Raw genomic sequence first — 70,994 nt, forward strand, 5'->3', positions numbered from 1 at the left:
TCTTTGCAAGCTCCCTGTCAATAAATCAGTGCTGGAATCTTGCATCAGCGGGGTTTTGATGCTGGTTTTTTTCCTTTCTCAGCTTGATTCATTGGGGGAAATTAAGCAAGCCCCAAGCCAGCTGCCAGGGGAGCAGATTGCTTCACAGTGCAGGGAACATAACTTTCTTTAGGCACTGGTTGCATGGACGCTTCCAGCAGAGGAGACTATGGATGGGTCACAGCACTGCTAAGGCTATCTCTTTTTTTTTTAAAATGGAGTGAATTTAGTGATGGGCTGAGAGATCTAATACTGAGGCCCATTGCTGATCCACAGAGCAGCCGGAGGACCAGCAAAGGCAGGGTCATCTTGGCTCACATCAATTCAAAACCTTTGTTCTTGCCAGTGGTTACAACTTGGCCCTGCCCTGAAGTGCCCTTCACGGAAAGGTGAGAGCATAGTTCAGTCCTGAGGCTACCAGCGATGATGCCCATTAATGGCAACAGCTATAACAGCTTTCTTTTAAGGCAGACACATTTTTTGCTATGAAACACACCAGTGGAGCTCCTTGCCACAAGATGCTGCTGAGGCCAAGAGCTTAGTACGATCCGGTTATAACAACAGGAATTAAAATACAACCAGACAACGCACCTTTTGGAAGGGATTTAAATCCTTGTCCTTCCAGACCTTCTCCAACCTAACCACCGGGGATGGGGAGAGATTTCTCCCTGCAGGCAAGTTTGCCCATTGCTGTCACTAGAGGCTTTCTTTCATTTCACTATTTCATTTCACTATTTGTGTTTGGTCACAGCTATAAACTGCTTTCTGTGGCCAGATCAGGTGAAAATTGTCACTTCTGTCTCTGCCCTATGAGACATATGATCCTGGGCACAGGCTGCTAGACTCGAGGAACCACTCGGTACCTCCTCTGCTATAGTTATAGATAGTTATAGATCAGTCTTTACATATCACCTACCGCTGACCCTTCAGAACATCACGACTCTCAGTTACTGCTGCCTTTTTGCATCACAAGTTCAAATCCAGCCAGGGTCAGTCATGCAAGAAAGCTCTAGGTTGATCGATTTTTTTTTTCCTAGCAGCTAAGTGGCAAAAGAGAAGTAAGGGTGAGAACAGGCTAGCAGGGTGGGGGGAGACAGAAGGGAAAATCACTAAAAACGGAGAGTTCTCAGCAGGTCTAAGATATTGGTTTTTTTCCTGGAACTGTGACATGGCAACAACTTGGGGTTTTTCATGCCATTTTCTTTCTGCTTTACAACCCACTCTACTGAGGCCTCTCTGTTGAGACAGGAGTTGGGCACTGTGGTGGGGAACTCCCTGTGCCACGTATGGACCAGGGGGGAAGCCACCACTGCCCTGGAGACAGGAGAGGACGCTGCTGCAGGCTGGCTTGAGACCTGGCTGAGAGTCATGGTGGAGCAAAGGGCTCCAATTCAAAGCTCAATCAAGGCTGACATTTAGATTAGAAGGTGCCAGGATGTTACAAGCTCTTCTAGGCCTGTTTCCATCCTGGTGGGACCAGATGGTTTTGCAGGGTGAAGCTAGACTTTAATCTAGCGGGCGCGAGTGAAATGGTGGGGTAGCTCCACCTTGGTGAATGCCCAGGGGCCCCGAGGGTTTGTGCAGCTCACACTGAAGCCTGTGTGCTGCTTCATCTTCCCTATGCTGGTACCTGAGGCAGCTGAATTTCTGGTGCTGCAATCACATCTCCATCTGCAGGGTGGAGATGCACCCTCCAGTCAGAAAAAAGGGAGAGAGAAGGAGCATCCTGGGTGGAAGGCTCCAGCTAGAAGGGCTACAAAGGACCTTTTAGGGAAGGGTAAGCCCTGCTATATAATACCTGAGAGCTGCAACGCTGTGCTGTAGTGGGGGTAAGGGACCAGGGCACGGTAAAGGGAAGTACTAGGGCACAGCAGGGGTGCTGTAAGAGTCAAATTTGAATCTGCAGTACTTCCTTTGTGCCTTTCCCTGGCTTAGCCTGATCCTCCCCTCTGCTTTCCCATAGTCTTCCCTGTGTGCAGATGTGCCTCTTCTGATAAACTGCTGCCCTTGGCCCCGATTAGAGGTCGGAACTCGGGCTCCAGCAATATTGTGCATTTAAATCAGGGGCGGCTAGCCAGGCTCCATAAACGCTCAGACTATCTGGAACCCTCCATGCCATTCATCATGTTTATTATAGCCAGCGCCATCTGGTTTTATGCTCTGATTGGGGGCGATAGGAACATTGGGCATGGCCTGTGCAGTGACTAGAAGCAGGATGTATCTGACAGTTATTTCCCCCCAGAGAGATGGACGGCTCTGGAGTGATGTTTCAGAGCCGTGAGCAGCGCGTACGGCTCTGCTGCATTGCCTTTTCCACCTCCACTGTGGGGCAGGAGCTGGATGGGGCAGGCTGGGGACAGGCCTCCACACCCTGCTCAGGGCTTTCAAGGCATCATCCTTTCTTGCACATTGTAGTCCTGATCCCAAACTCCCTGCAAGCAGCAAGAGACTGCCTTGCTTCCACAGGGCTTTGAATCCAGCCCCACAAGGAAGAGAGCTCATCCCTGCAACTTACTGGGCAGCATGCGTCACTCAGCTCCCCTTTGCCCAAGCTCCCTCTTGTGCTTCCAGCTTCAGCTGCCCCTCTCGGGCCTGACTCTTCAGCTGTTCAGTCGCAAGCTTCTAGTTCTGGAGGAGCCCTGGTGTGTGGGGCAGGACCATGTCTGGTGTTTAATTTTTAGTTGGCAACATGGGGTTAACTGTTGCCCTGATCCTCCACAGGTGCACAGGGTGAGTGAGGAAGGAGGCTGGGGGCTGATGTCCAATTGGGTGCTCAGGAGGGAACCAGGAGGTTATAAAGCAGTGGTGGGCTGGCTGGTAGCACGTTTGGCTCTGCTCCTGCAGGGCTGGGCTAGCGGGCAGGTGTAGGTTTTTCTGCTTCCACAAAGCTCCTCTTTCTTTCCTTAGCTGCTTTGCTGGCTGAATCAGGGTGTCTGGGAAGGTCAGCTGTGGCTCAAGAGTAACCACTGGGTGGGATGCAGAGGAGAGGCAGTAGGAGCAGGAGGGGACATGGCTCTGCTCCTCTGGGAAAGGCCTAGCCACTACGAGCTGGGAGCTGTCTCAGCTGCTGCAGCCTCGTTCAGTGTTGGGAGCTCCTTGTGCTCTCCCCCTGGCCTTGCTAGGGGTAGCCCAGCTCTCTGAGACTCAGTAAAGCCTTGGGCCCCATTGTGCTGAGGGAGACCCTGCTCCTGCAGCACCATGTGGCAAGTTGCCCTCATGTTCCTGTATGCCCCGGTGCCTCCCTGCTGGGGGTGAGGGCAGCCTTGCTGCAGTTGGTGTCCCACCCATGCTCATGACACAGCCCTTGATAATGCTGCTTAATTAGCCAGGGACACAGAAGGGCACTGAAGAGCTCAGCTGCAGATGCTTTTAACAAGGGGCACTAGCTTGCTATGCCAGCTTCAAGGCCCTGAGTATAACCATTGTGGGAGTCATGAGATGCCCACAATAAGGTGGTGTTTGGTTCTCTCTGCTGTACCTTACGTGCTTGCTGTGCTCTAGGGCTACTGGGGGGCTCAGGTCAACACATTGGCCTTAGACCCATCTCCCTGGTTGCCTGGCATGTGGGGCTCCCCTTCCTGGGGTTTTTCCTTCCAGCTGCAGGCTCAGAAATGCAAGATAATTGATCAGCTCTCTTGGGGTGGGACCTTCCTCCTTGAGCCCAACTACCAGCTGCAGCAGATGGGGGGCTTGGGGCTGTGTCTCCTGGTCTCTGTTCCAGCTCTGGCTGTGCCCAGCCAGCAGCTTTGTCCCAGGGTCAGGATCCCTGCCCTTTCCCTGCTCCCCCTGCATCTCTGGGGCTGACCTGCTCCCCAGTTCAGGGTTACTGCGTTACTCTGCATCAGCCTTTCCTCTGTGCCTGTTAGTGTTTCAGCTCCTGTTTTCTGCAGTCGGCTCCAGCTGATCTCTGTACCAGCTCAGCCAGATAAAAGCTGAATTAAGATGCAGGGAGAGCTGGTGTTGTCACGGTTGCTCTGCTTATTGCGTGGCCTGTCCTCAGAACCGGGCTATAAACCTATCCTAAGGGAGACTATATCCTAGAGGACAGAGCATCCTGCAAGAGCCCAGAGTCCTTTCCCACCTCTGCCACTGACCTGCGAGGTGACCTGGGCAAGTCACTTCACTGCTCTGTACTGCAGCTTCCCCACCCTGCAAAGTGAGGATGATGATACTTGTCCTCCTTTGCTGAAGCATTCACAGATCTATTAATATGCAATAGGAGAGCGAGATATTATTAGTATTATTTGGCACATAAGAGCCCTGTTGTTCTGGGTCATTTATCTCCCCAAACCTTGAATTATTCATTGCTGCTGCGCGATGTGAGATTATGAATTTCCTGCCTCAAGGTATCTCATTCCCAGGCCCTGCAGTGCCCGTGGTTAGCAGGCTTGTACCTCCTGCTCTCTGGCAGGATGTTTACGGAGATGTTTTGCTAGCTTCCCTAGTGCTCCAGCTGAAAGCCTCTCTCGCTGAAGTCTGTCCAGCTGTTGGCAAAGATCTAGGGCTGGACTGAGCGGAGCTGCAGTTTGATTAAAGCAGAAATCGATCCTCCAGCTGGGCTGTGTTTTTAATCACTTGGAGCCGTTGGCAGCGAGCTGGCTAATATTTTCTCAATATCACAACGTTTAAACTTCAGGGAAGAAAGCGGGGGGAACACGGGGCTGGCATTTGCAGGCCTTTTCTCTGCTGGTTTCTGGTGAGAGGGGAATTAGAAAGGATTTCAGTTTTTTTTTTTTTAAACAAGCATGCAGCTTGGAAATGGGAGACTGTTTAACCCAGAATGTGCAACTCCAGCCTGTTTTCCTGACCACTATGAGCGAGGGCTGCATGGGGGTGGGGGAGTCTCATGATGGCCCCTGCCCCCAGGCCAGACTTGCACTGCTGTCTGCTAGTTTTCCTAGCTGGGCTGACTGCCAGCACACTGCATCCTCTCAGCATGCAAAACCCAGAGGGAGCCCAGCCATGGAGCGGGGAGACTGTTGCACCCCAGTCCTTGCCTTCCCTGCTGAGATTCCTGGTGAGGACAGATATTGCCAGGAGTTGAGTTTAGCACTGGTTACAAGTGACTGTGCTGCCTCATGCTATAGAGGTCACTGAGCAAGACAGTAAAGAGTGCAGTCCCTAGTCTCTATACACGCCTGCGTGCCGGCTGAGATCTCTCTGTCTGCCCCATTTATATCCCCACCACTAGCCCACCCTATTAATGCTCGGGTCTGAACTGTGAGGTCCCCAAAGTGCACTGCTCTCCCTTCGTCTTTGAATGCCCATCATGCGACTGAGGGAGCTGGCTTCAAATAAGTGTCATGGAGCTATTGCTTGCCCCTGGGTGTCAAGCTGGCCTGGCCAATATCTCAGATCCCATGAGAAATGTGAGACAAAAGCTCCCTAGCATTTGTATCTCTCAGAGGGAATAGAGCTGTATCAGCTACTGATCAGCGAGGAGTCACAGCCAGGACCTGGTGCCAGAGGACGCAGACTGCAGGAAAATAACAAGACGGCAAGGATGCAAATGCAAAATGCACAGCTGTCCATCACCTGCTCTTCCGGTCAGGCATCCTCATTTCCACCTTGCTTCACTCTGGCTGGATCTCACGGCGGAGACACCTTGCAGACTTTAAATCATTGAGCCTCATGTCATTCCTCCGGGCTGCCTAGGCATTGCAGCTGCAAAGGTCTCCTTAGTTCATCTCATCCCACACTAGCAGTGGAGCGCTCCTCTCTGCTGCACATTTCCATGCATAGCACGTAGAAAGCAGGTAAATACCCAGTGCCTTCCAGATGATCTAGTTTCTAAGTGTTTCTACACAATCAGGTTCTGGTGTAGCAGCCCCAGCTGGACATGCTACCACAACACACATCATAAGTAAGAATAATAATTAAGGAGCTTTGAATAAGGACACCAAAGGGAACCCAGGAGTCCCGACTTTCAGTCCTGGGCATCCCAACCATTAGGCTATGAAGCAATATGGCAGGACCAGGGGAAGGTGGACTCATGTGGAAGACATGGGCTGGAACTGGGCAGGTCTGGATTCAGTTCAACCCCGCACCTGTAAAGTGGTGATAATAACAACGCTTCCTTTCTTCCCTCTCCCATCTGTTTGGCCTGTGACTCCTTCAGGGCAGGGACTGCACGTGCCACCTCACACAATGGGCTTCTGGTCTCAGTTGGGTGTCTGATGGGATACAAATGCATCCATTATTTTGTGCCATGAAGTTGTGTTGCCACCGCATGAGGATACCGAAGTATCCCTCTGATGGGAAAAGGCTTTTCCAGGGCTGTGCCTCACTGTGAAATGCAGCACTGCTGATGCCAACGCTCTGCCAGGGCCTGTGTCTAGAGGTGCCCTACTAGCCTGCCCCACTGGCTGGACCATATACCTGTTGATGAGCTTTGAGCTAATAGAGTGGAGCCTTTCTTCTCAGGCACTGCGTTCAAATCCCCTGCTACCCATCCTCTCCAGGGGCATTGCTTTATGCTTGCTGCCCATAGGAGGTCTTCCCCTGTGTTTGTCCTGCTCCCAGCCCTGTATGCGCTTGGCTTCGGTGCAGGCGGGTGCTCTGAAACGCGTTGTCTTCGTTTAACACACCGTTAGAAATGAATGTTTTGCCTTATTTACCACCAGCTGCCAGCTGGAACATGTCGTGACTCAAGCTGGTGTTGGTGCTGTCAGTCTGAGCATCTATTTTTAAAGCAACCCCCTCTTTGACACGTCTGCATTTTTTTTTTCCCCCTGAAGAAAACTTGACTGAGAGGATAAATAGTAATGAGTGAGATAGAATTAGCTTGGTGTCACCAGTAGGGCTGGAGAAAAGGGGAAATGGGGGGTGAATTAAGGAAAGGCTGGTTTAAGTCAGTAGGCTCTACCCTGGGAAAGAGGTGGTAACCTCAGGAGCAGGGCCAGGCGGCACCATGCTGCAGAGACACCTGGCTGAGCTCCTATGGCTTCTGTGCTCTCCTCTTGCTCTGGGGAGGGGATTTGGCTACTTCAGCCTCTGAAAGAGTGCAGCTCACTTCCTTCGCTGCAGGGCTGGGTGGCTCACATACATGGGAAGCACTACTCAGCACAGCCAGGTATATTTAATATGAACCAACCTCACCCAAGCAAGGGATGTAGTAGCCAGCCTTCATCTGGCCCTGGCTGCTTTATGGGACCAGAGATCTAGCATCCAAACCGTAGGTCCATGTCCCCTCCCAAACCACAAGATATGCATGAGGTGTGCATGGAAGGACAGGGGGTACATTGGTAGAGGGGTGTGTGTTTGGGTTATGAGAGACAGGGTTCTTTGGGTAAATCCGATATCTTTTATTACACCAACTCAAATAGTTGAAAATGTTGGGTTTGAGAGAAGCAGGACAAATATGGCACACACAAACAGCTTTGGAGAAGGAAAATTAATGACCCAGTGCTGGGAGCAGGGCTCTGGGAAGAAGCTGCTTTTGGGCAGCGTGCTGGCTGGAAAGGGACTTGGAGATGAGAGCGCAAAGTGCTTTGTAAGTTAGCAGGGTCGCATCAAAGATACACACCTCGATAATCAGGTTCTCCTTCCTAGTGAAACGATCCTAAATTTCGGCTAAGGACTGGACTGGTGTAGGGCTAATAAACCCTCCATCCTCATTGCTTGAATTTTGCCTTCTCACTCAGATCCTTTGTAGCTGAAAGGAGGATAGTAAGACAGCTGGAGCTCTAAAACCTGCTAGCAAATAGCTGAAGGATCTGAAAAGTCAGGTCTGTGTTCTCCATAAATGTTAACATCCTTCCCTTCACATGCACAATTAACTCCCCAGCAAAGCCATTAATTTAGGCATTGCAGAAAACTAGCCTAGCTGTGTAACTTTCCTCAGTACTTATGCAGATCATGGCACAGTAATTAGGTATTGACATATCTCCTCCCACACCCCTGCCTGCCATTCAGCTCATTAAAAGCAGTTCTCTGGTCTGGTTCCCAGGGGAGCCGACTGGCAATGGCTTGAGAAGGGGAGAGATGCTTCCCCAGAACAAACAGGCTCATCAGCATCTGGGTTTCTGGAAAGTTAATGGAAAGCTTTTCAGTTCCTCTCTTCTTGACAGGAGCAGAGGCCTGACGAGGGGTGATTTGCCTGGTACCACGCTGGGCACCTGCTGCAAGCAGAATAAGCTGTGTCAGCTTCTGGCATGCTGCCCTTTCCTGCCTTCCCTCCCACCTGTAACGTGGGGTGAATTTTATCCACTCCTGGGGATCCGGGGTGACAGATTTTCCTACGCTTCTGCAGGGCTTTGAGATCTTCTGGTGCCCAGTAGAGTCAGCCATTCATTCTGGCAGTGATAAACAATTATTTTAATTATTTTAAGACTCCTGTGTAAAATCGGTTGTTTTGTTTGCTTTTGGGGTGCTGGCGCCACTTGCATAATTTCCCAGTGAGATTCATGCTAATAAGACCAAACCTTTCTGCCCCGCAGAAGAAAGGGTGTACATTTTCCAGAGCCACTGGACAGGGCAAATATTATATTGAAAGGCTTGCGCTTCTAGGAATAAACTGAAGGCTGTCTGGAAAGGAAAAAAACCCATCCCTTTGGGCAGTTTTGTTCCCTATAATTGTCCATATTGGGGTGTTGTGCCTCTTCCTGCATTATCTGCTCTGGCTGTTGTCTGAGACCAGACCTGGAGTGGGTGGATCAACTACCCATATGGAGAAGCAAGGAGATCTGGGCAAACACTGGATTGTTCAGTTCGGTGGCTAAATGAACTTGGCTCAAGATGACCCAAAACAGATTTTTTTTTTCAGAGATTTTCCAATGAAAGAAAAAGAGTGATAAAAATGGATATTTTATTGTCTACCTGAAGTGTTCCCTTGGACTTGAAATTAATCATTTTATATCCTCTTGGAGCTATTTAACTCCTTCCTAGCCCATTTAAAAATGTTCTATGGGAAGGAATGGCAGCATTTCAATATGAAAAATCAAAATGCTTGGTTTAGAAAGTGTCAAAGAGTAACGTTTCAGCCTTCCCAGCATGAGACCTTGTCACTCTAGCCATGCTACCAGGATGTGTTTTTTTGAACTCGTTTCCCCTTTTCATTTAGCCGAAATGATGAATCTGTCCTGCTTTTTTTTTTTAAAACAGTGTCTGGCAGAAAGTGCATTTTTTGATCACCTTCTGCTCATTGCAAACATTTGTTGCACATCCCAGAGTAACCTCTTGTGATTTCTGAGCTCCCTGAAGTGGTTCAAAGAGATATCATTGACCCAGTGAAACTGGGGAGCCCATATGGGGGTTGCTCTGCTTGTTAAAAATAGTTGTTGTCGGACAAAATAAGATGCCTTGGAAGGTTCACCTCTCAATGGCAAATGATTCCTGCTTTCTACCCATGTAACTGGAGCAGCATCTGAACTACTGATTTCCTAGGCAGCCCTTTAGCTTTTTAAGGATTGTGGGAGGATATTGAATAAGCCTGATGTGCTATAAAGGATGGCAATGTGAATGTCTGGTTTCCTTTTTTGTATGGGGTACAGCAGCACTTGGGGCACCACAAAAGTTCTCTCTCCAGCAGCAAGGCAATGGCTGGGAAGGTTTCTGAGAACATCGGCCTGTCCCTTTGGTGCTTTCACAGGGCAAGCGTGACTGCTCACATCTTAGTTTCACTCTGCTGCAGAATTTTAAAGCTGTTTCCTTTTCCTGGCATTTCTACCAGCATCTGGTAAGCAGAAGGTGAAATCAGCTCCTTCTGGTGGGAGTGGAGCACTCCCCTCCTCCTGCACCGAATGCCATGCTCAGGGCCCTTCGCTACCAACTACCGATGAGCTGATTTCACAGAGCTCTTCTAGTGATCATGTGCAGGCTGCAGCTCACAGCAGCCCCTTTAGCAAATGGGGAGTGAAAAAGCAGTAGCTCAGGAGTGTCCAGCTTGTGTCAGCCTCTGGGTGTGACATGCAGTAGACTGGAGGGAGAGCAGGCAGCGCTGGAAAGGCAGGGCAAAGAGCAAAAAGTAGAGCAGCAGCTTGGGCAGATCAGTCAGGACCAGGGAATCAGAAAGGCAGGGAGCGTATGGGGCTTAATTTACAGCATGCCGGCCCAAAAGATTGGCTTCCATTAGAATAGCGGATTCCATATGCTGCACACCCAGATGGTCACCCCAAGGCTATAGACCTGACTTCCAAAACATACCCCCCCAGCTGCCGCAGCGGACATAGCTATCACGTCCGTTCCACCACAGGGGAAGCGCTATGTGTACCAAATGGGTTGTGCGACTGAACATTTGCAAATGGATGAAACCTGCGTGCATTGTACAGTCTAATTGCCAGCCAAGAGTTGCATTAATAGCAGGCCATGTTGCCACTGGCCTTTTCGGTGTCTGCAGCGGCAAGCGCAATGAACTGCGACCAAAACCATCCTCTTCTGAGCAATCCAGGTGCCAAAGAGCGTAGGAGCCAAGAGGACCCACCTCGCTGCAGCAATGCCGAAAGCTCCAACCAAGAGGTGCTGTGAAAAGGGTCTGAGCTTCGCCTGAGAGACCAAGAGCCTTTCCCAGTTGTACAGAGTCGAGGGTATGATGCCAGGGCCTCAATGTTTGAGCCTGTCATTGTGAATCGGGAAGGCAGAGAAGTTTGGGCTTGTGGGGAAGGCACTGGACTGGGACCTGGGCTCAGATCTGTGCTCTGGAAATCATTCATCTCTTGCTGCCTCTGTTCCCTAACTGCATAACTGGGATAGTCCTCTCCCCCCCACCACCTTGTTATCGGTGTTGCTCAGTCCTTTGAAATCCCTCTCTGTAGCAGCATTGCTATCTGCAGGGGACAGCCACCATAATTTAGCTGGTGAGCATTTGTGCCCCAGATCCCTGGCACTCCGAGCAGCAGGCTGGGTGCATAGAAACAGCTCAGACCCACTTGGCAGAAGCTCACCTCCTCCGGAGAGAGCATGACTGAAGTGCGGGGAACGCGGCATGCCCGGCTAGCCCGTGCTGGCCCTGCTCTGGACAATGGAGCATTTTGAAAGGAACCTTTGAGGAACAAAGCTTCTTTCTCCTGCAGGAACCACTTCAGACATGTAGCGTCCAAATGAACGGCTGTATAATGAGAGAGAAGCAGCGCCAGCGCGGGGGGACTGGTTGTTATGAAATCTCTCTTTGCCTGTTTACTTCGAGCTGCTCAGACGTGGACGGATTTGATGCCCGGGAAGGTGTTGCACGGATCCCCGCGCTGCTCGGAAATCAGGCTGCAAGGATGCCATTAAGCTGTGCGAGATGTGACCGTCCTCCAAGCCCCCCAAATGCACAGCAGCCCCTATTTTGTTTTTCCTCGGTGCAAATCTGACACTGAGCTATTTTCTGTTCACTTTTGCACTGTCCAGTATCCTCACCCCTCTACTGTAACCACTCCCAAGGCTTCCAGCTGGGTGGGAAAGCTCTCATGTCTGTCCAGAGAACCCTTTGGAGACATCCATCTCCTCTATATAACCCATGCATTTAAATAGTGCTCCTGACCACAGCACCTGAGCCATAGAGAAGAAGTGAGTCATTGGTACAATATTTGTATATTGGATCTGGGCAAACATTTGGTTGTTTTCTTTTCCCCCCGACAAAGGGCTTTTAGCCAGGATGGACAAAAAAAATAATTTCTTCCTGTGGAAACATCCCCCCATTGTGTCCCCTGCAAATTTGACAATTTTCAGTGAATTTTTTTATGGGCAGGGAAAAATAGTTCCTGACCAGCTCTTGTTTGTATCATAAAGATGACCTTGTTTTAGCATCACCAAAACCGTGTTTCTCTGGCAACAAATCTGGTTTGTAGGAATGAATATTGAAATGAAAGCCAGGACTCCTGAGTTCTATTCTCTACTCTGCCATTAGCTAGTTATGCACCTTGGGCAGGTTGTCTGCCTCAGTTTCCCTCCCTGTATTAAGCTCATTACCTTTGCATTCATTCCCCATGTATGAAATGGGGAAAGTAGCTGTTTTCTCGCTCCCGGGAAACAACAAGCATGGGTGAATTCATGAATGCGAAGTGCTGTGTATAAGTATGAAATATCACCATGAGAGTTAAGTGATCTGTAACCTGCTCTTTGTTTCACAGATTTGATCAAGGTAGTGGAACAAACCCCCCTTCCTCCCCCATGACTAGTATGTCTTAGAAAAGAGTTCTTGTTTGCAAAGGATCCTTGAATAAAAGGTTGATTAGCATCCATTATCCTTGCCTTTCACCTAGAGGGCTGCTTCTGAGGTAGGTGAGTTGAAGACAGAACAATGTACATTAAAAGCAAACTCCTCTTGACCTGGGAATATGGTCAGCATGTGGTACCCAGGTACTGCAAGCGATGTGGCTTGAGTGGAGGCAAAGGATTGGTTAGCAGAGGACGAGAATGTGATGAAGCTGTTGGAGAGTCAACACTGTAAACAGTGCAGTGTTGCAAAGAGCAGAGAGGCAGCTCGGAGAGGAAGACACCACTCCTGTCTGAGCGCCTGTGAATGCAGGCGCTCGCCTGCACTGAAACCACACACGCTGCTCCCGGCAGCTTTTGTCTCTTTGCTTACACTGAACAGTGGGGGCAAGTGTTCAGCCGGACAAGCAAGGGGGAAAGCTCGGGCTTGTTTTAGCTGGTGCCTTTGGTTTGAAGAAAGTTGGGCAGGAAGAAGGACTGGGGGCCAGGAGGCTGCCAGCACAAGCAGATGATGCCAAGTCCAGGAACAAGCTCTGAAAGTGCCTGAACCTGAGAGCCTTTGCAGACACCGGTGCTGAGAGCTGTGGGAGGATGCTAAAACGGGGAGTTCTCGGGAGCTGTGCAGCACGGCAAGGCTAGGACAGAAGCTGCAGGGAGCTCTTTGGGATCCTATTCCTGTAAGGAAGAGAAAACAGAGAAACTCCATCAATTTGAAAGCCAAGCAATAGCCCAGGGTCAGGGCAGGACCAAACTTCCAGCAGGTGCATCTCTCCTAATACGCTAGCCAGGTGGCCCACATAGCACCCCTGATGCTGGCTGGTTAAGTATTCTCTGCTGGCGCCTGGCTGAGGAAGACGCCCCGGGGACCCCCATCCTGGGTCTGTGGCCACAGCAAAGAGAGCAGGACGGAGACAGCAACCCCCTTGGAGAATGTCTGACCAGGAGATTGAGGACTTTGAAGTGGACAATCTGTCTGACACGTCCCGGATGATCCCGGGTCTCCCGCCTTACGACATGGATGACCAGCTGCTTCCCATGGAGCCCCGTAGCGCCTGCTGCTGCTGGGCTTGGACCCTGATGGTCGTCACCATGAACTCTCTGGTCTTTCTCCTGAACTTGCTCCTGATGGTCACCATCTTCACCGTCGTGCTGCTGCCGACCATTGTGGTGGTGTACTTCGGCTTCCAGTGCCACTCCCGGGTAAGTGAGCCCTGCTCTGCACAGTCCCGGATCCCGCACCCAGGGCAGGGGTCTCTTCCAGGGGGCCTGGATCTCATTCCTGAAGAGAGGAGGGCAGGGGAGGACAGCAGCATTACAAACAAAGCTGACGTCTCTCAGCTTTGGCTTGACTTTCAATAGGTGTGTGTGTGCCCTTGAGTGTGTCTGAAGTAGGGCGGGTTTGTGGGCGAGGGGAAATGGGCAGAGAAATAATACACACACACACACACACACACACACACACACACACACACGAACTGACCTTACTGACCCGTTCTCCAAGACGGCCCAATCCAAAGCCCATGGAAGTGAATGGGACTGCAAAGGATTGGAAATATTTGCTTTTGCTTTGGAGCTGATGATTTGCTGTTGGGAGCAAGGCTTGTTGGGAGGAACCCGTGAAAGGAAAAACAACTTGATCCCAACTTTGTTGGCTCGCCAGTCCTCGGCCACAGAGCATCACGGAGCGCTCTGCCTTGGAGGTCATTCACTGCAAAGAGATGGCAGGTGTATCCCTAAAAAAGAAAGAACCCTGAAACTTTTGCAGTGTTTAGCAGAGCCAGTCTGGGCCTGGTGCTGGAGGGGAGATGGGGGAAACAATCTGCGGTGCTGCGGTGGCAGCGGGGGCTGGCTCCCCTTCTTTCTGCAGCAAGGTTAGATCTAGCTTCCCTGGCTTGCGATTTCATTGCCTCAATATGTGAGTGGTGATAAAGCAAGCTTGCCTTTAACCCTCTCCCTTCCTAGGGATTGTACAGCACTCCCTGTACAGATGGACTAGGTAATGGGTAAGTGATACAGGATCTGGATCCAGGCATCCAGCTTGCCTTGCGCTCCATAGAGGACGTGGGGAAGTTCTCTCCGCGGGTTGAATGCGGTGTGACTACCATTTGCTGGGCCAATGTGTCCACTCTGAAAGAGGGGCTAGGCTTCCTTTCATTTAAGGATTTCCAAGCACTGTGTAGATGCCTTGTGCAGCTGTTCATGCTGGTGTGAAGCGATCTCAGGTCCAAGCAGCAGCATTGTACCCATGATTGTACTGGGGTTGAAGTTTCAGGCCCTGCGGCCTGCATGGTGGATGCTATTTATCCACCACGGACAGTCTTGGCTTCCTTCGGTGCTGATTTCCTCTTGCTGATATGCACCTTTCACAGAGGTCATGGCTGCTCTTTTACATTTTGGCTGCTACAGTCGTGTCCTTATAGGTTTCTTGTCTGTTCATTTATCTGGCAGGCCAGAGTAGCCTCAGCGCAAGGGTTAAAGCAGCAGGTGCAAGAGGAGATGAGGGTTGTTTTCTGGATGAGGTGCATCCAGAAAAGGATGCACCTTGAGAAGGAGGAAATTAAAGATCCTCTTCTGACGTATTCAGAGGGAAGACATGGGGTAGCCCCAGAGCCCGGGGAGAGCTCCCGGGGGCTGAGCAAACTAACTTTCCTTGGGGCTGAGCAAACCGTCTTGGTGCTGTGGGGTTGGGGGTTGAGATGCTCGCACACGTCAACTGTTCTTGGGTAGCAATAATGAGGCTGGGCTAGGCTTTCTTCACCCCACAGAGACACTGGCAGGCAACCCACTCCCCACACGCCTTCTCCATCCTGCTCAGCCTGAGCTTCCCCTTCTCCTGAGCACCCCAAGCCTTCCACCCTGGGAGCACGCAGGGCACGGCAAGGATCTCCGAGCCTCAGTGGGGAGGTTCTCCGGGCTTCCCATTCAATCCCCCAAGTAAACCTGGGAGACTCTAGCCCCTGTGTACCCAACACCAGGGCTCAGCACATGCAGCTGTGAGCTGGGCCCTGTACGGCTCCCATGGGTCTCAGTCTTTGGAGATCTAATGGTGAGGGAGACCCATGCGTGCCACCATCAGTTTGGTGCTCTCCCCCGGGTATTTTCTACCTGAATCCTTTCCCCACCCCACTTATATCAGTACAGTACATCAGTGGTCACCTAAAATTAGAATATGGTGCTAAATCCCCCGAGGAAACAAAGAGTGAAACATGCTTCCCTGATGCACTCTTTGTTAAATATGTTTGGACCCTGGATTTCAAACTTGGAGGAGAGGAAGTCTGGCTTCAGATCAGGAGTCTGGCCCTAGCTACTGAATCTACCTTTAAGTTGGGTCTTATCTGGTGGGTAGAGAATCTGGGTCAGCTTTCCGCCTGCCTTGTGTTTTATATGGGTCAGCAGTATCTAGGCAGGTATGGATGAAATACATATTTTGTCACTGCTGATTTCTCTAAGGGTCCAAACAGGAAGCTTTTCTATGGGGTTTGACTCACCCTGTGCTCAGGCAAAATTTCTGTTTAAGTCCATAGGGATTTTGTCTGCTTGTGGAGAAAGGAAGATCTCCATGGTTGGGCCCTTTGTTATCCTCATCCATCTTAGACTTGTACTTTTGAGACCCAAAGGATGGGCTTAACCCCGTGAGTACTGGCAGAAAGGATCTGGATTGGTTTTAAGTCTTTCGGCTATGCCGGGGAAACTGAAGCTCTGCCAGGCGTAGTTTCTTATTGCTGTTTTAATTAATGGCAGCTTTGACACAGATCACGTAAATACACTGCCTGGGTTGACGGAAAATTCAGTGCAGCTACACTTACTGCAGTTTGCATTTTAATGTCACAATATTTCTCTGGAGCTCCTGGGCAGCCTCTCCTTTATGGAGACAGCTGCAGCAGCTGCCTCACACTCCTCCATGATTTGATGCTGTCCTGCACCCGCCTTAATGTGTTTTGTTCCTTTCCTTTCCATTAAGTCCCTCTTCTTGAGAACATCATTTTCTCTCACTTTGCTTAATGATAATTAATAATAATCAAATGCAATAAAAGCCCTATCATCCCCTCCCCATCCGCAGACCTGGATACGCTCAGGACCGGCTTTCCAGAGGCACTGCTGGCCAGTTGTGCCTTGGTCACCTTCTTGGATTGTATTTTCATGAGGGCTAGTTTCACTCACTCTGATTTTATAGCATTTCAAGGAAAGCTTATGGGTTCACTTCTCTCATGACACTTCCTGAGTTAGCCTTGGGGTGATGTGAAGATGTAGGGGCGTGATCGGTCATTGCTGTCCTCCTGTCTCTTAATGTTGCAGCTGATCCTTAATCCTGCATTTCTTACTCGGGCAAAATGTCCACTGACTCCACTCTAAGTTTTCCCCCAGGACTGGGTTTTTAAGCACTGGCAGTTTCAGGGATGGTTATGGTTTATCTCCCTGCCCAGCAGATCAGGACAGTGATAGGAGCTCTTTGGCTCTTAGCCTGGTTTGTGTTCAGTTCATCACACAGAAAATTCTCCCTTTTTTAATAAACTAAACTGCGTATCTGCACTGACCCACTACATCCCTTGGTCTAGTTTCCAACAGAACATGCCTGGATGAGAAGGACCGAGATCTTCAGCTGGTATGAAGCATTTCAGCTCTCTTGACTTCATCTGGGCTCTGCAGATTTATACTGACCAAGGATCTGGCACATTTCCCTTTAGGATCACAAGGTTTGGTGTTTTCCTGGTCACTGATCCTCTGCCACCAGCGGAAAGTGCCTGGCATGATTCTGGACATCTGCTAGCTGTAGATAAGAGCTGGAGGGAGCTTGAGCTGGTCAGATCCAGGCAGTCACAACATGCAATGAAGTCACCTGGAACAAATTAAACTTGTGCCTTCCAGAGCAGAATGAAAATCTGGCAGTGAGTTGAGGGCCTGGTGCTCCAGGACTGATGAGCTCGTGCCTGATTCTCCTCCCATGTCCTCTAGCGCAGTGCCTTTGGAAACAACAGAGATGCTCTTGACTTACACCGATGCTCTCTCTTTCATATGGCGTCACATATCAACTTCCAAATCTAGAAGCTACTGTCTGGTGTTATCGCTCGATGAGCGGCTTCCATCTGCCCGGTCTGGGCATTTGTAGAGATTGCAGCTTTCAATTAAGTGCTGTGCTGTTTGCATTCACACGAGGGGCTGTCCGAAATGTTCATCTTGTAAGTGTTGTTTTGATGCATCCATATCCAGATCTCAAGTCTGTTCAGCTTGACCCATACTGGCCGTGCCCAATGGGGCACTCGTTCGGTGTTGGTATAAAATGCTGTAGGAATAGATCTGACCTTTCCTGGTGGCTGGCCCACTCTGTTACTGCCCATAGGTTCAGTTCAGCCTCCCCAGTCTCTTCCAAGAGCTTGTGGCCTTCATGTACAAATGGTTTACAACTTTTAAGCCTCTTAGTCTTCAGATAACAGTTGATCAAGCAGGTGATGTTCATCATCTCTTGCTTCTATTGCCAGTAATGATTCATAGATTCATAGATGTTAGGGGCGGAAGGGAACTCAATAGATCATCGAGTCCGACCCCCTGCATAGGCAGGAAAGAGGGCTGGGGTCAGATGACCCCAGCCAGATGCCCATCTAACCTCCTCTTGAAGACCCCCAGGGTAGGGGAGAGCACCACCTCCCTTGGGAGCCCGTTCCAGACCTTGGGGGTCTGTCTGCTTACATCACTTGGTCTAATGCCTGAGTGTACAAGGAGTGCATCCGTGTGTGTAAGTTGTGCAGCCTGTTACGAGTCTCAGTGAACTGTTAAATAGTGTTGAGCTTTTTAGTATGGCAACTTCTGGACCGTACAGGAACACAGTATTCTGCTGGGGCATATTCCCTTGCGAGTGCAGCGGTTCTGAGCACTCTGAAGTTGGCACCCCATGTCATACTGGCTAAGCCTCTTAAGGCAGCTACCTGTACCGAGACTTTACTGCTGACCTGCTGAATGTGATGTTAATAGGTGAGGGAACGGTTTAATATGACTCCTAGGTAGCTCGGGGCATGCTCACGGGAAAGGATGTGGTTGCCTGCTCTGATATTCAGTGTGCTCTTGGCTCGATGATTGTCCAGGTAGAAGAGTGACGATACTGATTTACTGATGCTCAATTTTAAGCACCGCTTGTGGAGATAAGTCAGCAGTGAGTTCCACGTCAGTTCTCCGTATCTTTTCCAGTTCTCTCGTGTCATTTCCATTTTTTCAATTTCGATACAGCAGTGCTAATAAGAGAAAACTCACCTGCCTGCATCTCGTGTGCTTCTGCAATGAATATTCTCCCTGTTCCCCCTGCTCTAAGACATGCAACATAGAGGGGTGCTAGGAGATGTGTTCCCCCAACCCGAGGCACTAGCTTTGTTCTTTCTGATTTCCTCTCCCCCCTGCAGAGCTCCCCTAAAGTAAGCTCAACCCTGTGTCCCAAAAAACAAAGGCCATAGCCCCCTGACTGGCTGTGTGTGACAGACAGACCCTGCTGTTAATGAGAGCACTGGCACAACAGGCCTCATTTTGGTAAATGCACAGCCACAGGTCAGTTGAGAATCTATTATTGAAAGGATAAACTCTTCCTGGCATTAAAAATCAGCGTTATTGTTGGGCAGGGATTGCCCCCCACCACTGAGCTCAAGCATCTATCTTGAACTGAGTGACCCTGCCCAGCCCCCAGGGTGTAAAAGGGGTCAGCCTGTGTCCGTACTCGGTGCAAAGTTATGTTTAACCGTGACTGAGATCAACGGCTTCTTTCTGAGACTAGACAAAATCTTAGGGACAGGTTGTAGTATATTATGGTATGAAATGCCTCCCTGTGATTGGAGCCCAGCGAGCTGAGAGTTGAGACTCTTGGGTTCTTTGCTCAGCTCTGATAAGGTATGGCCTTGACCAAGTCACCTATTTTCTCTCTGCTTTATTTTTCCTACTGCCTTGCCTAGCAGGCCTGCTGTGAGGTCAGCTAAGGATCATATCATGCATTTAGCTATCCTGGATGATGAGGGGTGCGTGGAAGTGCTGAGGACCTCACTGGCATGGGTCCGACTGTGATGAAGGCTCTGGGATGAGGCTCAAGTGATGCTGTCACATCCCTGCTCTGCCACAGAGTTCCTGTGTGACCCTGGTCAAGTTACTTAATCTGCCCATGCCACAGCTGGCTACCTGTGCAGCAAAGATCTCCTGTTTACTCTCTTTCTCCCATCTTGGCCTACTTGGGGAGCTTTTTGGGAGGGGGTGAGGGGCAAGGACTGTCTGTTTCTATGTGTGTACAACACCAAGCCCACAGGGAGGGCCCTGATTTCTGCTGGAGGCCCCACGTGCTCTTGGATCAGTAACACAGTAAATAACCCTGACCACATGCTGCCCTTAGTGGCTAGAGAAGATCCCCTCTGGACCTGGGTGTTGAGACAGCTGAAGTCCAGCCTTTGAGCATCCAGCTCAGGTTTTACCCGGGCCCCGGCGTACACATTGGCAGCACTGTGGGAGTGCAGCACAGGGATCGATGGCATGGATCCACGCATACTTACAGCTGTGAATTCTTCTCGCTGAGTCTTAACTCGTACATTTGGGGCTCTCTGAACCCAGAGCCGCACCAGCATGCTGAGATGCATTGCTGATGGCAAGCAGTTATTTCTCGCTCCAGGAACAAGCTGGTCCTTTCCAATAAAACCAATATGATGTATTATGCAGTGAACATGTTGTTGGCATGGACTGAACACAGCTGGCCCCCTGCCTGGCACCTCCCCAGAGCCAGGGATGATTTGGAGATGATATTGTCCTTTCCGTAGCTGATGCGCTATGCTGGGCAGGTTCGTTCTGCTGAGTGTATAGCCCTGAATGTTTTTGACATCACCCCCAGCTTCCATTATTATGGGAAGCTTCCACTGATCCCACCCGCTGACAAACAAGGAGGCTTTTGTCAAGGGAATGGCTGTTTGGGAGGAGGCAGATAAATGGTGCTGCTAATGTGCACCCAAGTAATGAGCCACGCTGGGTATCAGCCACCTGCTAGTGCCATTGTGCTGCCCCACTCTCACCCTCTCCGTGGGCTCCTCTGCTCTCCTGAAAGATCACTCCATCCCGCAGGCAGAAGTCATGCCCACGGGCTTCAGCGAGACTCTTGTCTCCTGAGCGGGCTGACAATCATGCCTCAGGTCTCTTGCTGCTTGCAGGGACCCATCTCAGTTTTGCTAGCTCTTGTGAAAAAACTGCCTCACTCCCTTACCAGGGGCCAGGCTGCATCCTCTCACCCCACCTCGGTAGGACCTGATGCTGTGATTTTCCCCGTGAACCACAGCAGGAGCTTCTGAATGAGGCCTTGCCGTCTGTCGGGGTGCCCCAGTCCAGCTTTAGCCTGGCTGCTTAGTCCCCGCCAGCTTTTCAGCTTCTGGAAACACAGCAGCCACCAGAGACATTAATTATGAATTGATTTTTCACAACTCCCTGCCTGGGATTGCTGTGGTTGTTTTCCTTCTGCTGTTCAGACTAGGTAAATTGCTAAATTGGGCATCCAAGGGTATCACTGGCTAATAACAAGAAGAACAAATCATGCCGGCTTTGTCAGCCAGGCTCTGCAGAGCAGTCATTGGGACCGTATGCTTTATGTTTTCCTTGGTGCAATGCATGTTTGTCTTGTAAACACGGGGCTGAGTTACTCCAAGCACTGAGTTCCCTGCAGAACTGTGGAAGTTATTCTTCTCCTCTTCTCAAAAATGTCCTTGGGGGACTTGTGAAAAGTGATAGAGTCTCAGGCTGCAGACAGACATTGCATTTATCCTGGGATAAGCCATGTTATCCTGGGATGAAGTGCAACCATACAGACGTCCATGTCTGTTGGCCCAGGATAAATCCTAACAGTTTCCCAGATAGGAGGTAGTACCAGTTTATCCTGGGATATTGCAACGTATGTCTGTATAGTTATCCTGGGATTGCATCACTGAATCAATGGCAGAAAAGCAGCACTGCATTCAGTCACTCACTAAACCCCAGTTAGAAGGGTGATGTGTGTATTTGCCAATCCCAGGATATATTTGTGTCGGGACAAACGCAGGCACTACTTATCCAGGGGCAAATGCAACATCGGTTCCTAGCCTTAGTCGCACAGCCAGAGATGGGTTGATGGGTTCCCCTTGGATTAAAAATTCCCTCCCTCCCTGAACATTCATCTTTTTCTAGCATCAAATCTGCACCTTTTTATCTTCCCCTTGTTCACTTCTGCCTGGCCTGGTGCCTGTGGAGTCCAGCTGAGTCGGGAAGTCACTGAATACCCTGGGAATTCCAGCGAGGGCTTGAAGTGCAATTCTCAGTCACCTTAGCCAGCCTTTTTTCTTCAGCTCTGCAAGAGCTTGAAGAGCTCCTAGTCACTGAAGTAGGATGCTTCAGATCCCACCCTGCCCTGGGACCTCAGGATGTGGTTCAGAAAGAGCTTCCTCTTCAAAGGAATGGCCCATCACATGTCCCGGGTAGTGGGCAGCAGGAGCCCTGCACCCATCAGCACTGATGGAGCAAGTTCCCCTTCCAGACCCTGGTTCTCTGTGGGGACAGGTGGCATGGGGACAAGACTGGCTCTGTCAGGAGCATGGTTATGTCCTCAGATGAGTTCCCCGGTATTCATTTGGGATCCCAGGGCAGTGCTCCTGCGCTCAGGACCCTGCCTGCGAGGCCCATTACATACCTCTCACTCCATGGCAGGTCCCACTGCTGACCTGCACGCTGGCTGATGGCTCCCGCTAGACTTGCCCTGCCTCCTACCTGATGCCATGCTACCCAGTCACCCCGTGGGCCTTGCCTTGCTGCTTTCCAGCATCAAACCCCTTTTATAGTTTGTCCACGGAAATCATGTGGAAAAGGCTCTTTTCTCGTTCAGCTACTGCATGCGTGAAGGCTTCATCTCCCAGCCATCTATGAGCACAGGCTGAAAGCATCTGGCTCTTCCCCGATTTATAAATGGATGGGCTTTTAGCACCTATTTGTTTGGCTGGGAGAATACTTTGGGCTATATCTGGCAGAGCTGTAGCTGGGGATTACTGGTGAGGAAAGCTTTCCTGACAGCCGGCTCCAGCCTACACCTCCCTCCTTTTCTTTACAGTTGTTCTTATCCTCTTGAGGAGTTGTGGGGCAGCAATCTGCATTTCAACAAAGTGCTTCTGATCCTGCTTGGGTCACTTCATCAGGCCTCAAGACATGGTTCAAGTACTGGCCACTCTGGACGCCATCCACATGCGAAGTCCCAGCTGGGCCCTTCTTGAACCCTGCCCCAGAAGGGAGAGGCAGAGGAACGGCCATTGACAAGACCCAGTAGATTGAATTGTGCCCATCTTCCTTTTTCTTTGAATGACTCCAATCCCAAGTAGGCAATTTAGACTTTTTTTTTTTTTTAGTCCCACTGATGCTTGTGAAGATGAAGTGTCAGCCCAGCTCCTGAAGGCAAAGAGCTCCCTGTGTCGCAGTGCTCAAATGACTATCCATCCATCCACCGCCTGGAGCCCTGGTGCTGATTTCCCCTGAGCTCAGTAAGGGTCTGACATTGTTGTTATCACCAGGCCAGAGTATCGGGCTGAAATTCTTAATCCAGGTCACTAATATCGGCTGCTCAGCCAGGGGTGCCTTGGGATGGATTTTCACCCAGCTAGCTCAGCTTGGAGCCACTGGCTTGGAAGACCTGTCCCACTCCTGGGTTATTCTTTTTGGAGAAAGGTTGAAGCACCCAACCAAGAACATGTCACCCAGATTACAAACATCGGCCCTCCACGATCCTGAATAATACTGCGCCTTTTCACAGCACAATGCATCTCCTATGTTTTGTGCTAAGGTCCATTACGGCCTTGGGTTTCGAACTCAAGGTGGCTGAGGGAAATGAGCCATTCGATCAGAATGGCCCTCAGCATAGTGAGAAATCAGGGCTTGATTTTTCTTCTAGGACCACAGTGGTTATGGGTGAGGTGGGGATAGATCTGCGGTGTTGGCTGCGTGGAATGATACTTACAGGTGCTGGATGCCTTTCCCACAGCGGTCTCAAAGAGCTTGACAAACCCTGGGCTTGAGTCTCATCCAGCACGTTTTACACTGGTGTCACTTCACTTCCTTTCGGAGAGTTACTCACTGGCGTGAGATCAGTGCTGGGCCAACGCAGTTGGCATCCTCTGTGCACAGGTCTCATCATCTCTGTTGCTTACAGAAGGGTGGAGTGGAGAATAGGGGGTGACGTGAATGCTCAAGGCCACATGATGAGTCAATGGTAGAAGTAAGAGTAGAGCCCAGGAGGCTTGCTTTTTCTCTCTGGAAGGGTAGATAAATGAATAATATGTGATTTCTTACGCTGAAGTAGAGAATCGCTGAAATGTGGGGCCGGAGGGGACCTCAGGAAGCCTTCTAGTCCAACCACCTGCTCAAGCAGGAGCAGTTCTTCCAACCTTTCCTCCCGTGTCATATTTTCTAGCCCTCTGTGCATTTTTGTTGCTTTCTTCTGGAATCTCAGCAGTTTTCCCACGTCTTTCTTGAGCGGTGGTGCCCAACCTACAGTTGAGCCCTCATGAATGCTGAATACAGTGGATAAATCACCTTTCATAACTGATATACACTCTTCCTGTTAATACAGCTCAGGATACCAACAGGGTTTGTTTGGTTTTTTTGCAACAATAGTACACTTCTCACTCATCTTCAGCTTCTAGTCTGATGTAATCCCAGGTCTTTTTTTTGTAGCACTGCAGCTTTGCAGTGGTACTGTTTTTCATGCCATTCGTGGCTCTTTTTAATTGATCCAGTTGTGTTCCAAGCATTAATGCTGTGGCCTTGTTCTCTCATGCCTGGCACTTTATGCACACATCAGCACCTGTGTAAAGTGATGTAACATGGCTGCAAAGTGCTTCCAAGTCAGAATAAGAGGGTTTTGCCCCCCACTGCTTAGTGCTGATGGAAGTGACTGCAGTAGGTACAGAGTAATGGAGCATCAGGCCCAGTTTGTGTGAGGTGTTGTCAGCATCAACCTGCAAATGAGGTCCTTCTTCCATAATGCACCGTGACAGCGCTCCTTTAAAGCATTTCTAACCGATCCCCAGTGGTTGTAGGCCAGGGATGAGAGCCAGGACAGATGGCAGTGACTTTAAAGCAGCTCTTAGCAGCAACTCGCAGAGATTAGGGGATTGTTTCTAAGGCTTCTTGGGAGGTTTAAAGACCTTCCTTGTGAATCTGCTCCAAGTTGATAGAGGTTGATAGGCTGAGTGTCCCAAGTTTTTTTTTTAGGGATGGAGAACACTCTCTTCCAGGATAGACCACACAGAGAAGTTCACTGGTTTAATTCATCTCATCTTCACCAGTAAGGAAAGGGTATTTAAATGAATAATATGAATTAAGGGTATTTACTGAATGCTGCAGTCTCTTAAGTTATTTGCATGTAAACCAGATAAAAAAACCCAAGAAAACAGGACCTACCTTGCTATGTCATGGCTTCATGAAGTGAAAATCAGAGGCCAAATGTGAGCATCCAGATGCAGCGTGGATGTCTGCATGTGGCGGGTGATGTATCAGGACAGGACCAGCAGTAGGGACAAATTGGGTAAGCACCTGCTTCGGAGACTCATGCTCCTTGGAGCACCTACGTGTCCATGACATGGTTCCATCAGCGCAGGGGCCACTGGCACGTGGCTGGATCTGATCTTCCTTAGGGGAGGCAAGATCACTGCGGTGGTGCTTTCCGTGGAAGTCACATGGATTGAGAGAGATGAGGAGTTCAGGATCTTTGCCCTTAGGGGTAAAGGAGGGCACACAATGAAAAGAGAAAGTCATGGAGTGAAGAATTTGCTGGTGAGCTGCACATTAATAGCTGCCAGTTAGTGCTGATTGGAATAGGAGCCACTCCAGCATCTGAAGCAAGGCCACAAGGGTTTGAAATAATGAGATACAAGCACCTTCCTCTATTGCTGCCTCAGCTGGATGTAATAAAAGCAGAACACGATGAATTCATTACAAGACTTCTGCTTCTCCTTTTCCAAATTATCTGCATAAAACAGTTTCTCCATCTCGGTGGCTTCTTGTGGAAATTTGTTCCTGCCATCTGTTTTGCTCCTAGCTTTGCTTCCTAATGTAAGGACTTGTAAATCTTAAAAGCAGTTAAAATCAAGCAAGTTGTCAGTGGCCTTCCTGAAATTTCTATTCACGCTTTACCCACAGCTGTAAAGTCTTTATAGGGAGAGAGCAGAGCCTTTGAAAGAAGTGTTTGAAGCCTTTTTATTCAGTGCTAATCTATGTGCTCACATTTATTTCCTCACCGGAGAAGATAGAGCTGTATAACTTGTGGACCTGTGTCAGGAAGAGTCCTCTAGAGTCTCTTATTCTGTCCATGGGAATGTAAACAAGGGATCTTTTTTTAACGGACTGAATGGTAATTCAGGACCAAAAGCAGAAGTAATGAAATGGCACTTGCTTAGCACAGACGGCTGTCTAGGAAAGGTAGAGCAAAAAGCCACACTTAAATCAGCACTTTGTACCAGGTGTTCAATTGGACAATTTTGCGCAGAAGAGCATTAGGACAGGCATCCTGTCAAGATCAGACTTATACGTATGATGGGTAAATGGATGCACAGTGAGCTAGTTATACTCATTTACAATGAGCAGTGTCTGAGAGCTCAGACAGGAAGGTAAAGCTATCTGTCTGCTGGGTGTCTGGGCCACTCCGTTGGTCCAGCCATAGATGGGCTGTGTCTAAAGTCCATATCTAGAGCCCTGGGAAGGTTCAGATTCTGATTTCAGAGTCGAAGTGCAGAGTTGAGACTTGGTGTTGTCCGTATTGAAGATGGCTCTGAATTTACAGCTTCAAGCTTGGAGGCTTCTCTAAAAAGACCTGGGGTCAGAGGCATGGATCAGTTTCTGGCAGATCAGTGGCAAAACAAGACTGAGGAGCATCCCCTGCCGTGGGTAGCTTGCCTTGTTGTGAAGCATTCAGCTACTCCGTGAGCAAATTGCAGCCCTGGACAGTATCACACCCCTGGCTGCAGTATTGCACTTACAGTAAAATCCCTGGCTGGATGTGCCTGTAGTGCCAGTAAGAGCATTTTAGTTCCCCAGCTGTTTCTCTGGGGTGAGGGCCACTGGGAAGGCTCCTTTGAACAGAAACTATCTGAGGTCCGGGCTGGAACCTAAAGAGATGTTCGGCTCTTTGGGCTGAAAGTTTCACAACATGCCATTTCCATCTACCATGCCTTCCCAGGAGGGGATGTACTGCTCCTGATGCCAGTAACAAGACTATTTTAGGAGCCAACTTGCCAAAAGAAGACTAGAAAGAAGCAGGGACCAGACAGCCGGGGAGGAAAACGATGCAAACCTAGAATCAAGGTAAGAGTGGCCGACTCAGAGCCGGGTGTCACTGTCGCAGCCACAGGCTGAGCCTAAGAGTGTATGAAAGCTGAGATGCTGTCTCCAGCACTGCACCCCACCTCAAGTCATCCTGGCTAAATAGGCTCCATGAAGCCAGGAGATGACCCCTGCCCCAAAGAGCTGGCAGACTAAATAAAAGGCAAGAGACAACAGGCAGAAACAGATGGGGGGCACACGGGACAGCATCGGTCGGCGAGAGTAGACAGCGATCTCAGCACTAACACCATGGCTAAGCAGAGGTTCAAGGAGGCATCTGAAGGATAATGGATTAGTTTATGGGAAGCTTCTCCTCAGCCGCCTGGAAGAAGTCGTGCAAGAGGTGGTGGCTGACATTATGGGCTGATCAGAGATGGGAGTCGACTTCTTCACTGTGGGCAGGAGCTGGTCGGCCAGGAAAGACCAAGGATGTAAAGAGAAGCATCTTCTGTGTGATGCAAAGGAGAAAGGGAGAGCTGGTGGAGGAGTGCAAGAACAGGGTGATGTGGACAGAGCAATGTACTAGGGACATGACAGTTGCAGCCACATTTTGGATGGATGGGGACCAGCATGGCAAGGTTGCATTTGCCAGGGCAGAGAGCAGGGTGATGCACTGATAGAGGTTTCATAGTTTCTAGGGTCGGAAGGGACCTGAACAGATCATCAAGTCCGACCCCAACTGGTGATGAGAACCCAAAGGAGAGCTTAGCTATGTCAATGGATAGGGCAGGCCATGACTTTGAGATGCAGTATGAGTCTGTGAGGCTTAGACATAGCCTGGATGTGAGGACCTAGCAAGAGGGTCAAGACCAAATGATGCTCAGGTTGCAGTCCTGAGTGACGGGCAGGAGGGGGGTGTTGTCCAACGGAGGAAGAGAAGAGGTAATGGAGAGAGCTGGGGGGCTCCTTTATAGAGCCTGGGATGGCAGGAAAGGGAGAGACTGATCTAAGCCATGAATCTAGGTCCTCAGCTGATGTAAAGCAGCATCACTCCCTTGGTTTCTCTGAAGCGATGGGAGCTTACATCCATGGGAGATTGGCCCGAACCCTTTGGAAAAGGCTGAGTGCCATTATTGATTGGTGTGTTTGTTTTGAACCACTATCCCAGTCCCTGGAGCTGAAGTGCCCCCAGGAATTGCTGCTCTTGCTGGGCTTTCACATTGTGGCTTCAGCTTTTGATCCAGCCGGGGAGCAATTAGCACACATAATGTTGATCTGAAAGCCTTGAAAGAATCATGAAGTGGCTTCAGATGCTCTCAGTCCTTTCCCTTTCTGAAGCCATGCAGGGAGCAAACAACAAGGCACTTGCCATTATGAAAGGCTCTCCCACTGTCTGGAGGGAGAGCGATGGGACCGATGGCACGGTGCAGAGATGGATTAGGAGAGAGCTTTAATTCAGATGGCTTTGCACTCAAAGGTTCCTCCGTTCTTAGAGGTCGAAGGGGGTGGGAGCCACGGACACGACCCCTCCGTTCTCGTCCCCTCTGTTTAAAGGGCAGAATTGAAAGGAATCGAAACTAAAAGCTGGCATGAGCTTGCACGCCGCTTGGGAAATCTTGGGCAGCCGGAGTAGTTATTACAAAAAGAAAATGAAGTCCAGCGCCCCAGTGAGAAAGGTGGGCTGGGTGCATTTCAGAGCAAATGAAATCCCCTGGAGCATCTCGCAGGAAACCGAGAAGTTGCGATGACCTGGCCTCAGTCGTCGGTGCCTTCCAGCAATGGAGAGGGCATTTGCAAAAGGAAGGAGTATGGCAATGACAGGGAGGTGGCATCTTTGGGCATGTCGTGTTTCTCCCTTTCGCGAATGGCAAGCAGGTGCTTTCACTTTCAGTGACATTAATGGAGTGCCCACCCAGGCCGCATCAGCCACAGCTAGGGGCAAACCCGAGGCCTCTCTTTTATTGGGCCTCCACAATGAGTGTTAAAAGACCTGTGTTAAACAAGGCTAAAGCAAGGCTCATCCACTGCTACATGGCCCAGCCACCACTAGAGGGAAACAAGCCACCACCTGCGGGGACATGGCTGACACCAACTTTGCTAAGAATCAAACCAGAATGAACCAAAGCAAAGACGCTAGGAGAGAGCACAGCGGCGTCTCCCCTCTGTAGCACTCTGCACCGAGCACAAAATGGCTGCCCGTCTCCATAGACCGTAACTCATAGTACTCAGACACTGGCTTGCAACACCGTCTGCCTAAAAGCACCATAGGGTGGGTTGGTGAGGAGTTAGGGTGCTTCTGAATCTCAGAAAGAGAAAAAATATTCAGTACATGGGCCCGGCCTCGCTGCATCACTCTCAACAAGATATTGCACAAACTGAATTTTCTGCCAAGCTAGCAACAGATGGGGACGCGTGGCTCTCTCCAGTATATTAGCATTTCAACTTCTATGTTATTAATCCCAGACTGAGTCATAAACTGTTGACTCTGAAGTCTTGCTGAAGCAATAAAAGTCGACATCTGTTCCTTCAGCACTGCTTAAAATGAGACACCAAGCTCTATGCGGCCAGTGCTCAGAAACAAAAGCAGAATATGTGCAGGATGCATCGTGCGCACTTGGAGGAAGATGCAAAGAAAGCATCCTACATAGAGATGGCCACGAGCCAGAACCAAGTACCGGAAAGCCCAAGGAGATTGTCTACTTCAGTACTGAAGCCCTGGCTATGCCAGGGTCTCTCCCTCTTGTGGTTTTCCACAAAAAAAAAAAAAAAAATCAGGGCTCAGCTTTATGCCAATGTGGAATGAAAACAACCTTTGCAAATGGGAAATTTCTTGTGTAGTGGCATTCTTGCATGATAACAAGCTCTATTTCCTTCAGTCTTTATCAAGCACAGTGGAAAGATAGGGGTCCCTGGAGGAACTGAGTCTTGGAAGTATTCGATACTTTGCTTTATCGGCACCTAAGAAAAGGAGTCCAAAGCTTGTCCAAGGGGCTGTAGCTTACTGATAGCCCCTTATTTAGCAGCGAGGTGAGCACTGAACGCTCCCATTGCTGCTGCTTCTGCTTCTACAAGGCTTGTGGGTGGAAAAACCTTCCCAAAAGCATTGTGCGAGTTTGTTCTTCATCTGCACAGCCATGTATAAAAACTGCATATCCAAGCCCAGCATCCTTGACCAGGGGATGAGAAATGGCGATGAAGAAGCCCAGCTGGAAGCTGCTGGAATTAAAACTCCTGTGAAAGGCGACCTGCTTTTGTCTAGGATCCAGGCTTGGGCCTAGAGTACCTGGTGATTTCTCTCCTGAAGAGCCTTCACTCTTGCTGATATTTTGCCAGTAAAACCAACAGCCCCAGTGACTTTGTGTACTGGCGACCAGTAACCACACACTTGTGGGTCCTTAAATTAGTAGGGATGGACAGGGCACAAAAGCAGCTTGCAGGACATACAAGCAGCAACCAGCTAGACATTGTCTTTCTGTATTCAAGCCAATGAACTATGGAGGTGACCTGCTACAAAAGGTGTCATGGGAGGAAAGAGAGAATCAGATCCGGCAGCTGGGAACCCCAGGAAGTGAAAGCAAACAGTCTTCTGGTTCCTTTCAAAATACTTTGGGGTTTTGATGGCTTAAACCATTTGGTTGGAAGCCTTAATGGATTGCAAGCCACTTTATAAGAACAACTCCAGGAGGTGAAAGGGTGCAACCCAGAGTTGGAGATCACAGACCTTAGGAGAGGAACACAGGTCTGACAGCTTATGAACAACATGCCAGTTAGATTCATGGCTTAGATCAGACGAAACATCAGTCCTTCAACACATGTGAACATGGTGTTTCTAGTCCCACTGAGAGAGGCCTTTATTAAGGACCTGGTATGGAACGGATGGTCGAGCTTACGCAGCCAGCTAAGCAGCCCAGCAGGCCTGCTGTGTTACTCAGCAGAGCTCCTGAAAGGGTTGGGTTGTCAATGATTAAAGTAGGAACATAATTAGCCAAAGGCTCTGTGTGCTGGGGGATTGCCTTGTTAAACCCACGCTGGTGGATCCCAGCTAGGCTCGTTCCCACACAGGCACTTATTGTGTCCTTCTTTGGGTGTTTGTTTTTGGACCCTCCAGTTTGGACTCTCCAGCAAATTGTTCCAGGAAGCAATCAGAAACCCTGGCCAGTCACATTCCCAGGCCTGAAAACCTTTGGCTCATTCTGATATCTTTAATTAACTTCTTTTTTTATCTGTTTTACCCCCTTCCATTACTTCCTGTCCCACACACATCACTACAGTACCTGAATGCCTTGTTGCTCCTGGTCTCCTATTTTCCTGGCTGCTGCTGGATGTCTTGAGTCGAGGTGGAAACAGAGCTCAAAGTGTTCATACGAGAAGTGTTTCCCTCGGCATTTCCTAGCTGCCTTTGGTGCTCCAAGCAGCGCTGCAGACTTAAGGGTGCCCTCCGTCCAATTCTACAAGGCCAGCGAGCTCCTAACGGCGTCCAAACCCAGCCTTTCTCTGCACCCACACCCTGATCCTTGTAGGGTTCATGCCCCCCTCTCTGCTTGTTGCAACTCCTGCAGTTTGCTTGTCAATTAGTTCTGTTTATGGGGCCAGAGCCATCCAGTAATAACCCAGAGATGATGTTTCTGACTTGGAAGCAGGGCTGCCAATGTCACACGTCCTAATTTAGATCACTAGCTTTCCTCTTGCACTCAGGGCTTGGGAAATTACCCTTTCTCTTTCAGTTTTTAATTCAATGCAGGGTGCACTCTGCCCTGTTTTCTCTTGTTTTACTGAGGCTTTGCTGAGGCCAGTGTCCGGGATGCTCTTCCTCTGCTCTTCTCATTAGCTTTATTCTTCTGACAGCATCTCTGAGAGGCATCCGCTTGGCAGGAGTTGTGAAAATAAACTGCCTCAGAAGGCAAGGCAGAGCAAGCGGTAATTGGGCACGCAGGAAAGCAGGCTGCCTGTGCGACTGAGCATGGATCTGCACTACGGGATCTGCCATGTTGGTCACCAGGTATCAAATCATCAGTGGTCCAGCCTCTCCTGCTGCAGTGGGCAAGCCTGCCAGGTTTTGGTTGGAGGGGCCATCCTCCGCTTCGTCTTTCTTATTGCCCATCCTTCCTGCTCCCCGTCAGCTTCTGACTATACCCTTGTGTGATCAGAGCTGGGAAGCCTGAGAGGTGAGAGCAGGCATCCCACTAGCTGCCTTCAAAACAGTGGTGGGTTTTAGTGGCTTCAAGCTGTTTGTGAAAGTTTCCATGGCTTCAAGACTAGGAGATAAAAGATAGGGTGCAGCCCATGTGAGGACGGAGGTCACCGGTGTGTGCAAGAGCAAAAAAGGAGTGGAGAGCAAGTCCCAGTTAGATCCATTGCTTAGAGACGCCAGTACAGGAGGAGAGTGCACGAACATTACCTCCAGACCCTTTGAACAAGTCTTTCTTTATGGAGATATCTCACCAGATAGTCGTGAAGCCAAGAGTCCTATTCATTAAAGCTCCTAAATGGATTAGGTTGTCCATTATTTGGTGAATCATTTTGGATGGAAAAAGAAGGGGGGCGGGGGGCTTTTGGAAATGTCCACTTATTTCACTCTTCTCCAAACATAACTTGGGGGCTTTTCCTTTGGGAGCTTTGTCCTTCAAGTATTGACCTGCAGTTAAAGGGAAAAAAAGGGTGAAATACCCTGAAAGGGTACCCTGAGAGGGTTTTAAAGAGGGTGAAATACCCTGAAAACAAATGGAAATGTTTCTCTTGGGGTTGAATGAAACTGTTCTGGCTGCTCTGAACCAAAACAGAAAACATGCCAAGTTTTCATCCAAATTAAAAGCTCCAAACGCTGCATTTCAGTCTGAATTTTTCCTCCCTGATTTTGGTGTTCAGCCACTGCTTCGCAACATCTGTCAGATTCCCTGCTGTACTTGAAATAACCCTGCTGAGCTCAGTTCAGGAAGGGGCTACTTGGTCTGAGTAGCGAGTTCGGGATCTGTGCTTCTATATTCCACAGAAACATAGCAAGCATTCGGATAGCTTCATCCTGATCGCAAGCAAGAGTTAGCTTGGGAGTCCAGAAATATAGCCCAGTTCCTCTGCCTTCTTACCATCTAGTTGCCTCGGAGAGATAATGTGATTTGCAAAGCAGCATCCTCGTCTGTCTGCCCGGAGGCTAATGTTGTTGTCTTGTCACTACAGAGGCCAAAGCTCAGTTCAGACAGGGGCACTAATATCATCCTCGATATCAATTATTATTATTGCATTTACCATTAGGCTTCGAGTTTTACTCTTTCACACACCAGTTCTGCAGTCCCCACAGGCAAAGCTGGCACTTGGCTTTATTGCGGCTGCTGCTGCCTGCAGGTAGAGAGGAGCTGGAGGTGGAGCGGGTTATCATAGCAACAGGGGATGTGGGGGAAATATTGCATGCAGAAACCTTGGCCTTTTCATGGGCAAAAATGACCTTCCGGGTCAGTCAGAAGCAGGAGAATCACTTTCTTGGTTTTGCTGGAGATACATCGATCGATGCATGCCAGGGTATTGTTTGCCCTGCTGGCTACATCATCGCACGGCTGGCTCATATTCATACTGTGGTCTATTATTACCCCCAGGTCCCTTTCATTTGTGGTGCTGGTCAGTTTGGTGCCCCCAAGCCTGTAAGTGTGTTGGAAGATGATCATCCCCAGGGGAAGCATTTTACGTTTCTCAACGTTGAACTTCATCTGGTTCCGATCTGCCCAACCTGCCAGCCTGTCTAGGTCCACCTGTATCTGCAGCCTATCTTCAAGTGTGGCCACACTCCCCCATAACTTGTTGTCATCTGCAAACTTGGCCAGTGAGCTCTTCACCTCCACATCCAAATCATTGATAAAGATGTTGAAAGCACTGGACCATGCACAGGGACACCACGGGCCACTTCTCGCCAGGACGACGCAGTTCATTAGGACTCTCTGGGTCCTAACCAGCTTCCTACCTGCCTGACTGTTGAGCAGTTAAACCCACAATCCTCCAATTTTCCCATGCATGGGATACTAGATCAAAGGCCTTTTGGAAGTCTAGATATACAATGCTGACCTCCTCTCTCTTATCCAGGTGGCGAGTTACATGATTGTAAAAGGAGATGAGGTTGGTAAGACAAGACCTGCCCGGGAGGTGGGGGAGAGGGGACCTGAGAAGGTGGGGACCGGAGGCCCACAGAGGATCAGTTTGGGGACATATGTTGGGGCATTCAGTTTCTTTTTACTGTCTTGCTGAATTTGCTCCTCTTCATGGTCTCCTGGCCTCAGCCAGAGCTCTGCAGCTCACACGGCCAGCGCCCACAGCAGCCTCTCCTCATCCAGTTCCGGTTCCCCATGCAGAGCTCTGCAGATGCCCCTCACCTGACACCCCGTACACTGTGGTTCCAGCCCGGGTTGTCCCTACCAGCCCTGCCCATGTGTAGCCATCCTGTTCTGTAGCATCCTCTCCTATTTGGGTACGGGGTCTCCCACACAGCAAAGCAGTCCTGCTATGCCCGTGTCCCCAGGGAACCAAGCCAGTGCCTCTCATGCCTTGCATTAGCCTTCTTTGTTCTCTCTAATCTCCAAACTACCTAGCACAGCCCTACCAGAGCCCTTGCTTCTGACCTGGGACCTCTCCCAGGGTCCTGTGATGGGTCGCGTGAGCAGGGGCTCAAAGCTGTCATTGCAACGTGCAGCCACACAGTTCAGTGTTACACGTCTCTAAGAGATTCTCACCAGGACCGGGCTGAATGTGGCAGCTTCCCAGCCTGTGCTGTGACCCACGAGGAAGAGTCTGAAAGCAGCTCGCTTGCAGCAGCGGGCCGTGGTGCTGAGCTGCTTTGCTCTTCGGTGCTCTCAGCTACAGGGGATCTCTTACATACAACAGGAAGCCCTGTTTGTATCTCCCCTGCCCCTTTCCTATACAGAGAATTCGGAACAGCTTGGAATTAATAGAGAAACATTAAAAGGCAATTTCTATTAGGCCTCCAGATCCCAGGCAGAATCAGCTGAAGCCATTTCCTAGCAGGAGTGAGCTAATAATAATTGACATATTCATCATGTACATTCAAATGAGCTAATCAGACTTGACTTGAGCTGTGAAGACAACCCGGAACTAGTACATTATGTCTTCTAATGAGGGTGTTTTCTGGGGAGAGGAATGAAAATATCGAGAGGGGAAAAAAATCGTGGTGCAATGGAAATGTTATTACATCCTTCGGTTCAGAAGGGTTGGCCGGTGGGTCAGAGCTGTTTCCCATCCACACTGGCTACAACCTCGCTGTACGTCCTAGATGCTTCGTGTGACCTCGTGATGCTGCAGAAATGTTGGGAGTGGTTATACTGCTGTTGTGCTGTGGACCCGGTTTGGGATCTGTTCCTAGCAGAGTCATGTATCTCAGGCCAAATCTGGCGAATCAGTCCCAAACTCTATTGATGGAGCAGAGCTCAATCATTCAGGTCTGTGTGGTGCTACCATCGGCAAGTCTCTTCCCTCCCAGACTCTTCAGCCTGGGGCTTCAGATACTCCCAATTCCACAGCAGGCGTCCTATATCAGACAACCCTGGAGGGCTTGGAGTTCAGATGCCCCCTAGTCTCACTTGCCCCTAGCCAAAAGGCCAAAGAAGCAAGCTAGAGGGAAAGCCCGAAAGCAAACCCCCATCACCATAAATTGTGTAGCCAAGATTCTTTCATTTGGAGGCATTTGTAGATGGGAACCTACCACAAGGATAGGTTAGTGCCGCCCAGTAACACGTATGCATGTGAAGGGGTAATAAGGCCAGGATTTGTGTCACTGTAGCTCCTTGAGTTGAGTCCAGCTCTGGCAGGAGGGAGGGTGGTCAGTAGTTTGGATAAAAGACCATACAGGAAGCTCTGGGTCCTGCTGGAAGTATCAAAGGTGACCCATCAAAGGGCCACGTGTCTACATGTGGTGTGGTCTTGGAAGAACCGAGGGCACTTTTATAGGAAGAGGAGAGTTAGCTCCATTGCCCAAATGCCTGGTGATGGGCAATATGATAAAAACCCTGGGCAATGGCATTATGAAATGCCCTGACTCTTATACCGCTTCCCTCTGATTCCCATCCTTTGTTCTCCATGGGACTGGAAGGGAAGCATCTAAGCCCGTGGGCCCAGCCCCCTGCTGTCACAGACACCTGGTTCACATAATCCCCTTCATAAACCGTCCCAGCTTCTTCATGAAAGGGGTTACAGCATTTGGCTCCCACTGCTCCTGTGGGAGGCTGTTCCAGCACCTCGTGGCTCTGATGGTTAGAAACCTTCATCTGATTTCCAGCCTAACATTATTTGTAGCCACTTTGCATCCATTTGTTCTTGTGCCAACACAGTCCTGCTGCCTACATAGCTCTGGTCCCTTGTCCCATCACTGATGGACAACTGTTCTGCTTCACAGGTGGCTACCTTCTAGAGGCGGGTGAGCGGATGCCCTCCTGTAACTCTTATTTCTGCTTGCAAAGCATGTTTGAACCCTTGGGGAGGAAAAACACATTTGAATTGCACCACAATTGTAATTGAATTGAGGAGCACCTCTTGCTACTGCAGTCTCATTCCACCATATCACTGAAGGCACCTGTTTTAAACCCAAATTCTCCAGGGCAGGGACTGTCCCAATTCCTGGTGCTGTAGCTGCAGAGAGAAACGAGGGAGGCAGATGGTGCATGCAATGCCCAAACCAAGCAAAGAAAAAGGAGTGCTAACACAAATGTATCTCCAGGTTCCTGGTTCATTGGAGGCTTCCTGTCTCTGTATTTATTTAATCTCCAGGCTGCTGGCCAAGTCTGAGTTATTGCCCAAAGGCTGTGACACTTGTTAGATTAGCGGTTTAATTAGACCATTATGTGCATGTCCCCTGCTTGCAATTCTTCTGGCCTGACTACTGCTAAAGCAAAATGATAGTTTTTTGGCCAGCTGACAGCTCAGCTCATTGTACATGGCCCCTGGGACAGGGGGCCATGTGGGGGAGTTTGATCACAATCCAGGTCTTTTAGGAAAAGTTTCTAGGCTACAAAGCTCCCCTACCAGCCACCGCCAGCACAATTAACCCACAAGTAGAGGGAAGTCTGCAGTGTCACTTAAGACTTGACCTAAAGTCTGCTGAAGGCAAGATGTTCACCTTGGGCAAGTCACTTAATTTCTGTGCCTCGGTTCCCACTCGGCAATCCAACCTTTCTCCCATCCCCTGCTTGCCTTGCCTATTTAGATTTCCTAAACCTATTTCCTGGGCCATCATGGCTACAGCATCACTCCAACACTATTTAGATTATAAACTTTGATTCAGGGATGCTCACTCCTTATGTGTGTGTATAGCCCCCAGCCCAACGGGGCCTTCATCTCAGCCGGGGCTGCTCAGTGCTACTGTGAGGCTAACAACATTGCTGTCCACGGCCTGTGACTCTGCAGAAGATGTCACAGTCTGGGGCTCTCAATCCAGCACCAACTGGTGGATCTAAATTCATGTTGGAGGCAAAGACGTGTTTGCCTCCCAGAAGAAATTCTTGGCCTTAACCAAAAAATAGTCACCCCTTTCCTTCACCAGTGCCCTCTCCTACTGCCACATAGATGAGGCATTGAAAGACTGTTAACGCTTGGGTGATAGGCCTTCGGGATCTCATCACACCCCCAGTATAAACATTATACCCAAGTATACCCAGTCATTATACCTGTTACACTTCTGCTAATGAAGGTGATGTTGAGCCATGCTTTGTTCCCAGTGCAATCTCTGTAAAGCCAGCCTAAGCTCTGGTTTGCAATGAAATGAGAGATCATCTCGGGATCTTTTATCATAATTTTTTTGCAATGAACCAAACATAATGAAGCCACCCCCTACCTTTGCGTAGGACATACAGAAGAGACAGTTGGGCAGAGGATGGGCATATTGGGAGTAATGACATTGCCAAGTGGTATTCTGCCTCAATTGGCCAACCCAGAGATATCACAGGCAGTGTCGACCCACAGAGTTCGCTCAGGAGATCACCACTCTCGTGTGAGCAGAGCATGTGAGTTGGTCTAGCCAAGATGAGAGCAAAGCCATATTGATTGTGGTCACTCAGCTATGTCCACATGGACACTATAGTCAATCATGTGAGACTCTAGACTGCCTGGGGCCATACCCCATAGTACCTGCGCTGCTCTGAACGAGGCAGAGACTTGTCCTGCATGGTATTTCAGTAGTATGCTGTTGAGCATCTACACCAGTGCCTGGTAGAACAGGCATGCGATTGGGAAGTCACCCGTGGATGGGGTGCAGTAGTACAGAGACGAAGCCCAGGGCCCTTCTGGTTCTTGGGAAATGTTGCACAATTATCATTTTGATGCAATTTGGAGAAAAATCAGATTTTTTTCTTTAAATGAATTTTCCCGCAAACTGGAAACTGCTTTCCCCCCAGCCCTGAGTGCAGAAAGATTGGTGGGCACTTTGCAGTGCAGGATTGCGACGATGACTATTTCCCTGCTCCTTTATTTGGCATTGCTTTGTGTAAATATTATTGCACAATAGTCTGTTCCTGTTTAAAACGTCCCAGTAGTGAGCTGGATCCCAGCCACACACATGCATATGGAGAGGGAGGCTGTCTTTCTGGCAGGCCCCGGTACAAAAGCACTGGTGCCCTTTCGCAGTCCTCCGTCTTGAAAGGGAGGGGAAGAGAGGGCAGGCTGCACATACTGAGAACTCTTTTTTCTCTGTGCCAAGGATCAAGCAGCAATGAAGACAAGATGCTGAATGACAAGCCGGCTTGGCAGGGGAATCCAGAAGAGACTTGATTCTGGCTTCAAAACAAAGAGGCTACCGAGTTTAGGGAGGTTGCTTGGGTCTAGCAGGGATAAACTAGCAGGGAAAACACTTGATGGTGGTGATATCCGGGAAGGAAGTTGATGAGGTTTTCTATAAACAGTCATTCAAAGGGTGGAAGGAAAAGCTGCATCCTTCTCCCCAGTTCTTCCCTCATCGGTAAGGAGGGTCCAGAAGTTGCTGTTTGCATTTTGTTTCTCCTTGCAATAATTACAGCTTGAATCGGGGCAGTTTTATTTGATGTCCGGTTTATGGCCTGAGCAAAAAGAACAGGTGAATGTTTTAGTTCTTGAAACAAAGGCTTTCCCTCCCCTTGATAAACACACGAGTGCAGTTTGTCCGAAGCCTATCAGTTCCCCAATCCTCCTGTCTTGAAAGATGGCCAATTTTCACCTTTCGATGCATCCAGGCCAGGTCTGAGTAATAAGAAGCAGTGAGAGGCATAGATTTTTTTTTTAACCTGTTTTAACGTGACAGTTTGGCATGAGCAAAAGCAAAACCAGGGGACGTTAGGATATAGGCCTGTTTTTCCAAACGGCGAAAGCTCGGAGCATTTGGTTAATGCCTTTTGGCTCATGTCTTGCTATAAACTTTGCAACTTGGTCTCGAGGGACATGCTCTGAGCTTAAAATTCCCCGCTTCACACCTGTTTATGGGGCGACTGGTTGCAACTCCTTTGAGAACAAGGCCTTCTATTGACTCTGTGTCCAGCTGTGCTGTGTCCTGGACCCCTTGCTCTGTCTCCCCAAAGCCAGACCTTAAGGAGAGCACTTGTATTTGGAAGCAACTGTGCTGCTCCATCTGGGAATTAGGGAGTCAGAGAGACTTACAGGCTCTGCTGGTGAAAGACACCATCTCTATTGGCTGTGAAAGCCGCCGTCTCTTCTCTAGCACAAGAGATGCTGAAACAGGTGGTCACTTCAGCATTAAGCACGGCCCACTGGTGGCCTTTCAGGGGGAACGCAGCCCCAGCAAGGAGGCATGGACGCTACATCGAAGGCACCAGGCAGAAAACCAGGCGGCTTGTGAAACAGTTCAGAACTTGTGACCTTTCGGAGAGCCGGTGGCTGGGGCACCGGCTGATTTCTAATTTCTTGCTTGGCTGGGTCCAAAACCTGCTTTCCAGTGGCTGCTGCTTTGGAGCTGGGGTGGGGAGGGGGACAGAGAGCGGGGCTGTGTCTGTGAGCTCTGTCCACAGCAGTCAATGGCCCTTGCCATCATCTCTGGCAGCCATCCTCTGAAAACGCCCTTTCTCTCCTCCGTCCCCAGCCTCCACGCTATTAATTCTGCGTTAATTATACAAGAAGGTCGTCAGCTACCGGGGCCGAGATGAAAGCCGTAAAATGAGCCGTTCAGCTCGGCGTGTCGAGGCAGGAGGCGTGGACAAGAGGCAGGGATGCTGTGGAATCGTGTGCCATGGAAAATGAATTGTCAGAGAGATTTAGAGAGGTCAGTAAAGCAGAGGGTGAAGAAAGGGCTCTGTACGAAGCACAACTTTCCAGCGAGACCTGCGCATTGGGACCATGAGGAAAGAGCCAGTCCGGAGGTGGGCTCATCTGAAAGTCAGAGGGGAATAGGGAAGGCTCTGGCTCCCTTTGGATTGCCTGAGCTTTCTTTTTATTTTATTTTAAGCTTCTTGGGGGTTTTTTTGCTTGCAAAGCTGTTGCCTGGCTCAGTTACTGGGATGAGCTGCCACAGCACTGAAGAGGAAGGGAAGGGTTTATCGGCCCGCAGCGTAGCTTTTAATTCCAATTCTAATTAGCGCTTGCATTGCACGTCGCATTTCTCAAAGCAATCGAAGCACATTAGCTCCAAGGCCCCCTGGGAGTTATGTAAATTGAGCGAGCCCTGAGGTCAGTGGTGTTTTAACAGGGATGAATTGCTCCAATCTTGGGTTAGCAATAGTGCTCCCTGAGCAGTCGTAGAGAAAAGCGTCTCTCACCCCCAGCTAGCCAACAGCCCTGCACTAATGCTGCGCTCAGCGTGGATCCAACCTCCTCTTCTCGCACATGTGTGCCTTATACAGGCAGAGGACCAGAGGAGCTGTCTGGTCACGGAGCCCAGTCCTCTGCAGTCCCAAGTTAGGTCTTTCCTAAAGCCTCAATTGAACATGTGCTCTGTCGCACAGCACAGCCACAAAGCACCTAATACAAGCAAAAAAGAAGCAAATGAAGATAGCAGATGAGACAAGGGCACTGCTGGTGCCTTGGCTTGTGCAATGGCAGGGAATGTGGTCGGTAAGTTAGGCTGAGAGGATCCACAGTCCACCCTAGTACATGGGGAGAGAGACCCCAGTGGTCTTTACCAGCCTGACCCCACGCCTGACGATGGGTCTGAGCTTGACTGAGACGTGGCAGCCTAGTGCCGCAGAGGATTTTCAGTAGCTGTTGTGGGCTGGCTAGTAGCCAGCCTGCTTGGGGACCTCTCCGGGAATGCTGCTTTTCTTCCCCCACTGTGAAATTACTGTGCCCAAGCAGTGACCTTTTTCACATACAAAAGACAAGAGCGTAGGTTCAGGCTTTTTGCTTTTAGGGGAAGGAAAAGCAACAGCAAGAAGTAACCAAAGTCTCCCATAGAGAGGGAGAGAGCACACAGAGCATAGACCCCTCTGTACCCGCCTGCAACAGCTTCGAGAACAAAGTGGCCCCTCACACAATTGTCCCCTTTCGAAGCCACGTGGGCTAAGTTGGTAAAAACTTGTCCATCTGTCACTTAAACTGCACATCTCCTGTGACTTGACAGTGTTCGTTTAAGGACATGAGAGATAAGGAATGACGACGATGGGATACTGAGCTAGCCTATTGCTTTCAGCTCCAACGGGGCCATTAGATAGATGTTCCTGTTTGTATACAAGTACAAACAGGAGTTCCTCTTTGTACACAAAGTCAAGGGCTTCTGGCTCTAAGATGTCAGGCCTCAAGAAGGGATTGTGAGCGCAGATTGGAGGTACAAGCCAGCTCTTCCCATAGGTGCAAGGAGTCTGCCAGCTGGGCTCTTCTTCCTTTGCATGGATAGTTGAGAGGACGGTGCACAGACAAGGCAGCAGCAGCTGGGCATTGAGCTGACACATTTAATTTCCTTCCCTATATTTCATATATTGCTCCTAACACTGCATGGTGCAAATACAGTCTCTTTCTTTTACCTGCTGATTGCTTTTGCTGGACACCATCAAAGCAAGAGAAGTGTCTGAGCAGAGAAAGCAGGAGAAACCTGTATCAGCTGCTTGAACAGAAACATCTGGACTTGGAACTTCAGTTGTGATGCGGATGGGTATTACATTAGGGCTTGGAGACTGTAACAATAATGGGGTTTGTATTGTGCTGGGCTCTGCGTGTCTACGCCATCGGACTTGTAGTAGAGATGATATCTTTTATTAGACCGACAAGAGTTTTTGCAAAAAAATGTTCTTGAATTACCCCATGGGAGACACTCCTGGCCTGGAGGAACTTACAGATGGGTGGGAAGAGAGTGGGCGGAAAGCAAGGGTGCAATGCATGAGCAGCAGGCTGAGATCTGCGGTGACTCAGACTCACCCAGAAAGCCTGTGTCAAAGCTGGGACTGAAAGATTAAGAGTTCCTGAGCACCAGGCTACAGCCATCACTTCAGAGCTACCTTTTCCAATGAGGAGAAGATCTGGCTGCACACTATTTAGTTTGCTCTAATTGTCAGTGTGCTCGTACCACCCACATCACTGCAGCAAATATTACACTATATTATTACGGGTGACTCAATATAATTATCAGTTCCCACTCTGCTGTCTGTCGGCAGGGCCCCTGCCTTGCAGCGATGGCAGATTAATGAAAAGCCTGATCAAATAGGGACTGGGAGCCTCACGTGGCAGCCCAGCCTTGCCTTGGAAAAGTGGAGGGCTGGTCCCAGGGCTCGGCATTGAGGTTATAACCTCTTTGGGTGGGTCTGGACAGCACGTAGCTCTGTGGGCCCTGGTTGCAGCAAGGGGCAGTAGGTGCTGTTGTGATACGGATCTGTTGGATCCCTGCTGCCCTCATGGGAGCAGGGATCTTCCTTGTCTCTGTTATGCACCAAGCACAGAGCTGCTGTTTCCTGATTCCCATGCATCTGAGCATCCTTCTGCCAACTCGTGCATTTGAGCATCCTTTTGTCAACTTCTGTCTTGTTCATCACGGGGGCACTGGGCTTGTTCCTGGATGCTTGTGTGGCTCTCGCTCTGCCCTGGGCTTTCACTCAGCCTCCAACCTGGCTGCTTTCCCCTGCCGGCTTCTGACATGCTTTGCCCTTTCTCCCTTCTCCGGCAGGTGCTGCACTCCGATGCCTACTACTGCAAAACCATCCTGGATGACAACAGTTCCTCCGCCCTCATCATCCTCGGCTTTGTCATCATGTCCCCGCTCATCGTGGTGGCCATGGCCATTTACTGCAGCCTGGCTCGGCACCTCCGCCTCTTCATGTGCTTCCAGCCCTACTCCAGGGCCGTGTACAAGGGGGTGAAGTGGCGGTGGTACGAGGAGGGCGGGCTCTGCGGCTGCGCCAGGGAGTGGAACACCCAAGTGAAGGCCTGGGTCTGAGCTCACCGCACCGGTGCCCCCGTCCTGCCCGACGCACCAACCACCCCTGCCACGTACCCAAAGTTACCACCTGGAGCCCTCATAGGCGGAGGCTCTCGGCGTGCCGAAAGGCCAGAACATAGGCAGCTCCATAGTAACCCCTTCCCTGTAGCTGCGTCTACACCTGGAGGCATTAGCAGGGCTCTTCCTGCAGTGGTGGAAAAGCACAAAGGAGAGGCATTGTCCAGGGCTCTCCTTACACGGGGCCAGTCGCATCTAAAGTGATCCTGAAGAGCCAGGGCTTGCTTGACAGCAAGCAGAAATGGGGATTCTCCATCCAGTGAGGCAGATGGGCATGGCCAGACTCTGTGGCTTGTGCTGGGGTGGCCTGTTCTGCCTAGCGCTGGGTCCCTCTGAGCCTTGATCTGGACTGAGCTGTGGTGGGAAGGGCTGCTGACTGCACTGCAGGCCTTGGAGAAAGCAAACGGGGCCCCCAGGTAAGACCCAGCCAGTCAGGAGGAGTCCATCGAGGCTTCCCCACCCTAGACCCCCCTGTGGCTGCCAAGCCTCTGGCCCCCTCCCAAGGTACCTGTGAATCTGCGCCTATATGATACCCAGGAGCTACTACATTGCTGCACACTCAATGTCTGCCCTGCTTTGCCAAGCCGCTTCCTTCGCTGTCTGTCATGGTGAATACATCCCTTTTAGTCTTAACAGGGGCCAAGTGGCTTGAGGTGTTGATCCCAGGCTGGGGGCTCTTCCCCGCCACGGGCATGCTCCCAAGCCTGATGTGTTGGCGGTGACTATTGCAAGTTGACGGCTGCTTGATGGTCTGTTGGAGGATGAGGTCTGTCCCCGCATGCTACTGTGGCACTGGCCCTCTCCAATCTGCAGTATTCTCAGTCTGTGCCAACTGGCCGCAGAGACGGCACTGCCCCGTGCAGAGCACGCCGGCAGGGACGGTTGCCTTGCTGAGATCCATGACACACCTGCAGGCACGTGGGTGTGCTTCATCTCCAGAGCTCTCCGGCTTGCACCTTGCACCTGAGGAAGCTTCTTCTGAAAGGGGCCATGCATTTGCATTGAGCGATACAACCTGGCTCTCCTTCCCGCACCTGACATGGTAGGACATGCGAAGGGCCCAATGCCCAGGTAAAGCCAATGAGACTCTTGGAGCCTTTGTAGACTTCAGCAGTGTCACTCAGTCCCCAGATGTAGTGAGCACATGTTTGTGTGCACACATGCATGTGTGTGTGGGGGGGAAGCATGTCAGCTTGGTGCATAATTCTCTATTCTCTGACCCACCCCGGGCACCGGGGCGCTCAAGTCATTGGGCTGGGAGGGTCCTTCTATGCTGCGTGACGTTGCTCACTGGAAGCCATGTATTCCCAGTCGCTGTTGTTCTTCTGTCTGTCAAACGTGACCCTGTCAAGTGCTGATGTATAAATAAAGCTCACATTGGGGTCCCGCCCGCAGGCCTTTCTTCATGCTGTCTGAGCAGCAACTATACAGATGGTTTCTGTGCGGTGCCCATTGTAATGTGACTGGGCCGTCGAGGCCCCTTGTTGTATATTAAACAAGAATTTGTGTGTTTTCTCTCAGGCCTGGCTTTCATTCTTTGAGGGGCCCAAAGCCCTGCTCCCATCTCCGGACACGAGGTGGGGAGGATTGTGGGGGTGGGACTGTCCAGTCTCATGGGAAACTCAGTGGGAAACTCGAACTCACTCCCAGGACATGCACGGTCAACAGACAGGCATCAGCAGCTGCACGTGGCCTAGGACGGGGTTGGGGGCATGGAAGGGAACCTGCAAAAAGGGTTGCAAAGGAGGAAGGGCACTGATGTGACTAGCTGGGATATCTGCAGAGAGAATAGGGACCATTTGCAATGAACACGTGAAAGGAACTGTTTCCAGCCCCGGGCCGATGGGGACTAGAGATCATGTCACCCTGTATCTGCCGACTGCAGGGCTTCTTGCAGGCACACTTGGCTGCCTGTGTTTCCCCTGCTGAATCATTCCCGGAGCCTTTGAAATGATCTGAACCACCCCATCCGTGCTGTAAAACCAAAGCCTAGGCAGACCGCTGCCATAATCCCCCCTACCCTGCCCGGCACAGAGTCCCCTATCATCCCTGCTGATCCAGCTCCCAGTTTCCTTGCTGGAGTCCCAAGGAACTCGCACAGAAGAGCTCCCTGGGTCCTGTGCTTGCCCTAGCAGTCGTACCCCACTGTGAGGGCTAAGCTGTTATCCCCCACCCTCGGCCAGTGCCATCAGCAGAGATGGGCCAGGCCGGGCATTTGTCCCATCTCAATGCCTTGGAGTCACTCTGCAACCTACCCAGGTGGTGCCAGGAAGGCAGCAAGGACGTGCCCAACCGTCTGCACCGGGGAAGGAGGGGCCTGCACATCCTTGCAGGCAGACACCAGGGTGGGTGGCTGGGGCTGAAAGCTGTAATTTTAAGCTCCAACATCGGGTGGGTGGTTCACGTCAGAGCACTCTGCCACTTCGGGCCCCAGCCGCAGCCTCCTATTGTTCTGCTTCTTTTATGGAGGCAGGCAGAGTGGGCCTGCCATTTAGGTAGCTAATCCCCACCCTCCTCTGCTTCCCACGCACTCAGGGGCAACACAGGACATCTAGGGGGTGAGGTTAAATTTACCTGTCTGCACTGCCTGATTCCTAGGGAGACTCAACCCCCTGCTGCTGCCCTGGGGCTGCAGGGAAAGTTCAGGGCAGTTCTCTACCTGGGGCTTCAAATGACAATGTAGGAGTGTCAGGTATCCAGGTTGTAGCCGTATTGGTCTAGAGGAAAAGGCAATCAGCACTCTTAGTAGAGAGCTGGTCTTTTATTAGACCAGCAAGATGTTTGCAAAAAAATTTCTTTAATGGCAAGCTTTCAGGCACAAACACCCTTCATCAGGCATTGGAGAAAAGATTGTAAAAGTTTTCCTGGGTAGAAGTGAAAGTTGATATTTCATAGGATTTCACAGAGGAGTCAATAGATGGAAAACTCCTCTAGGCAAGCAGACATAAGAGTGACACCGGAGTCTCTGGCCTCCCCATGGTAGGCACTCAGCTAAAGAGCTGCACAAAGCCTTCTCTCCATGTTGCTTGTAGATGGGCAGCCATGGAAATACCCCAGATGCTGAATACCCAGGCCTCTGCCCTGAGCCAGGGTTTGGTCCGTCACACTCTGGTCCCAGACCAGCATCCTCTGCAGACTGCATGGCTGCACCCTGAAGGCTTCGTATCACCTCTGTTCCTCAGCAGATGTCTCTCTGCTGCCCAGGTTGGTCTATCTCCTTTCACTGGACATCTGGTGCCTGAAACTCCTCCATCACTTGTGCATGGATCAAGCATCTTTCATCTCCTAGCCCAGTGGTTTTCAGCCTTTTTTCATTTGCAGACCCCTAAAAAATATCAAATGGAGGTGCAGACCCCTTTGGAAATTTCAGAATTGATCATAGTCATCTTTTATGAACACTTAGACATAGTCCCAGGGGTTTGCAGACCACAGGTTGAAAACTACTGTCCTAGCCCATCTCTTGTTTAGTGCCCCTGTGGACCGATGCCAACTAGTTTTGCTCTACCCCAGAAGTGGTCACCTTTCAGAGATGGATCAAAGGATCTGACCCCAGGTGCATAAGGGATGCAGGACAGGACCAAGTGTTCAGGACACGTTTTCCGAATGCTTTTCAAGCCTATGGGAGCGTGGGTGCTGACTAAATCCTTCTCGTGACATTCAGCTGCACTGAGGCTGCACCACAGTTTGTTCAGGAAAGGGGAGAGCTCCTTGTTCAGAAAGAGGAGAGCAGAGCAAGAGTGTCTGGGGGGGAGGAGGGCTGGAAAATTGCTTTAGGCTTGTTTCCTCGGAGCTAGAAACAGCCTGTCCTTTCATAATCAGATGTTTGTTCCAAAGCGCCCAGAATTCGCTATTATTACATTCTTAGCCGCTTTGCAACTACAGCAGGAGAAAGTTTCTTTCCTTTAACCCCTTGGCTACTGGTGGGTTCCCCAGCCAGCACAGTAAGCGTGGAGCACCAGGGCTGGAGAGATGCTGATTTTTATTTACGTGCATTACGGGGCACGGCAAGCACTGCATTAACCCACTCTCATCCCGATTGATCTTGCACAATCCCGGGCACAGCTGGGCTCCAGGTAGCCCTGTCATTTGTATGCATTATCGTGGCCCTGGTGATGGAGCAGCTAAGTCAGGGGCGGGCAGTTATTTTGGGCAGAGGGCCACTTACTGAGTTTTGACAAGCCATCAAGGGCCACATGACAGGCAGCCCAGGGCAGATAAATATTAATTTTCTAAATTTTTTAGGGGCCCCACGGGCTGGATAGAATGGCTTGGCAGGCCGTATCCGGCCCCCAGGCCGCATTTTGCCCACCCCTGAGCTAAGTGCACAACAGATATGGCATATGATACAGGGAATACAGCAGGGAAATATGCCAGGCCTACTTACAGATGCACCATGGTTCTGGCTAACATGATCAAACATTGGGTTCAAAGAGAGATGAGCCTGCCTTGAGCAGGGGGTTGGACTAGAGGACCTCTCAACATCCCTTTCAACCCTATTCCTCTATGATTTTATGATGTCTAAGGGCCTCTGATATCCCTGGGCACAGTACGCGCCACTTGCGGGCTCACCAGCTATTTAAAGAAATACTATTCTATTCCTCTAAAGCTATATCCATCCTTGACAGCTGGATCTCAAGATGGATGTGGAAGGGCCCGCTAGGCCAGTGAGTGCTTTCCATTTGCCATTTAATTTGTTTGGTGCTTGCGGTGATTTCCTGTATCACTAGCCTGACAAGAGCTTAAGTAAAATCAATAGAGAAGCATCCCAGATGCTTCCATTGTCCCCAGCCCTTCAAGTGTCTGCAGTGGGATTTGTGATCCGGGCTCACATTTTTTCCTGTTTGGTATTGCAACCTAAGCCCCCTCCCTGGGAGTGGGATAGCAGGTCAGGGATTCGATTCCAGGCCCAAATATAAATATTCCCTGGAGGCCGGCTATTCCTTATGAGTCTCACTGATGGATGTGGAACGAGGGGTTTGCAAACAGCCTCCGGGCAGGCAACTTCCTGATGCACTAGGAAAAGCCCGAGCCAACCTCCTGCAAGCATGGGGTCTGAATCCAGACCTGGAGCTGAGTTTTCCAGCTCTGGCCGGTCCTACTTTACACACAAGAGAAAGCCTTGGAGAAGCCTAATTCCCCTCTCCCTCTTCTCAGCTAGCAGAAGTGCCCACATCTACCTGGGGTTTCCTTCCTGCTCCCACTGCCTTTTTGGAGAAGAGAAGTGGGTTTGGTGCAGCAGCACGTCCCCGCAGAAGGGGTTTTAGCAGCATCTTTGGGTCGTGGCTCTCCGCAGCCTCACTGCAGCCATAGAGCCACATCTCTTGTATGTGCAGAGAAAGCAGCTTGCATGGTAGTGGAGGGAAGAGCCTGCAGTGAGAAGAGCTGGAGATACCAAGAAGTCTGTCTGGGTGCACAAAGTTAGGACCCTAGGAGGGACGGGGGCTCCCTTGGCCATCAGTCCAGGTGCTCAAGTCTCTCCCCCGCATCACCCCTCTGGCCCGCACACAAGTACAAAACCAGTTAACACCCCACGGTAAGTCACAGTGACACAGTAGGTTAAACATGGGAAATGAGGCCACTGCAGCAACAGGGAAGAAGTTTGGTAATATATGCCCAGAGGCAACTTGATAGAGGATTGCGACTGGCATGACCTTGAGAGGAAGAGTGGGAGGTTCAGCTGTGCGGTGTCGCCTCACCCAGCACACAAAACCGCCCCAGAAAGCCTGATGGCCCGTTTTCCAGTAACGTCCCTCATCCTGAGCGTCTGAGCCCAGCTGCATCCTTATAATGAACAGCATGGCCCAAGAAGCGTTCGGGAGAGCCCCCAAACATGGAGCAGCAAAGGGGCTTCAGACTGTCTTCACCCACCCCTCTCCAGTCCTTCCCCGCTGTGCACAGTGCTGCACAAGTCCCCCAAAAAGATAGCCCCGTGGCTGGGCCAGGTGCACGAGCAGTGACTGCAGCTACTGCAAACTTATCAAATCAGGAATCTTTTCCAGGGGCTGTTGTTCCTTTGCCTCCCCTGTCATGTAATCAAATTGGATTTATAAGACAATATTCTTTAATCTCATTAGGGTGCCGGTAAGCTGGGACAGGCTTCCTACTCTGAGCTACGCAGGAGGAATTAGCAGCCGCTTGGCAAATGGCCTGGTTAATAAAAGCGACAGTGACTTAATTTGCTGCCTTATTTTATAGAGAGTTTTAATATCAAAGGGGAAATGAATCTGTCAGAAGCCGTGATCCATCTCTGCGGCACAGCAGGCACCGGGTCAGGTCAAATAAACTGTGCTCTGCTCCCCTTTGTGAGGCAGAGGAGGGAGGTGGATCCCCTTGGCTCTGGGGTGAGGCAGGAAGGCTTTCAATGAAGCCGGCGGGGAAAGTGGGGGTGGAAGTGGTGTGAGTGATCAGAGGGCAAAGCCCAGCCTTGGTCCCCTCCTTAGGGCTTGGGCTTTGATTGGAACCACTGCAGAGGCAGGACCTTCTTCTTCTTCGGGGTTTGTACAGCACCTTGCACTGTAGGGGCTTATAGCTGGGGGTTTGCACCTTGCACTGTAGGGGCTTACAGCTGTAGGGGTTTATAGCTGGGGCTCCTGAGAGCTTGTGCAACACTGATCACAAGCAACAATCGGTGCTTCCAGAACTGGCTTGTTCAAGGGCTGCCGACGCAGCACACAAGAGAGAAAATAAAATAGGTGGCTGTTAAACAGCATCTGTCAGTCGCAAGGGGGTGCTTTTCCTGAAGGCAACCAGGAGACAGTGGAGGTGGGAGAGAGGATTTCAGAGCAGTTTAGTGTGTCGGGCCATGGAGTGAGCGTTGTTGCTGGTGCGAGGGGAGTATTCATACAACGTGCCCATAAAGAAAGGCACTCTATGTCCCAATACTGTAGCAGTGAGCTTCCACTGACTTCCCCTATTCGGCAACAGGTGGCTGAATGAGAGAGCTGGCAACGAAGTGGGCACCAGATCCACAAATGCATGCAGACAACTTCTGAGCCTCTATGGGCTGATCCCACTGCAATCGGCAACAACTGGCCTCTGTGCCGGCAGTCTCGGAGGGAGGCCTGAACTCCCCTCCCATCTCTAGGGCCAGGTACAGACATTACACACAAACTGGTATAAGTGATTGAAAACTGGTCTAAACCTGTAACAGAACAGAAGTTCAGTGCACAGCCTGGTTTAAAAATGGCAGAACCTGGTCTAACATAGATCTGGATGGATGTAGTATCAGACTTAATCGGTTTAGGTTAGACCAGTCTATTGAACTTCTGTACCAGATCTAGAGGCAGACGCTGCCGGCCAAGGAAGAGACACTCCTAGCCGGCTTGAGGTTCATGACTGTGAAGCACTGTTATTGCCCGCATGCATGCGCCAGCCATGCACTATGAGCCAGGCCTGTGTCTATGTGACAGCAGCCGTCTTGAGTGGCACACGACAAAAGGACCAGGGACCCCCAGCCCCAGAAGCACAAATTGGGAGAGCTGAAGTGCTCCAGGTGGGGCTGGGACAGCTCCTGTCAGGTGTGGGCTGGGCGCAGACCCCAACTCACCCCAGCAGCAAGTTACAGAAGTACAACGCATGGCTCAGCATTGACTTTAACTCTGCTCCCAATAAAGACGATGAGAGTTTTAACCACAGCTCTTACGGGAGCAGAGCCAGGCCAACCCCAACCCCCTGAACCCAGTAGAAAGACTCACTGATTTCCACCAGCTTCGGACCAGACCCAGGTGCCCCCATGAAGAGAAGCCCCCCAGACGGACATTGCACGTCTACACTCTGCCCACCCCCCCAGCTAGTGTCTGTGCGCACAGTGGCAGGGTTTTCTCATTTCAGCATCTATCACTTGCGATCCGTGACAAAGCGTAACCCAGCCTGGTGAGCCGCGAAGGCAACGGGGAGTGGGAGCTATTTTGGGGCCTCTTTAGCTTCTCCTTTCCTATGCAGACACAGATTTAATTTCCCTCCAACATCACAGCCCGCATGTCATCCGGAGTCGCAGCGCTGACAGATCCTGATGCACTGTTGGAGACTTGGAAAGACACTTTTTTCCGTGCATGATTTTGAGCACGGATCTGAGATTTTTGGTATTTTTCCTCTGGTCTTTTATTACAAGATGGCCCTGAGCCAAAACCCACTGAAGCCATTGGGAGGTTTTCTGTTGATCTCGGTGAGCTGCAAATTAAGGCCTACTTGCATAAGAACAAGATTTCAGTTCCTCCCAGAGCCTCTGTTGATTGAATCTGAGCTCCCAGCATTTAGATTTTCTGCAGGGCACAAGGGGAGCTGATGAACCTAATAGGAGGGGATTGCTTTTCTATGCTCCTGAAATCAGCTCTTCCTTCTGGAGCGTGAAATCTCCCCCGCCTTTTTGGAAACCCAAATGTGGCAGCATCAGGAGAGCATCTGAGATGCAGGAAGTACAAGTAATCTCCAAAAAACCAAAAAAAACCCCCCAAAACAACAAAAAAGTGAAGCTCTCTGGTTTTATGCCCCTGTCAGTCTGTGTCAAACAAGTTGCTAATCTGAAAACTGATATGCAGCCCAAGGTGCCCGGAGTCGATGAGGCATCGCTCTTCTTTTCCTTTTCACCTCATCTCAGGGAATACTGATAACCTCTTGGAGGAGGGTGTTTTGCTAGCAGGGATGCTATGCTGGCAGTGGGCCTCGACTCTGTTATTTCTTGTGAGTTCTTTGCTCCTTTTGTGAAACGGAGATTTTTCTTTGCTGGGGGGGTGATGAATGGAGATAATGGTGAGAGGTGGAAAAAAACGAAGTAGCATTTTGCATCTGAATGAGATTTGCTCGGTTCCCTATATGCTTAATAATAATAATAATAGTAATAGTAACAACAATAATAATCATCATAATAATATAGCTATAACACCAAACACTGCAAGCCTACTGCAGTGTCATAGTTTCATAGTTTCATAGTAATTAGGGGTCAGAAGGGACCTGAATAGATCATTTAATAGTGTCCTTTGCATTGTCCTAGGTCTGAATAAGCATTAGCTAAGAACCCCTCCGAGTCCTGCTAAGGTAGGTCAGGGCAGAGGCACTGAGGTGTGGAGAGGTTAGGCAAATTGCCTGGAGTCACCCAGCAAAGATAGTGCCTGGCTCACATTGTACTAATATGCAGGAACGCCTGCAAGCCCCATTAGACCATGCTGCCCCTTGTTCCCAGACCTTCGTTCACCGTAGAGGTCGTCTATGAGCAGACAAGCCAGAGCACTGGGTTTGGGCCAGCAGGTTTCAAGCCAGCTTCTAAAATTTGCAAGCAGGTGGTAGTGATGGGCATATTGGAGATATCCCAGATGGAAGCGGGAAAAGCCTGAAGTCGGTCCAGCTCATTATTTTCTGATATATGACCATGCTTTTACTGGCCTCTTGTATCCTCTCCAATGGCTTCCGAACCGTTACCTCGACCAGAGGGAGGTATTCGTGGTTACCGGCCATTAATGTCTGGCTCGCTGTTCCTACCCTTCTCCCTGCACCCCCGCATAGCTTTGATGTACAGTCAGCTCCAGCCCTCAAGAACCAGGTTTAGTGTCTCCCGATGAGACTGCTCGTCTCAAATCAAAGGCGTCCCACATCCCTGCCTGGTGGCACGGGGGCTCCGTTGCCATAGCAATGCAGATTTCCTTATCAAACTGATTGCAAGATGCTCTTTACCAGCTTCCTCTGCTTGGACTTGGGTCTCATGGCAAACGTCAGTCAGCTCCGCTTTGGAGAGACAGATGGCAGGCGGGGTGGAGATGAGCAGGCAGGTGAGGCAGGTACCATCCTCTTGAGTGAGATGGGCCCGAGAGGAAAATCCTATGGTATTTTATAGTCAAAATAGTGTCTTGACATGTCTGAACGTGCAGTTTGGGGGCCATGGCCGTAGGATGCTGGAGCAGCCGTGTAAGCAGCAGCCATGGCTAGGCCATGCTGCAGTGGTTTGTAAGGGATGGTTACTTCTGTGCAACACTGCGGTCTGCTATAGGAGCGAGAGCCCAAGCAGAGAATACTATGGTGTGTTTTATGGGGTGGGGGGAAAGTCACGGCTGTAAAATATTATAGTATTTTCCTTGGGGTTTTTTTTTAATGAATATATTTTGTGTTCACTGTCAAATCAGCCAAATCAGTTCCAAGTCATATCGATTTGAACAGAACTCAATTGGTCCCAAAACCACATATGGCACTACAACCAGCGAACATCCTCCATCCCAGCCTCTCACCTGGGGACTTTAGATGCTCCCAAATCCATTGACAAGCATCGTCCGTGCAGGCCCAAGCCTGGAGGTCTTGGGATTCGGACATTCCCAGATGCTACATACAAGTATCCTCTATCCCAGACTCTTTAGTCTGGGATTTTAGATACTTCACTCAATCTTAGCCCACAAGAGGCTGAGAAGCCCCTTGTTGTTTGGGGGGGGGATTTTTTTTTTTAATTTGTATCTGAGGCCAATTAGCCAAAACTAATTGCAAATCCAAGAGTCCAGAACCATAAGTGGCCCTACCACTGGCAAACATCCTCCACCCGCACCTGGGGCTGCAGATGTTTCCAAAACCTTTGGCAGGCATCCTAGTGCAGGCCCAAGCCTGGAGGCTTGTGGTTTGGATGCCCCTGTGTTTTGCTTGCCCTTAGCCATAAGGCCCTTGGAGCAAGCAAGGGAGGAGTACTCCAGGGAATGGAAAATAGACATGGAAAGGATAACTGTACCCATCCTGCAGCCACCAGCCCACACCCTACTCCCAAAGTAGACAGAGAGAGGAATTTCTTTGGTGCTGTAGTCCCCAGGGTTGTTTCTGTGCCATGTACCTGTTGCCGGCAGGGAGGGAAGCTGCAGAATACACCCCACCTCCTTGTGCATCCTCAGACGTGTCACTCAGGAGATATAAGGCAAGCAAGGGGGGAGCAGAGCACAGGGTGAATGGAGCCAGCTTTGTGGGTGCTAGTGCAGGTAACTGGAGCAGGGAAGAGGAGAGACCCTGTGCACACACTCGGGATGCTAGTCTGTGCTGGCATGTGTGCTGCCATGTCCCCACTCCTCTGGTTATTAGTATTACCCAAGCCAGCAGGGTTAAGGCCAGCTCACCCATGCCCATCTGAGCCGCAAACGTGCCTTCACCTGGCTCTGCAGAGAAACCCTTAATCCAGTGGGTCTCATCCTTTCTAGACTCGAGGCACCCCTCGGAAAATGCCAGCTCTGAGTTTTGACTTGATTTGTGACTACAGCAAAGTAACAGAGCGCTTCTTCTGTTGCAAAGGACTCCAAAAGACCACAGAGGGATGCTTTTAACTCTATGGCTCCCTGCTTGAACTTTCTGGGTTTGTCTTGTGACTCGTGTGTGCACCTAAAAGGACACCCCTGAAAGGATTTCAAGGCACCCCAGGGTGCTGCGACACCCTAGGTGAGAATCGCTGCCTTTCTCGGTGATACGGTTCCCCATCTATTGGATGAGGAGAAAAGCACATCCAACCTCCTGGGGGTGTTATGAGAATGCCTGTGCTGAGGACTGTGGGGGTGGCAATCAGGGCAGAGGGGGATAAGGCAAGTTTGCAAGCTAACTTCACTCCTCTTCTCCTGGCTGCCGTCCATATAAACACAGAGGATCAAAGGGGAGGTTTCAAGCGAAGAGGAACAGCCGCTGCCAGGCTGCGTATGGCAAGACAACTATTCCTCGCCCCAGTTCTTCCTTCTGTGCTCACACCCCTATCCCTTACATACCCCATCTGGCTCAGGCCAGCAGGCTGATCAGGCTCAAGCTCCTGGAAAACATCAGGCTCAGCAACTGGTTTCTGTTTGGAGAAAGGACCTGACCCTTTACAAAGCACTTTTGCTGCGTTAATTTGGAAGATTAACCCCCCAAAATCCCTTTCCCAACAGGCGACAGGAGTTGTGCCTGTCTGGAGGGAGCAGCCTGGCAGCCAGCTCCTTGTTAGCTAGAGCAGGGCTATCTATTCTCACTATGAATCACTCCAGCCACCTCCTTTGCACAAGATTTATAGGGGAAGATTTTGTGCAGCGCCGTTTATCTCCCCAGCCTCCTGCACACAGAGCAGATCGGGGGGACAGCGCGCAGGGGGGAAAAAAATGGAGAGACAATAGATGGTGCAGGCTGCGGCAGGGCAGAAATATTTCAGAGGCGCCACCCTCGAGCTTGACAGCAGGTGCCAAGATTTTCTGCGTGCCTTTCACCATAGAGATAGCTCCTGCACGCTTATTGTAATGGGTTCTGCAGAGGGCAGATGCTGGCTTGCTGGCAGCATGTCCGTGTTTACAAGGGAGAGGAGGGAGCTGGTTATGTAAAAAGAAATAGCAGGGGCATGTTTACAAAGCAGAGCTGCCCTGTGGAGGGAAGCAGCAGCTGGAAAGGAGCCCTCGGGCACGAATAACACTGCGCGCTGCTTCAGGGCCAGGGCTGGGAGAATGATGGTCTCTCCTGTTGACAAGGTTTATTGTGTCCAAGTTGAGTGTAATGGCTTAGGGCCTCGACTGGGGCAACCGGCCCTTCCTCCTCAACAAACAGAGCAGGCACATTATGCATCATCTTGCCCTGGGGTACCTCACTGGAGTCCAACGAGGCATCCAGCTATACTGGGGCAGGCTGCATTGGTGCGGAGGTTACCGAGCCACTTGCTGAGTGCAAATGGGCAATTGCAGACTGCCCCTTCCCGCGGTGGCATCTCTTGCAGCTGCTGCCCCAGGAGAGCTGGTCAGCCGCATGCTCCGTCACAACTCAGAGTGAAGTCCAACCCATTGTGCATTGTGTGTCCAGACTCTTAGCTTCTGGGGGATGCCCTGCTGCCTTAGCCCTCCATCGCTTTAGCTCCCACGGGCCAGGCAGGGCCTGCCTTGATCCCTGTGTAGATGGAAAGGTCCAAATCATTAAAAGCAGGAGCCTGAAGTCAGGACTTGGCTCCATCTCTTGGCTCCTGGACAAGGGTGGCATGCTCAGCCAGCAGTTTCCTCAGAGCCCTCAGGCCCCATGATGATTTCAAAAGCCGCGTGTTAGGCTCCAGGCTTGGAAAACTTCGTCTGAGATGTCTATGAATGCGTCTGTGGCCAAGGTGAGGGCATTGGGGTCAGCTGCAGCCTGCCCATTATCCCTGCCCCTAGGTTACCCAAAAGAGAGGCAGTAAAGGAGCTTTATCTACCATCTGCTGTTTACCAGCTAATGGCTGCTGAGTGTGCGCACGCGTGCATGTGAGAGCTCCCCTGGGGACAGGTGGCAGATGCATCACACCCACACACAATCTTCCTGCCGCCTCTTCTCCTCCAGCACGCGCATGCATTCGCATCACCCCTCTGGGTACCAGCCTGAGCAGAATGAGCCAAGGAACTGAGTGAGCTCTTCTTGTGAGTCCAGCTACCCCGGCACAGAGTGTCACTGTGGGCCAGGCTGGTCGGCTCTAGCCACGAGTCCTGATCAGGGCAGGGAAGCTTTGTCATTTGTTGCCAGGCATTTCCTTGCCTTTTGCTTGCCTGCAGGTCCCCTGTTACCCTGGGGAAGGGAGCAGATGGGCCAGTGCATGCCCAGGGCTGCTGCTTAGCAGGGGTTGTGGCACTCCAGACAGGGTGCAAGGAGAGAAATGCCAGTGGGCTCAGCCCTGGGCTGTGAACACCTCACTCCTAACCCCAGCACCTGCCGCTATTCCAGGCTGGAGTCCTTGAGCTGCCACTGCACCCTCAGCCGAGACAGGCCCCGTTCATTCAGTGGAGGATGCTGTCTCTGCTCTAGTCCAGATGCTCCAACCTCCTATTTTCAAGGCTTGGCCTCTCCTTTGCAGGTGCTGGGAGCTGAGCCTGTCTGCACCCGCTGCTGACAGTGCAAACTTAGGGCCTGAAAGAAGAGCCAGCACTGGTGGGACCTTGCATTTGGTCTGTGCAGAACAGACACACTTAGTGCATGTCACTGCGAGAGGCTCTCTGGCATTGCAGGGTAATCCGGTGTACCCCGGGGAGACGGAGGGAGGGGACAAGGGAAAAGGGATCAGAGAGCGAGCTGGCTGAGGGGCCCAGCGAGGGAAGATGCTGCTCCTTACTTCACACACAATGAAACCACTGTATGAAAGCAAACAGCCTGGAACTAACCCAGTGCATGGACCGTAAAACAGCTGGTTAGGATACTAGGCTTCAGCAACTGGCCCATTCATTTTAGAAGCTCTTAGGGTTGCCGTGCATTGTTTCAATGTGCCTTGCAAGCAGGAGGCAGATGCTGCATGTTTCTATGAGGAACACCGGAGGGAGGGGAGTGTGCTTCCACCACAGCATGGGAACCCGTTGTGCGGGATGGCTTGCAGGGCACAGCACTGCCTGGCAGGGCTGTCAGAGAAGTCCATGGTCCCACTGACTTCACTGGAGCTCCAGCCAGGCCAATGCCCAGCTGTGTGGAACGTCTGCCCTGCATAGCACTGCAACCTGGAGCTTGGCAAGTAAGAGAGGACAACAGGGAAGGTGGGGACAGCTTTCCACTCCTGTAGGTAGTGGTATGCCAGTCCCAGCAACCAGCAGTCCTTTCTCCAAGCCTGACCATGGATATAGCTCATTCTAGGTTACCGCCTTCGGTTTCTCCTTGCACATAGGCACAACTAAGGTGTCTGAGCCCCTGGCTGGGGTGAGATTCCACGCACACGCGCTCAAGGTGGGAAAATCCATGCTGCAACCCAAACTCCTTGTCTCAGCCCTTGCGAACACTGTGATTAATAGGATCCTTTTGTACAACAACTTCCACAGGTGTGATCAAAAGAGCAGCAAAACAGGAAGAGGTGGAAACAAGGTTGAATAAGTCAATGCCAGCAAAAATGGGAAAAAAGAAACGCGTGAAAGGCTGCGTTCTGCAGCCTGGGCTACTTCTAGCTCAGCCTGTTCTGCTGAGCTAAGCTTTCTGCTTCTAGTACAGGGACCACGTCAACTCTCAGTGTCATGGCTGTAAATGGTTTCTAGCAGGATAATTAAATGTAAATACATATTCAGTAGGCTGCCACAGCTCCAAGGGAAGATTCTCTCTCATGATATATTGGGTGTTTGGTCCCAAGTGGAGAGAAGAGGCTTCTTTAGAATCATAATGATCAAATCTGTCTCCTTACAGGATCCATTCACAGACAACAGTTTCTACGTGATAAAATGCACAGAGAATAGTGGAGGAAGTAAGCTGCCGTGTGATGATTCAGGCAGGGTGTGACCTGGCAGGTGGACTAGAGTGGGAGCCAAGGCAGCTGACCAGGGTTGGGGTCCCATTGTGCCAGGCCCCAGTGCTGCGATCTACCCCACCGAGGTGAAGTCCCGTGCCCTTGCCAAGCTCTGCTGTCTTCTTCTTGGACTTTGTATCAGGCTTTCTTCCCCTAAGTGGACAACTCATGCCATACATCCTCTATTACTGCCAGGAGCAGCTTGCTGAAGATGTAGTGAGGATGCCTCCTGAAAGGTGCTTCTTCAGGATCAGGGTGATAAATGCTGGGGGTTATTGTTTGCATTCATCACAGTGTGGCATAGCTGTCCAAGCAATGAGACAGGGGCACAAAGCTTAATCACGCCAGCTCCTGGAGCCATGGCTCACATCAATTGCAAGGAAGAATCAGCCCCAAGCTGGAGAGAAAAATAGGTCTGCTGTCCTGAGACTATAACTCACCCACCACTGGGACAAGCCGCACGCACAGGCTTAGCACCCTGGCTGTAATTGCTGTGTATATATACAGCTCTGTAATATGTGTGTGTCTGTGCATGGTGTGTGGAACAAGCGGAGCCAGGTTTAAAGCACAAAACCCCACACCCGCTTGTTCCTCTGTTCCTGAAGTCACCTCCTGGCCTGTAGCACAGCCTCGCTGCTAGTCAAGTCTCCTCCAGACTGGAAAAGGGTTGCCTGCGTAGGAAAGCCAGTATAGGATGCTGGTGTCTGTATGGACACACTTCTGCCCCAGATGTGACTTATGCTAGCAAAGAGTGATTTTGCCAATCTGTCTGATGCTGTTCCCCCAGTAAAATAAGCGGTCCCAGCAAATGCATTTCTCTACCCCATCTGGGCTCAGGCTGTCATTAATAAACAATCACAGCAACAAATAATAGCTGTCATTATGACTATCATGATGGTAGCTGTCATTAATAAACAGCTGTGGACCAACGTACCCGCGCCAGTGCCAGCTCTGCATGCTGAGAGAGACGAGCCCTCCCGACACGGCTGTCGGGGCCCATTTGGTGGAAACCTGCAACTAGAAATAATCATAAGGCACAAAAATATGGAAGTTCCCTCTAAGAGTGCAATGGTCAGAGGCTATGGAGAGAGACCCTTGTTTCTATCCCTAGGAGAAGCCAAGGTTTTAGCATTGTGCTGTCGGGGGCACAGAATGGGATTTTTCTTTTTTCTTAGTGTGCGAGTGAGGTGTAATTCTCCCCTTGCCCCAGGTCTGGGAGAAGCGAGCCTGGCTGGTTAAGGTAAGCTCTGCTCAAACATTGCTGCTGCCTTTTCAAGGCATGGGGAGACTTGCCCGGCCCAGTCCCAGGGACTTGCCACCAAAGTAATACTGCCACCCCACCACCCCGGGGGCTTCATGTTCCCAGCCTCATGCCTGTATTGAATGCCCAGTGCAAACTGCCCTCGCCCCAACTCTAATAGGCAACCTGAGATGACAGGGAGCCCCTAGCCCAGGGCTGCCTTCGGAGCTGCCAAACCCCAGGGACCGGGGCTTGGTACTGAGGGTGGGAGCCGGTGAGGTTTGAAGATGGGGGCAAATCTGATGCAGGTGCTCATTTCCCTGGCACATGACATATCTCTCCATTTCCTTGTCTCTCCCTCAGCCTGTGCAGGCCACTGAAAAGCAGGGCTGGCACCCCTCAACTTCCCTGCCCAGACCCACTGCCCCTGGGGTCGGGCACCCCTGCCTGGCCTACTGTAATCCAACAACCCCGGCTCACAGCGGTTCTGTGCTGGACCCGTCTCCCCTTCCTGGAGGGGTTTGCTTGATTTAAAGACCCACCCAGGGTTGCAGAGTGTCTGGGCGGCAGTCTGTGCAGCGCTGGTACAACAGTGAGATGAAAAGACACTGCATGACCACCGTATTAATGCATGAAGTTCACCTGGGGATGGGAACAAAGCTTTCGGTCCACCCCATCTGAGTGTACTTTCAGCAACTGAGTGTTAATGAGATGATTTGTTCCCTCTCCATGTGCTAGACGTTATGGGCTAGATGCAACACCGCCTGCCTTCTCTCCTTTCCAGCTGCAGCAAATAAGTGCAAAACATTGTTAACTCCATATAATACACCTCTTAGCAGCTGCTTATCACAGGCGTAGCAATTACACCCGCTGCCAGGCAACAGAGGATACTTAGGGTATGGACAAAAGCACAGATGAGAGGATCTGCAGTGATCCACTGCCCGTATGCACCGTCTCTGTGACGCCGTCTTCCCCCATGGCTTGGGAAAGGCGAACCAGGGCAGCTTGCTCCTCGATGGAGCAAGCTGACGCTGGCCTGCCATGGGGCTATTGCACACACATGGACAGTTACCTGCCCTCTTTCAAAGCTGAGTAAGTCACTCGTGTCCCCTCAGCGAGCTAGCATAGGTAGCCAGTGCGCTAGCGATTCCCACCCTTGCTTGCTGTCTGTAACACCCGTGTAGACAGACCCTCCTTCTGGCAGCAATTGGAAAGCCTGAGCATGCAGCGGTCCTTCTTCAGAGCTAAATTTTCAATGCTTCTTGGCCTCTTTAAATACGCGATGCCTTCCCCCGAGAGCCAAGCAGCCCAGACAGACTGAGATCTCCAACCCTACTTCAGATATGCATTAGGTAGTGGGAGAGAGCCAGGTCTGAAGGCTGCTCTGCCTGAGATGAGGCCCACGCAGGGTGGGAAATCAGCTTCTGCCTTTAAACGCAGAGGCGCGGGTTCTGGAGCAGGTGGTCACTTGGCCCTGACGCACAGCTATAAGGAGCTGGAAAGTTGTTCCCTCCCTCTGTCCAGTCCACGTACACTTTGGGGCACGGGCTGCCCCTTGCAATGCCCATGCTTATCCGGCATTGAGTGCTAGAGGATGCTGCTGAAGGCCTCGAGATGTATCTGTTATGTACATAAGAGGAACAAATGCCTGCAGAGCTGGCTAGAGGGGTGCAACACTCCCCTCCAGTGCCATCCTGCTCTCCCCTACCTGCTCCCCCCAGTGCAGCTCCAGCCTGCCCTGGAAAGGCTGGCACTGAAGTGGATGTTGCTGGCACACACAGACCTGCACAGAAAGGGTTAACCCACCCCTGGTTTTTGGCTCAGCCCCGTGTTTCCCAGCACCTTGCAAGAGCCGAGAGGCTGCTCAGAGCTGACCCCTTTCCCAGGCGGGCGCTGTGAAGCCGTTTGCTCTTTCCACTGCCAAATGGCCTGTCTGCTCACATAACAGATGCTACAGCAGCTGCCACCTTTAAATTATGTAGCTGCGCGTGCCACGTTGTACTGTTGCTACCAACCTCATAGAGCAAAGCCCAGGCCCTGGGCAGCTTGTCAGGAGAGTCGGCACGGTGCTGACTGGTGAGATGGAGCCATCGGGCAGAGAGCAGCGATGAAGGTACCAGCCTGAGCAGGCTCCCGTGGCTGGGCCAGGATGCCACCAGGCATGGGAGGTACAGGAGAGAGGGAACCCATTGGTCTGGACAGGGTTGGGATCCCTCTAGCTCACTGGCTGTTGTAAAACTCACAGAAAAATTAGTTTGGCCTCAGGGATGGGTTCAACCCTTTCCCGGTGGGCACTGGCAGGTGTTTCCCCCTCTACAACCATTGCAACACTCTCCTTTTTTGGGGAGTCTCTGGGGCCATGGCTGGGGTTTGAACGCCCGGCCCATTCCAGCCGCTCATGCAAGATGCAGCGTGGGGGTCCCCCCGGGCATGTGGTAGCTGGTGCTGTTTGGAGAAGCAATTTGCTTAGGAGTTAAGCCACAGCGTTTCTCAACCTGTGGGTCGCAACCCAAAAGTGGGCCACAAGAATATACGAAAGGGTTGTAAACAAATTTTAAAAATGGGTCAAACACCTTTAAAAACAGATTTTCCTTTAAAAAAGAAAAACATGGGAAACCGTGGGTTGCCCCTTGCAGGCTGGCAGAGCTGCAGTCTGCAAGGGGCTGCTTGGAGCCCCCCATGCCCCACGCCTCCCAGGGATCGGGGTCGGGAGTGAGGGGCACCGGCAGGGCCAGGGGGCTGTTTCCTACTTAAACTATTTACTGGGTCAGGATTGGCCATCGATGTTGACAAATGGGTCCTGGTACTAAAAGGTTGAGAACCACTAAGCTAAGGGGTCTACAGGTACCTAGGAACTGCCCTGCTGGGCCAGCTCCAAGCCCATCTAGCCCTGGATCCTGTCTCTGGCAGAGGCCAGGGGCTAAGAGGGAGGTGTAAGAGCCTCAAGGCGGGCAGATGTGGGAAGATCGTCCCCTCTGCATTCAAACAACATACGCCAGGCTCTTGGCCCAGTTCAGACACTGTAATGGGAAGCCGCACGGTATCTGGAGCCTGTCACACAGCTCATCCCCTTAATTGGTACGACTGGAAGTTTCCAGTGTATTTGAAGCCACCGGCGTCCCTCTCCCCCCTGCCAGTGGCTGCCAGGTCTATAGAGGACTGCATCCCAGAGGTGGCCCAGCAGGTACTGCTCACTCCTGAACAATCCCAGGGGGTTCAGCCCTTACCCAGGTTGAAGGAAACAACTCGGTTGGTCTCTAAGAAGTCACAGGCCTGAACCCCAGCTGGTGTATAGTTAATGCTGCTGTTGCTGAGGAATGAGCCCCACTGGTGCCCACAACACAGACCTCATCAGTCGCTGGCTCCAGGCTCTGTGCCTTGGTGTTAAACCAGCTCCAGCAGCCAGCAAGCTGGGCAAACCCAATGCCAGATCATGCTGGAAGGGCAGCCCTTGCCCTGTCGGGAGATGAGAGGATGGTACTGATGCAGCCCTGGGCTGACTGCCCTCTGTGAAGAGCCCTGCATGGGAATCTCCCGCAGCAAGCACAGGGAAGTGCCTCGTGGACAAGGCTGGTGCTCTGTGAAGCACTTCACTAGGTCCTGCAGACACAGCTCCTTTGTAAACTCGGCTAATTGTAGCTGCAAAGCCAGGCTGAGGTTCAGGGCGAGCTGCTCTCTCCATACTGACCGCCTGCAGTGAGACCTCTCGCAGGCTTCTGTGCATGAGAGCAGTGAGAAGGCAGCCTGGCCGCCTTGCATTAATGCCCTTCCCTACCTGGGCAGCGTTGATACGGCTGGAAGTGAAGATCCCAGGAAAATAGAGAGGTACAACTTCCTCGAGAGGATCAAGGCAGGCAGCAAAGAGCAGCCGTGGGAAAGAAAAGGAGGGGAGGAGCTGATGGGACACAGGAGAAATGTCCCCGTGAAACCTGTGAATCCAGAAGGCAAAGATGCGCGGATCTCCGCTGCATCCCCAGTGCTGCTCCTGGCACAGTGCTGACCGGTGCTAACTGCCCAGTGTGTCCAGCTTCTTATCACCTTTCTGCAGCGCTGAAAAGCCAGTCGATGAGTGGTCTCATATTGTCTCTTCTGTCAATCCAGCAGCACACCCCACAACCTGCTGCCCAAGCCGGTGGGAAGCTGCTTGGTTCCCCTTCCACTGTGCCCAGAAGCGGTGGGAAAGGCTGTCAGCAAACAGCAGAGGGGGAGGCCAAGGGCAGCAGCGTGCTTGGTGCCCTGTGTGATCCTAAGAGAGGCTCGTGGGCTCCACCACCTTGCAAATTTGCTTTGGAGTCAATGGGGACCATTCCACTGCCTTCCCTGGGTTTGCTTCAGGCCCTCCGCTTGCAAAGCTCACGTCATCCTCCGAGTCCATTATTTCCCCCAGCTCGTGCTTCCATCCCACGCACAGACGGCAATGCCAATGCCTTGCAAAGGCCACTTGAGTAACAAAGCAGCAGTCGGACCCATACTGGGGGCAGCAGGGGGTCTGAGATTTGATCGCAAGCCAGAGCTCGAGTTTAGGCTCAGTAGCAATAGACTCCCTGAGCATCTCCAACTGTCCAGCTGTTGGCCATTTTGTGCAGAAATCTCACAGTAACGCCCAGAGATGGAACTACAAAAATATCCCATTTGGGGCAGAACCAGGATACACAAAATAAAGGCAAAAAAGGGCCGCAGATCTAGCAAACCCTACAATCAAAGGCGGTTTGGACAGGAGGCTCCTGTCCCGGCTGCTCCCTATGGTAACAAAGAGCTGTGGTCAGCTCCAGCTTCCCTAGCAAACCTACAATAACAACATGGCATTGATACGAAGGGAATCAGGTTTCTGTCTCAGGATTTTGGTGAACAAGGGGAGAACAAGGATTTATGGCAGCTATTGGAAAGGGGAACTGGGAAAAGTACCAGATGGCCAGGTACTCAGCTGGCTGCCAGGACACCTGACTTCTATTCTCATCCTCGTCGTGACTCATGGTATGACCAGGGCCAAGTTACTGTATCGCCCCATGCCTCAGTTTCCCCATCAGTGAAATGAGTGTAGGGATATTGGCCCTCCACTATAGAGGGCATTTTGCTCCTCAGTGGTTAAAAGAGCGAGTGGTTAAACCCTTTAAGCAATAAATCCTGCGTTGTTTTTTTGTCTGAGATGTACATGTCCTACCCCACAACAAAAAGGGCTAAAACCAAGGTGTGTCTTACACACGGAAGGTCCATAATAAAAAAAATACTTGAAATGTTAATACAGCGGGACTAAAATCCAGTTAGATTTCACTTAAAAAGCTTTTTCTTCCCGACTTCCATCCTTTTTTGGTGGTGCATTTTATACACGGGGTGACTAGTGCACTGGAAAATGTGGCATTTTGTTCCCGGTCTATTTGCATGGTACATTAGGCGCATGAAATATTTTGCCCAAGTCCATAGTGGGAGCTGATGGCAAAGGCGAGGAGAGAAGCAAGCCTCTTGGCATGCCTTCATGCCTGATCTGCTGGCTAAGCCAGCACTGCTATGCTGTGTGGACCTAGGCTAAGCCCTCCCCTCCCCGAGCCCTCTTTTCCCCTCTAACCCTCTGTCTCCATAGGCACACGGGGGTGGGAAGTCTTGCTCCTCCTCTACTGACTGGGGTCAGTGGGTCTCGGCTCTCTGCTGGGTCCCTTTGGCACCACTGAGGCACTCACACGCTTGCACAGAAGGCACTCGCTGGAGCAGGGAGCTGCGTGATGGATGGTCTGCCCGATTGATTCTGGCTAGTGTGGAGATCCCGGGGATCCGTGCATTTGTGACTAACATGCTGGCTGTTAAGCAAACCCAGCAGCCGCGATGGTTTCAGCTTTCCTCGTTGTTTGTGGAAGAGAGGTGGTTTTGCAAAGTAAGCCAGCTCTGGATCCTATTCACCATACCCTGCCCTGTTGCTCTGGAGTGTGCAAATACTAATAGCCCTGCACTCAGCTCTTCTCTGGGAGCCTGGAGTGCTTCCCTGGCTGCTGGTCCATGCCGCTTGCTCAGGGCACTGCGGCAGAGATGCTGCGGCAGCCCATTCATCTGGAGCATGGTACTCTGAGCTGGCTTGTTCCCCTGTTGCTTCCCCTTTCTCCACACTGCCAGGCCCCCGTTGTTGGTGACAGGCTATGCTGCTACGCACATAAGCTCATGAGTGGCTCCAGGTGTTGGGTGCGAGAGCCACGTGCCACTATTCTGAATTTCGATGATCAGACCTAGAGCCTCAGAGCAGGAATCACCCTGCCTTCCTAGCCCTAACTCACCCCTTAGCAGCAAGCAGAAATCCACCCGAGGTCTTTCCACCCTCAAATTGCACACGCTAGTCTCAGCTTTTCCACCCCGCCAAGTGAGACAAGGCACCAGTGGTATCTTACTCTCTCATCTCAGCCCAAAGGACATGGCTGCCAAGTGAGATTAGCCTTCAGCCAGGCTGTGGTTGGATACCAGGGTTTTATTCTGCTTTGGCCAGCAAAGCAAAGAGAGAGAAGGTAGAAATCTTGTTGTTTGTTGGGTGTGGGATGGAGCAGCATAAAGAAGGCAGATGGATCTGTTCCTGTGGCTCATCAGGTGGAGGGCCACTTACTGAGTTCTGACAAGCCACCGAGGGCTGCATGACAGGCAGCCGGGGCAGATAAATATTAATTTTCTAAATTTTTTAGGGCTCCTGCAGGCCGGAGAGAATGGCCTGGTGGGCCGCATCCAGCCCCCGGGCCGCATTTTACCCACCCCTATGATAGAGTCTTTTGGTTTTATCAAGTTGATATCCAAGTTGCTTTAATAGAAGATCTCAATAAAACCAGAAGACCCTGTCTATCATTTTTGCACATAATATGCAGGCAGGAGCCTCAAACGGAAGAGAAATTGGACCGGTACTTTTGCAAGCTCCTGCACGTTCCCTTAGTTTGACATCCAGACGGCACTCCTTTGGCGACGAGTTCTCTCCACAGCCCCTGCCTTTCCATCCAGCGCCTTCACAGCATTCATATCATGAAGGCACTTCGGTTCTCATGTTAATCCCCCTGCTCTGCATGGAATGAGCTTTCAATTATTCTATTAAATAATGTTTTCCAAGAACAATTAAAGAGAGACGCATCTGTTTCAATGCATCTCACTTGGAATCCCCCGCGAACACTGTGTAAAAGTGCCTGAGAGCTGGCTGTGACTGCAGCCGGTTCGGTAGTGGTGGCAGAGTGGTTGTATGAAGTCCCCTTTTTTGCTGAACCCAGAATAGAGGCAGAATGGGATACAGTCCCCTTCCAAGCATGTATTGAAGTGGACTCTGCTTAACAGTTATGAGAGCACTCCAAGTCCATAGCCAACAAAATGAGGGACCTAAAGTTAGGCTCTAAAATCCACATCTAGCCCTATTAGACACCGTGTGGTCCAGCAAAGCCAGGGCTAGGCTAGGACTCAGGAGACAGGAATTCTTCCCAGCTCTGCTACTGACTTGCCATGCACCCCAAAGCAAATCATTTCTTCTCGGCCTGCCTTTATAACCCTTCCTTCTCCTTGCCTGCTGGGACTGGGAGCTCCTTGGACGTGGACTGTCTTGGGCTCTCTGTGTGCATGCAGCATTCAGCATCACTGTCTTTTCTGGAGCCCTTAAGCATTAATGGGATTATGCAGAAGTGATCTGATTTTCAAATGTTCTCACCTGCTAAATAACTGTTGGGTTACCAGGCAACTTGTATCTTGATACGGACTTAAAGGTACCTGATTTAAAAAAATCTTAGATATGTTATAGACATGTTTTTCAATGTTACCTTAAAGGGAAAGGCCTCCACATTTTTTTTTTGCTTTGCTCCAGTACTTCCTTCTGAGAATCTGGAGAAAAAAAAATCTTTTTGTTCCTGTTTATATGGGACTATCAATAAATCAAGGCATATTTTCAAGAGAGCTCAAAATGCAGCTCAGCCTTTTCAAAATGGTAGCTACTTCATGCGGGTGCCATCATGGGAAGATCTTACCTTCCCCTTATGGGAGAGCTGAGGACGCTTAAAACCCCCCAGGCGTTTTGTTCGTCTGTGCTCCCTCTGCCGTCGGACTCTGCAATGCCGCTCCTTAGCTCTGCCTGAACAGTGCTCTCGATACATCCCTGCCTAATTGCCTATGTCCATACACGTACACAGAAAGCACTGCCTCCTCTTTAATGTCTGTTCCAAGAGAAAGTGCAATCATAGATCTGAAGTCCTGAAGGGTCCTTTGCCAAGCCCCTAATCTAACCTCCCATCAGACACTGCCTATAGATTTCCCTGAATTAATGCCTCTCCAAACAAAAGCAGATCTTTAAAGTGGGGGGGAAAAATCTTCTGCATCTCTCGGTGAGCTGTCCCTGGGGTTAAATTCCCTTCCTGTTAGAAATGTGCCTTTTAGTCTTAAGGCACAAATTTAGTGGAAGAGAACAGAAGATTAGTACTGGAAGGAAGGCTATATTCAAGAAATGGCACAGAAGGAGTTAAAAATCAAGATCCTGCACCATGGTAGCTAATGGGATTATTCTTCACAAATGGAATAATGAAATCCTCAACTGCGCTCATGGACTGCCCACATAAATTTTCCATTACATGCTAATGGAGAAACACATACTCAGTGACAAGCCAAGCTGGAGGGGGGGTTGGGGGGTGGAGATTTTAATTTTGATTCATGTCCGATGGGTGCACGATGTAAATGCTGTTGTAGCTGTGTCTGTGCAGAGTAACAAGGTTCACTTGAAAGGTCCCCTCTGCTTCTGGGTTTGGCCTAGCCCCACAAGGCCATGTTATGCTCATGTCAGCATTTAGGGCAGTTGACACAAGGATTGTATGCGCCTTTCAAGTGACAAGCTCAGCACAGACAGACGTTACAGAAGATGCTTTCTTTTGATACATCTTCTTCATCTGGCCCCTCCTCTAATAAGGGGTCAGATTTTCACCTGATCGGCCATTTTTTAAGCTGTCTGCAGCCGTGCATTTGTGTTTGGTCACGGCTATAAACTGCTTTCTGTGGCCAGATCAGGCGCAGTTTGTCACTTCTGTCTGTGCCCACAATGACCATCACAGGTGGTTGGAGAAGGAGTGATAATGGCCCTTTGAGGAGCCTTGCTGACATAGTATAGGACAGGGGTGGGCAATTATTTTGGGCAGAGGGCCGCTTACTGAGTTTTGGCAAGCCATCGAGGGCTGCATGACAGGCAGCCCAAGGCAGATAAATATTAATTTTCTAAATTTTTAGGGGCCCCACGGGCTGGATAGAATGGCCTGGCAGGCCGCATCCGGCCCACAGGCTGCATTTTGCCCACTCCTGGTAGAGGAGCTGGTCAGTGGTAAATAGGCTCCCGGCAATCCTCAGATAAGGACCTATTTCTGCTCTTGCATTGGGGTAAATCTGAGGTAAGCCTACTAAAGCCAGTGGAGTTACTCTGGATTTATAGAGGGGTAAATGGCAGAAGGTATTCACCCTAAGAAATGCATGCAGTGAATGTCTAGGTGACTGGAGACCAGGAAAGATGGATAAGCAATTCTTCTGCCTCCAGCCTTTGGCCTCTGAGGCCAAAGGGAACTCTAACTGGAGTGCTGAAGCTGCTTCCCAGTGCACCCAGTCAGCCAGCTGGGTTTGGAGCAGTGCAGTGTGTGTTGGTCCATCGATTCCATCAATTCATATTTCCTGGGCACGATACTGAGCCTCCAGCAGATGCCAGTGCAAACAGGAGGAAGACAATAGGGACAAAAAGAAACTGAAGTGAAAGCCTCGTTCCTTTGAAGGTGGAGGCAAAACACCCAGAGGTTTCCAGGAGGCCAAGGTTTCCCTCTGCATGGTAAGGACCACGAGGGAGTCTCCTGGCATTGGCACTGGCTTAAAGAAAATAAGAGCCATCTGGCTCAAGGACCAGCCTCGCTTGGGCTGCCTGCACAATACAGCAAGACACATCCACCAGCAGAGAGGGATGGGACTGTGTTGCACAGCTCCCTCTCACCCAAGGTCAGAGATGGCCCAGAGGTGACTCCCATTTGTCCCCCCGTCCTCTGAAGCTCTGGTTCCAGCCCAGCTCTGGGGTTGGAGCCGGCTGGGAACATGCCAGCCATGAAACAGACCCCGAGAGGTGGCGACCCACACACCTCTCCCATCAATAGCCATGGTGCATAGAGGGTTCTCCGGGTATATCAACCTCAGACAGGACAATAAGGGTTAGAAGAAGCTCATTTCCTCCCCTGAAATGTGTGCCAGCCTCAATTCTGTATCAGACTGGCTGAATCCAAGCCCAGGGCAAGGGGAAGTGGCTTATTTGTTCTTCTGGGAGGCTTCTTGCAGGACTTTAGGACCAGCCTAGGAAGAAGAGTGAGACTAAAGAGGAGAGCGGGAGGGTGGGTGAATGTTGCAGAAGACTGGATTGGATGTCGTGGTGCTTGGGGCAATGATGTGCTCCAAGGGCTGGGGCTGTAGAAGGACCTGGCTGGGGTCCAAGGCACCTCTCTGGGATGGTGAGTGGTGGCAAGACCACAAGGAAGCTGCTGAGGTTTGCTGCAAGTACGGATAAAAATGCATTAAGCGGGAACTGCAGATGTCCCAAACCTCCTGGGATCTGGCCATGTCACTCCACTAAAACAAAGCCACTGATTCAGCCCTTGCAAAGTGCCCTTAAGAGACGGATTGCTTCACTCAGTGCCATCGCAAGCAGATGCATCCGGCAATAACTTTGCATTCCCCAAGCCCTTCTTTATGCTAATAAGGCAGGGATCTACATAGTAACGTAATTCCTTTGACATATGCGCTGGGCAATCGCTTTTGCTTTCTATTTATGATGCCAAATACTTCCTTGTAAATTAAATGTCTTCGGGGAAATCTTCCCTGTCTCTCGTTTGTCTCCTCTCCTCCAGGCTGAGCTAACCAGGCACTAATGATAGTTTGCAACAAAGCGGCTGTATTTATCATTTGATTACAACTAATGAAAAGGAGGAACCCCCCGCCAACAACTAAGAAGGAGTTAACGGAGTTATTTAATGTGACTTCATGTCTTATCAGTAGCTCTTATGAGTCCAGAGTCATTAATCACATCTTCATGACGTTCTCCCTCTCTGTTTTAAAGGGACAGGACAGCTTTCCAAGACTGTCCATATATCTCTCTTTTCATCCCAAAGGTTTTTATGGCCTGAAAACACCAAGAGGTAAACTGTCCACATCAAGTGCTTTGCCTGCTTCTGCAATGCAAGCAGCTCTGCGCCGAGACACAGAAGCTGGCTGATATCACTGCACAACTGCTTAGGACAGGACGTGAAAATCACAAGGAATAATCACATCTTGAGAGAGAGATGAGATGGCCTACCAATTTCTTTAGACCAGTGGTTCTCAGTGTTTTTTTAGACCAAAGACACCTCTCCCTAGACTAAAAGCAGCCCTTGGAAAATGGCAGCTTGTAGTTTTCCCTTTTTTTTTTTTGACTACAGAAAAACAATAAAGCAATTCTTTTCCTTCAAGACCTCAGGAAAATCACAGCAGGTCAGAATGTTTTTAACACCATATAGATTCCCATTTGAAATCTCTGGGTTTATCTGGTGAATTGTATGTGCCCACCTAGCAGTGCTAACATTGCGTAGCACCCTGTGGCACCCTTGAAAAGTCTCGAAGCACCCCAGGGTGCTATGACATCCTGGTTGATAATCACTGCTTTATGCCATGAAGTTTTCAAGGCAAGTGTGCATGCAAAACTGAAGGCAAAGAGAATTCAGAATTAATTCCCGAGCTCATCCACCCAGGACACCGGTGTTCATCTCCAT

General features: G+C 50.6%; 1 protein-coding gene across 1 annotated transcript; it reads left to right on the forward strand.

Annotated features, from left to right (window-relative positions):
* The first annotated feature begins 13,104 nt into the window (after nt 1–13,104).
* On the forward strand, nt 13,105–42,862 carry TMEM88B (transmembrane protein 88B). Its single transcript, XM_006018844.3, has 2 exons — nt 13,105–13,374; nt 42,506–42,862. The coding sequence occupies exons 1-2, from the start codon at nt 13,105–13,107 to the stop codon at nt 42,773–42,775; spliced, it is 540 nt and encodes a 179-aa protein (XP_006018906.1). The 3' UTR covers nt 42,776–42,862.
* The last annotated feature ends 28,132 nt before the right edge of the window (nt 42,863–70,994 follow it).

This window comes from Alligator sinensis, unplaced genomic scaffold (assembly GCF_000455745.1).
Source record: "Alligator sinensis unplaced genomic scaffold, ASM45574v1 scaffold569_1, whole genome shotgun sequence".
Lineage (NCBI taxonomy): Eukaryota > Metazoa > Chordata > Crocodylia > Alligatoridae > Alligator > Alligator sinensis.

Coding starts and splice junctions, on each gene's coding strand:
- TMEM88B (XM_006018844.3), top strand. CDS start 13,105: ATGTCTGACCAGGAGATTGAGGACTTTGAAGTGGACAATCTGTCTGAC. Junction 13,375..42,505: donor GCTTCCAGTGCCACTCCCGG/GTAAGTGAGCCC, acceptor CTTCTCCGGCAG/GTGCTGCACTCCGATGCCTA.